General features: G+C 39.0%; 4 protein-coding genes and 1 pseudogene across 4 annotated transcripts; 2 read left to right on the plus strand and 3 right to left on the minus strand.

The window, feature by feature from the left end:
• The first annotated feature begins 11,956 nt into the window (after positions 1 to 11,956).
• LOC120356815 lies at positions 11,957 to 14,634 on the plus strand. The gene is made up of 5 exons (XM_039446888.1): positions 11,957 to 13,324; positions 13,491 to 13,611; positions 13,821 to 14,042; positions 14,134 to 14,216; positions 14,302 to 14,634. Exons 1-5 carry the CDS (start codon positions 13,268 to 13,270, stop codon positions 14,464 to 14,466), a joined length of 648 nt encoding a protein of 215 aa, XP_039302822.1. The 5' UTR covers positions 11,957 to 13,267; the 3' UTR covers positions 14,467 to 14,634.
• Positions 14,635 to 14,950: 316 nt separating this feature from the next.
• On the minus strand, positions 14,951 to 17,446 carry LOC105198156 (putative nuclease HARBI1). The gene is made up of 4 exons (XM_026135556.2): positions 17,035 to 17,446; positions 16,626 to 16,956; positions 15,732 to 15,875; positions 14,951 to 15,434 (listed from the first exon to the last, which is right to left on the minus strand). The coding sequence occupies exons 1-4, from the start codon at positions 17,266 to 17,268 to the stop codon at positions 14,995 to 14,997; spliced, it is 1,149 nt and encodes a 382-aa protein (XP_025991341.2). The 5' UTR covers positions 17,269 to 17,446; the 3' UTR covers positions 14,951 to 14,994.
• Positions 17,447 to 32,650: 15,204 nt separating this feature from the next.
• On the minus strand, positions 32,651 to 35,469 carry LOC120357262. The gene is made up of 2 exons (XM_039447371.1): positions 34,880 to 35,469; positions 32,651 to 32,779 (listed from the first exon to the last, which is right to left on the minus strand). Exons 1-2 carry the CDS (start codon positions 35,391 to 35,393, stop codon positions 32,670 to 32,672), a joined length of 624 nt encoding a protein of 207 aa, XP_039303305.1. The 5' UTR covers positions 35,394 to 35,469; the 3' UTR covers positions 32,651 to 32,669.
• A 19,386-nt stretch (positions 35,470 to 54,855) lies between these two features.
• On the minus strand, positions 54,856 to 57,424 carry LOC113005065 (piggyBac transposable element-derived protein 4-like). Its single transcript, XM_039447602.1, has 4 exons — positions 57,151 to 57,424; positions 56,415 to 57,013; positions 56,050 to 56,330; positions 54,856 to 55,009 (listed from the first exon to the last, which is right to left on the minus strand). The coding sequence occupies exons 1-4, from the start codon at positions 57,422 to 57,424 to the stop codon at positions 54,856 to 54,858; spliced, it is 1,308 nt and encodes a 435-aa protein (XP_039303536.1).
• Positions 57,425 to 58,186: 762 nt separating this feature from the next.
• LOC105198184 lies at positions 58,187 to 59,450 on the plus strand (annotated as a pseudogene).
• Positions 59,451 to 72,089: the final 12,639 nt, after the last annotated feature.

A 72,089-nucleotide genomic window follows, 5' to 3' on the forward strand; every position in this document is an offset into this window, starting at 1 on the left:
ATTTTTATAAAATACTTTTTTCGATATTGATATAAACCACGCATGTTAATTAATTTCCCAGAACTTGTAAATTTTCTTCTACTAAAATTGTACTAAAATTATGGATAATTATCAATACTCAGACGTAATTATAATTATTGACGTTATATTATTGCTGCGAGCATTATCACACGGCAGAATTTACGTAATAATCCTCAATTTCATTTACACGTCTACATCAGAAACAATTCTGAAATGATTAATAATGCAAGATACAAATTCATGTAGCAACGTCGCTACATATATACGTATCTTGCATTTTGATAACTTTAGAAGTGAAACTGTTGTAAATGTAATCACTTCGTTTGCATGGCTCCGCTTTTGCAAGTGGCAGAAGTGACCGTGCCTCTTGATAATTAATTACTTTGCATATTCTATCTATTGTATGTTTTGCAATAATAATACAACCTCAATAACTATAATTTCTTCTGAATATTGATATTTTTCCTGATATAAATAATTATATATGTATTTCGGCACCTTACTAAGCAGGAACTACGAGATAGAATCATAGATGTATGTACAGCTGGCAAATAATAGCAACTTGGAATGTGCCTGTTGCATAAAATCTTAAAGTTAATAATAATCGGTGCAATGACGAAATGGCATTATTTCTGAAATAAAGATGAAAAAATATATGATTAAACGTACAAAAAAAGAACAAACTCTAAATTATATAATCAAACGAATTAAATTATTATTTTACTTACCGATTTGTTCTGGATTTTATATCGTCTTCAATAAGGGCATGTATCCATTCCACAGTTTGTTTTCGTAGCCGAAATCGGATCATAAATTCATTATCATTGAAGATATCAAAAAAATTAGGACGAGGCCGAATGGTATAAGGCTTTCAATGTAAAAATATAAATAATTCTTCATTCTCCTCTCCATCGCTGATGAGATTCTCGAAGAAAACATCAGGTTCTAATAAATCCATGCTTGCAATTGTACGAAGTACAATTTTTTTTTAATAAACGTCTCCGAACCTCTTCGGATAGATTAAATCGTGACGTGTGAAGCAGTGCAATATATAAATCTTCATTTAGGTTATGTACGTAAAGAAAACCTGAAATTTCATGCATTTACCTGTTAGGTAAGCACTTACCTAGTGCTCGTGTAATTTAACCTTTCGGTAACTCTTGTTTACCCGTTAGGTAAAAGTTACCTACAGGTGGAACAACGTTCGCAAGGATTTACCTAACAGTTAAATTTACTTGATACTTTACCAAAAGGTGGAACAAACGGGCCTAAGGGTTAACTAAACTACTTTGTATTATAAGTTATTAAATTTTTCAAAAAATCTAAAGTAATTTAGCTACTTTTACATTACTATATTCAATTTGGACTAAAATGAATTTTATTTTTATTTTGAAAACTATTGTATTTTCATTTATATATGTTTTATTTTTTATATTAGGTAATAGAGACAAAAGATTATTGGTCTTATTAGACGAAGAGGTAATTATTTATTCAATACAGATCCAGAGCGTATAATAAAGGAGAATTGATAAAAGAGAGTTTGTAGAAAACCGACAGAATCTAAAAAAAAAACTGCACGCGATTTTATATGTTGTGCGAGTTGTAAAGGTTTCTTCACTAAAAATAGCATACGTCATTTTAAAGAATGTTCACGAAAGACTGCTGGCAGATCTATCCAAGTACTTGGAAGAAAAGTTCAAGGTCGAATTCACGAACGTGCAAATTCTATTTTAAGGAATGTTGTATTTCCAGTATTAAGAGAAGATCTCGTCCGATTAATTAGATATGATGAACTACTAATCATTTATGGCAATAAAATGTGTGTACAATACAATCATCAGCATCAGCAAAATATGATAAGATCACGTATGAGAATATAAGCCCGTTTTTTACAAGCCCTTCGAAAAATTAATAAGGATGTGACAGATTTCTTTAGTCTTAATCATCCATCGATATACGATGATTGCATTGTCGTTGTAAATAAAGTGGCAAGTATTGATGACCTTTTAACGATTTATAAGGCATCTTCTAACGCAGCAAGGATTAGCACTTTTTTAAAACAAATAGGAAATTTAGTTATCTCCGAATGCATAAAACAAAACAAATAGGAAGAAAAAACAAACATAGAGAATTTTTTAAAATTATTACAAGAAGATTTTAGTGTATCTGTAAATAAAACGGTTGAAGAGTCTGTGTTACGAGCTAAACGATATAAATTGCAAGAATTACCTCCATTAGAAAATATTAAATAAATTGTTGCACGACTTTCGACAAGCTAATAGGCGTTTAGCATTTCAACACCTTAAAGATATGTTTTCGTATAATGCTTGGCGAACGCTAGAATTTACTTTGATATCAATTCAAGTATTTAATAGGTGTAGAGTTGGAGAAATTGAACGTATATCCATCGATGATTATAAGCATCAAGAAAGTATAAACGAACAAATCCAGATTTATATGGATCCTTATCGGCTGAAGCTCGAAAGGTACGTTTTAAGACTTTTTATATGTAACATATATTGCATAAAAAATTAGAAAATCTTGAAAATTATAATTAGTGAAAATAATAAGAAAAATATGTTGTAAATAATATAGCGATAAAAATTCGTGTACTACAGATTAATTTAAACCGGGGATGTTTCAATTTTTGTATCATAATCTTTTCATAACTTTATATTTTGTGAAACTTTTAGTTACTAGACAAAAGAGTGTGAAACTTATAGTTACTAGACAAAAGAGTGTGAAACTTATAGTTACTAGACAAAAGAGGCGCGCGCTACAAGACCTATATTAATTATTGTTATGTTCTTTACTTCGGGAAAATAGAATATCTCTTTTGTCTATAACTGAAACGTTTTATTTGTGAACAATGTATAATACACGGGCTGGAAGAGATTTGACTATAACACGTGTAGCTGCGTGTACTCGGTCGCTCTATCTGTGTTGCACTCTCAGAGTACAATAGAGTGTACTCTCTTAGTCCTGACGGCAACAATTATATTTTTATATAAATTGTAACGACCCGTCTTTTTCCGCGCACGGGGCGGCGCGAGCGCGACGGACTAGGACGCGGAGTGAGGTCGCCAAGAGAACTAGACTTTTTCCGGTTTAGATGGTATAACAGTAGTGCGTTTATTTCGCGTAAGATATGTACAGATGACGAGTAACGGAGTGGCTTAGCCACGACGCGCGGACGGACGGACGGACCGATGGCGGTGACGCTCGGACGGACGGACAGATGGCGGTGACGCTCGGACGGACGGACGGATGGCGGTGACGCTCGGACGGACGGACGGATGGCGGTGACGCTCGGACGGACGGACGGATGGCGGTGACGCTCGGACGGACGGACGGATGGCGGTGACGCTCGGACGGACGGACGGATGGCGGTGACGCTCGGACGGACGACGATAACGGAACGCGCGGACGGACAGACGATAAACGGAACGCGCGGACGGACAGACGATAAACGGAACGCGCGGACGGACAGACGATAAACGGAACGCGCGGACGGACAGACGATAAACGGAACGCGCGGACGGACAGACGATAAACGGAACGCGCGGACGGACAGACGATAAACGGAACGCGCGGACGGACAGACGATAAACGGAACGCGCGGACGGACAGACGATAAACGGAACGCGCGGACGGACAGACGATAAACGGAACGCGCGGACGGACGAATGGTATTTACAGAATGGGTTTGACGCGATCTCGTATAGAGCTATATACACGGCTCGGTTCGCGGAATTCCGGCCTCGAGTTTTCCGAGAACTCGGAATCGCTGTTGACGCGCGCAGACCGTGGCCTTGCCGAAGGCCGCGGCCACGGCCGTGGATGACGCGCGCGGTGCGACTGTACGCGGATCGCGATTCCCGACGCGAAGCGGTTAATACCGCGATGTTCGGCGGTGGTGATCGACTCACGCCAAGAGCTCTTAGTAGAGGCGCGGAACTCCACACCCCAGGTCGTGAGTCGATACCCAAGCGGGGACGGCGGATCGGGAATTGCCGACCAGGATCCCCTGGTGGAGCCCAAGGTGGACTTGAGCCCGTTTTATCGGCGGTGTCAGGAAGGCGGACGGCTCTTGCCAAGACTTCTTGGCGGAAGCTAAGGCGCTTAACTCCCTGGTGAGCGCTAGGAGGGCTTCTTTCACGGACAGGAGAGTGGACGGAGAAGAAGACCGCTCGAATCTCGGAGCGGCGGCGCTTATATACCCGAATCTCAGGGGCAGGGACGGTGCGGGGATACGGAGCGGTACGGAATCGGTTGGGAGTCTCCCCGCCGCTCGAGATCGGTCCGGCGGTCGCCACTCCGGTCGAGCGCGTGCGCGCGGAGATCTGCCACGCAGATCTCACGTGCGGATGCGTCAACACGCGCTACGCCGGTATTCGCGTGTCTTTTCGGCGCTATGCACCAGGTTTCTGCTGTCCGGCGGTTGTTCGGCCGGACAGCCCGGAACGGTGGACGGTCCGAGGGGGGAGCGGAAAGGCGGTTTGTTACAAAATTACAAATTGAATATTACATTATTAATTCCTCAATACAAATAGTTAAAATACACGATTTCCGCGAACGGCTGTCATTTACGAAGTAAACGCTGAATGAGAACTTATCAGCACAATGGAAAAGCGACAACACTAAATTTCGAGATTTTAAGTGCATTGTTGATGCAATGCATTTTTTTTAGATATAGAGAGAATTTTCAGCTTTTTGTGATAAGTGTAAAAGACATTGTTATTCGTGGAAAATAATTTTCGCGTTCGATTGAACACATGCGAAATTATTGGGTACAATTCCGTATCGGAAATTGGTGCACTGTGACTTCTCGTTATGTTATCGGTTCAATGAAATCATGTCTCATTGAATTTAGCGTCTAACCGGCCGATCAGCTGGATCAACCACGATTTTTGAGCATTTCGCGGGTTGACAAAGGCACCTCAGAAAGTGCGTCACCTTTAAGTGACTTGCTACCAGCGACTATGGCTTGTAAAATACAAGTGTCGTGCGAATCGTTAAGAAAGCTTAGTTGACGTTAGACGTGCGTTAAACGTAATTCTGGAAGCAGAATACATTCAGAACGAGTTCACTATTGATCCCGTATCTAGCGCTGATAATATTTTTTTTAATAAGACGTGAGCATTACTTAAAACCTTTTGTATGTTACCTTCCCATTGATAACATATGTCAAGGTCAAGGTCGTCAGAGGCTGCTCTCCTTTTGTAAAGGTTTACCCTTTATATACATTATTCACCTATCTATAATAATAATAATAATAATGGAGACAGAGGGGGCGGTCCTCGAATCGAAGATCCGCCAACGACACGCAGACTGATGCCCATTGTGTCACCCTCCAGTCGTTAGCCGCCTATGGGAGCCCCGATTCCCTCCAGAAGAGGCTCAGGTCCCTCATAGGTAGCCTACTAATCTGCCCTGGCTCGGGAAAAGCCGAGCCTAGTAGTTTTAGTCTTAGCCCCGCGTAGGCCGGGCAGTCGCAAAGAATGTGGAGACTTGTCTCCTCTTCCTCCCCACAGGCCCTACACTCAGTCGTATCGGAACGGCCCAGCCTGTGCATGTGGTAATTAAGGGCTCCATGGCCAGTCAGTATTTGCACCGCTAGCCTAGCGTCCCTTCTGCTCAAGGACCTTATGTCCCGGACTAGGCCCTCGCTGGGTGTTTCCCCCAGTAGAGCTCCGGCCTGCCGACACTTGGTCCCCAGCTCATTTTTCCAAAACTCGAGGTGCTCGTTTCGCAGCCAGGCCCGAAGCCTCTCCCTGCCAAGGCAGAAAGGGACCTCCAGCACCGGTCCCGGCCCGAACACCTCCATTCTTGATGCGGCTCTGGCGAGCCGGTCGGCCTCTTCATTGCCCTCAATCCCCGAGTGACCGGGGACCCAGGTCACGATAACTTCTTTGTCCTTTGCCAGCTTCTCCAGTGCATTTCTGCAGTCCCAGACCAACCGCGAGGTGTAGATCGGAGCTTCAAGTGCCTTGATGGCAGCTTGACTGTCCGAACATATTCTCACACGCCCAGCCGTCTCCTTCACTTCCAGGGCCAGCTGGGCACATCTTAGGATTGCGACGATCTCCGTCTGGAAAACCGTGGCGTACCCATCCAGGGGCAGGCTCTCTGCCACCCTCCTCTGTCGGCAAACAATGCCCGCGCCGGAGCTCGTGCCTGTCTTGGAGCCATCTGTGAACCAGACGTCCCCGTCCCAGGCCTGAATCGATGCTCCGGGTTCAATCTCGTCCGCGAGCCCTGTGACCTGCACTTTAAAGCGCCTGTCCAGGGCCCGAACTGCTGGCATCCTGTCCTGCCTCATTTCGAAGATGGAGTCGGTCAGCATGCCGCTGGGGAACTTAGTATGCGCAGTCCCCTCTTTCCACTTCAGTTCACAGGCTAGTCGGTGTGCGGCGATCGCCGCCGCTTCCATCACCACCTGGTGAAGTGGTTCGATCCCGAGCAAGATGCCCATGGCTGCCACCGGCGTGGTTCGCATTGCACCCAGGGCCCCTCGTAAAATCAGAGCCCTGATGTGGTCGAGCGCCATCACCGCCGCTTTCTTCCGCGCCCTAGGCCACCACACAACTGCTGCGTAGGTGAGCCTGGGTCGAAGTATTGCAGTATAGATCCAATAGACCATCCTGGGCTTCAGCCCCCACGTCTGGCCCACGATTCTCCTGCACATCCAGAAGTAGGAGCACAGACTCTTACAGCGGCTTTCAAGGTGCTCCCTCCAGGACAGCTTCTTATCTAGGATCACTCCCAGATATTTCACTGAGTCAGCTGGGGCTAGCCTTGTACCTTCAAAGATGGGCCCCTTTATAGTGCCCACCTTGTATTTGCGAGTGAAAACAACGAGCCCCGTTTTCAGCGGATTCACTGACAAACCGGTTCCCCTGCACCACCGCTCTACTGTTCCCAGTGCGTTCTGCATGAGCTCCAGGAGGGGCCCGAGAAAGGGTCCTCGCACTAGCAGAGCCACGTCGTCAGCGTAGCCCTGCACGAAGAAGCCCCTCTCACTCAGTCCCTCAAGCAGCCCATCCACCACCAGGCACCATAGCAGTGGAGAGAGTACCCCGCCCTGGGGGCATCCCCTCTCCACCCATCCACTGACCCTCGTTGTTCCCAACGAGGCTACAACTCGCCGCCCTAGCATGCCCCGGATCCACTCTACGAGTTTCTCCGGCACACCCCTGTGCAACGCTTTTTCACACACCGCCTTGTGCGGGGTGTTGTTAAAAGCACCCTCTATGTCTAAGAAGGTGCCCACCGCGTAACCGCCCCTCTCCAGTTGCCCCTCGATAAACGACACAGTCGCATGAAGAGCCGTCTCCGTGGAGTAGCCCATGCGGTACGCGTGCTGCGCGCAGTGCAAGGGACGCCGCAGGAGAACGACGTCCCTTACATACGCGTCGACCAGTTTCTCCAGGGTCTTCAGGAGAAACGAGGTCAGACTTATCGGTCTGAAGTCTTTAGCAGAGGAGTAGCTCACTCTTCCCGCTTTTGGGATGAATACCACTCTTGCTAGTTTCCATGCGCTAGGCGTATGGCCCAGAGCCAAACATGCCCTCAAAGTCCTTGTCAGAGGTCCCACGACCAGCTCCAGCCCCTCTTGTAGAAGAGCCGGAAATACTTGATCTGGTCCCGCCGACTTAAAGGGTTTGAAGGTGTTTATCGCCCATCTCACTTTTCCGGGCTTGACAATGCTGGCCACTAATCCCCAGTCCGCCTTGCGAGCCCTGCGCGAGCTCACCGCATCATGGGCGAACAGTTCACCGTGCTCTCTGCGAAAGCCCGGAAAGCTGGTCTCCAGCAGGTGCACCAGACATCGCTCCCCGGTCACCATTGTCCCATCAGGGAGACTAATGTAGTCCAGGACGGCGTCTGGGTTTCTGGCTAGGATCCTGCATAGTCTTGCGGTCTCGGGCACGCCCTCAACCGACTCGCAGAACTCTTTCCAGCTCTTTTTCTTTGCCCTTACCACGGAGTCTCTATAGTCTTTCTGGGCCCTTCTGTGAAGTTCCCAGTCCGACTGGCGGCCCGTGTTCCTGGCCCTATTCCAGGCCCTCCGAGCCGCACTTCTGAGCTCCTGCAGCTTGGGACTCCACCAGGAGTTGCCCCTGGAATTCTTACCCGCCCTTTCTGGGCAGTTCCTTTCATAGCTCTCCACCAGAGCCCTCTGCAGATGATCCACGCAGAGCTCCAGTTCCTCCTCGGTCCCGTGCCTCCTTGGGAAGCCCTCGAGATGGCATTTCAGGTCCGCCCGATAGGAGTCCCAATCGGTCCTTTCGGGGTCCCTGAACGTCGTCACTACACCTCTAGCCCAGGCCAGCTTGAAGGTGATTTGCCTATGGTCTGACAGTGAAGGTTCACGCGAGACCCTCCACCCGACCACGTCCCTCGATATACACCTAGAACAGACAGTAAGGTCGAGAACCTCTTTCCTCACCGCCGTGCAAAAGGTGGGCTCGTTACCTCTGTTGAGAATCTCCAGGTCCGTCGACGCTAGAAATTCCAACAGCCTCCTACCTCTATCGTTGGTATCCGTGCTACCCCAGACCGTGTGGTGCGAGTTAGCATCGCAACCCATCAGGGGAAGCCGCTCACTCTGGCAGTACTCTACCAGTCTGGTCACCGATTCCGGCGGCGGTGGGGGCCTCTCGTCATGGGGAAAATACGCGGAGCACACCACCACCCTCCTCCTGCTTCCCAGGGAATCGGCGACATCGAGCTCGACCGCCACCACATCTCTGGAACATAAATGCGGGATTAGTCGAGCGTCAACGCCCTTCACCACTACGCAGGCTCTGGGCTTTTCGGCTGTTAGAGGCTTAAATAACCTCCCGCATGCTGCCACGCCACTGATACGGCCCCGGACAAGCCAAGGCTCTTGTATCAGTGAGATGGCTGTGTGCGCCGCAGCTTGTTTCCTCGACATAATCGCCGAGGCCCCTTTGCTATGGTGCAAGTTGATTTGAGTAAAGGTCACCCCGGGACGATCGAACTTTACGATTCGTCCATAGGGGGCCCCTTCTCGCCCTCCCTATCCCCACCTTGGGCCCCGCTCACCTTGAAGGTGACTTGGTCGAGCCCAAGGTAGGGCTTGAAGTCCAGCGCCTTCAGCTTGAGGACGCTGGACTCTGGAATCCTGAGAATCAGGTTCCTACCATCCCTGGTAGCCCCTACGTTCTCAGCCATGATTTTCCAGCTCCCGGTGCTGAGCCCAGGATTCTGCCTCTCCAGCCGCTCTAGGACCGCGGCCGGTTCATCGGGAGCCCCCGGGACCCAGACCACGGCCCTGTGCTGCCTTTGAAGCACCTCCGGGCCCACCACCTTGAGCTTGGCGTTTTCCCAGGGAGAGATGCTCCTCATCTGCTCAGCGAGCCAGACTAGGGACGCCTCATCCCTGCCTAAAACTACCGCGGCCCCTCCTCTAAGGAAGGTACGGCGGAAGCATGGAATGGGTCCTTCCCGGATCCCACTGATTGCCCTGCTGACGGCCAGCTTCAAAAGAGTCAACCGCTCAGCAGTAATTTCCTCCTCGGGATAACCCTCGGGGATGATAACCCTTGTTAAAGGGTCCGCCGCCTCGGCGTAGGTCCCAGTATGTTGAGCCCTATGCTTCTTAGCGGGTCCTTCCTCCGAAGGGGGAGTGTCTGTGGAGCCCTTCCGGCGTTTACCGCCGGCGTGCCCTTCCCTCTCCCTCGGCGTTGCTACTAGGGGGGTCACGGTGCCCGAGGAGGTCCCGCACTGAGACCTTTCTCGTTCCCGTTTGGCCCTTCTTTTCTCCGCACTAGAGCGGTTCCTCTTGCCAAGAGAGCCCGCCGCTCGCGCGGAGCTTTTCTCTAAGACGGTGGCGCTTTTGGAGCCCGGACGAGCCCCATCCGCACCCACCGCCTCCGCCTGTGTGCCGGAGCCGACGGCGGTGGCGCCTCCAGAGCCCAGATGAGCCCCGTCCGCAACCCCCTCCGCCGCCTCCGCGCTGGAGGTCCCGCACTGCGAGCCCTCCATCTCCTTCATTGCATCTTTGAGAGTGTTCAATTCCATTTTGGTCCCACGAGTAGCAAGGGAATAAAAGGTCCGCCCACACAGAGCCCCGCATGCGTAGGTAAGGCTATTACTCTGGGGTGTCGCCTGGTGCCCCAGAGGCATCGTTCAAGACACTGCTCCTTCAGTGCCACGCAGCCATCGCCACGATAGCTTACAGCTTGGCTTAGGGAACTGGTCCGCGGTAGCGGCCTTCCTGACCCCACGCAGGGTTTTACACCTGGGAGACCAGTTATAGCCGCCACTGACCGGAGGTACCCTACTCCCACACAGGATTTTATCCCCGGGGGACTCGGGCCCCTCCGGCCGCTCTCCTATCCGCCACCCGGAGACGCGCCCGCTAGGTAGCTCAACCCCCGGGTTCACCTATCTATATCTTTAAAAATATTTTAAAATCAATCTGAATATTTCTAGAAATACTGATCGGTGTTCTTCAAGACTTATTTTCACATACTGAGATACATTCTATAATGCTGTATATATTGTCACGTACTTTTCCGACGCCGGAGAGCAACGGCGAAATACGCGATCAAACAAGGTAGCGGAGACGCTACACGAAGCGCGCGCGAGAGCGACGAGAATTCCGATAGCTATATTCCGACTCGCGAAATTGGGCGCCAGACGCGATTACACCGGTCGCGTCGCCGGGTTCACTTTTCTACGCTAAACGCCAATTCGTATCACGCGATAACTCGTCACACAAAACGCGAAATCGTCGCTCGCACGCGGCCAGCTAGCTCCTCTAACCGGTAGAGGGGCGGGTTAGCGGAGACAGGGACGAAGCGGCTCTCTTACGGGAGACGACGGATAGGCGAGAAATCAAGCAAAGTCAGGCCGATATAACAGAGAGAGAACACATGTATTGCAGTGAATAATAGCGATGGTATACAATCAAATAAGAAAAAAAAAACGGTTAGCGTAGTAAACAAAAACAACGAGGTAAGGAGTTGACAACAGAAATTAGGAAGCCGGACGCGGTAATTATCTCGACTCGGACCATAATTACGCGACACGCGCCGATCACGATGACTGGTCCTGCGCGAGGCGCGACAACCAATCACGCGCGCTCTGACCGGCGCGGCGAGAACGCGAACGCAGAGCCTCCGCTAAGGCGAGCCACGTAATTCCACGACAAAAGTGTACAGTAAAATCCGCGCCGGCGACAACGCAATCGCCGGAACTGCGCTACAACATTAATACAACACGCACGCTGTAACAACGTACCGATAGCCCGAGCGGCCGCGCGATCACGGCCGAGATACGACTCGCGCACGTGCGTGAGGGCTTTGCGGCTTCCCGGGAAGCCGGTCGTTCGCGAACCTCCACGGCGGGACAGGTAAAACACACGCGGCAGCCGACAGCTGGATGCCCTGACGAGATCTCGCGCTTGAGGTGGAGAGCCAGCCAAACACCAAGAAGCAAGGTGCGTTCAATCGCCACGCGGCGGACGCACTCGCACACGAATCTAATGGCTCCACCTCAGAACGCGAGCCGGTCGACACCGACAGCTCGTGGCTTTACACGATGGTTAGTGGGTCACCTCGACTTCCGCACGGTCCTCCTCCGGGTCCTCGGGTGTCCTCAACTCGCTCCGACGACGCTCGCCAAGGCCGGGCACTCCTTACGATAGCGGACACGCCGATAGCCGACCGATAGCTCGCACTCGCTCGCTCTTTTCCGCACTCGCTCGCTCTTTTCCGCACACGCACGCAGTCGAACGGGTCGCACGCAAAAGCCGAGAGGATCGCGCTCGATGCGCGCTCGATGCGCGATCGCTACTCCTCCCACAGGGTGCGCGATATCCTTGCGCCTAGCGGCGCGGCCTATCAGCGGCCGCCCTTATCTAGCCGTGACGTCACGGCAGCGCAGTGTCGGGTCTCCGCAGTAGTGGGATTCTCTAACTCGTTATAATTATAACAACACACGACGTTACGATAACGATACCGACTTTCGTCATGTGTAACGAGAAACCGATACCGACAGTGCAATTCCGTAACTCAAAATAGCGATACTCTGACGTTACAGAACATGATAACGAAGTGTCGTTATTTAACGTTATCGTTAGCGTGAAAGTAAAGAGGAAGTGACGTATATGTATCAGATTTTGGGGGAGAATTCGTAGGTTGGTATTTTGTATATAGCAGCATTCTAGTAATTTACCTTGGGGAATACCCATTACTCCCCGAAATCTTGGACAAAGAGAGAACTGACCAATCGCGTTAGTCAGTAAGGTAAATTGTTTCAATGCGAATGATCCATTCTTTCTCCGTCCGAGATCTCGGAAAGACTTTAAAAAGTGCTTAGAACAATTACGCACGTGAAATTTTATTGCAGTGATTCAAGCGCAATGACTTCTGTATTGCAGTAAGTATTTTGTATTACAAAGTGTTAATAAAAGAAATAATTATAAGTATAATAATGTAATATATGTGTACTAATTGACGATATAGATCGACTTTTATAGACGACATAAAAAATGTTGCTTATACTATCTTATGCAAATATAAATAATGTATGGGTTATTCAAGTACTAATTAGGTTATATATGTTTCTAGTATTAGGTTATGTATACTCTTATATCGAGCAAAATTGCTTTATTCAAGTTTATTATATTTTCCGAAGAAATAAAGAAGCAGGGACTAAGGCGAAGAGGCAGGCGAAAGCAACATCAGCACAAATAGACTACATGGTGGACTATTTTGTGCAACATCCACACGTTGCAACAGGCAAGTTTCAGAGCCTACATGGGAACACCGATTTAAGAGGGTCATGGGAGCAATTAGTCACTCAATTAAATAGTATAGGAAAAAATGGAAAGACTAAAGATGTAAAGTCATGGAAATCAGTGAGTGAATTAATAAAAATATAATACTTGGGCCGGTATTCACAGTCGAGTTCTATTTTAAGGCGTATTAAGTAATATCTTAAAATGCTAATACGGCTTTGTGATTGGTTGATGGCATGTCAAGATGGTCCTTAAGACGGTCTTAAATATAAGAATCGACTATGAATATCGGCCTTAAAATATTATGTGTAACATGTAACTGTAGTGCTTTAGTAATTTCAGACATGGCGAGATAATAAAACTGCAGTTTCCCAAAAGATTGCAAAAATTCGTGCTAATCGAAGTGTAACAGGGAATGTTGGTGGTGCTCCTGACAAATTGACGAAACGAGAGAAAAAGATTTTGGGTCTAATGGGTCTTGATTATGTGGAGGGCGTACAATGTCCCGATTCATTTCCAGAGGAACAGGTAATAAAAAATTTTATAACTATAACTGTAACAATTTTATTAACATAAAACGTATTTTGTTAAATTTTAAAAAATTATTTTGTTTCTGATGTATATGAAAATAATAAGTGAAAATAATGAGTACATGCTTATAATACATTATTTGTTTTTTAAACATTGATTTTAGGCGGAAGCAATGAATTTGCTTACTGCGGGAGACGACGAAATTTTAAATATTATTCCTGAACCTTTAACTATACGAGACAACATAAATGATGTTATTATGGAGCATGATGTAAATTGTATTGGTTAGTACATATTTTTTTATACACTGCATATATTGGGTCATTAAATTTGAATTAAATTTTACACATATACATATATATCTATGTATATGTGTAAAGTTTCATACTTAATGATCCAATATCATGATGAATTATGAATGTGTTAATTAAGTATTGCTTTGGAAATGAATAAATACAACATTAATTGCTTATACAATTTTATTTCATTGAAGTGCTAGATGCTACTGGAGAACCTTTGGGAGAAGGGTCAACTCTTAATATTATTCAGACTGATTCACAAATTAAAAATGTGGAAACTGCAAAACAGCCACACCATTGCGAAACAACAGAATCGCTGTCGGGTTTTCCAATTAACGAAGATATACCACAATCGCTCATTACTGTTACGCAGGGTTCTAGTAAAAAACGAAGAGCGCCGCAAAATACAAGACGAAGTTAATATTGCTATACATAATTACATATTTTTGTTACAACCTACGAGAACTCAGATTATATGTAACAGGCAATGTTCTCTTTATTTTTAAGACACTGAACGGTTGGGCACACAGCTGCAGAATGCCAGAGAAGATTTTGCAACTCTAGCTGAGCGCCAAATTTCATGTATGGAGGTAAGATCTATCTGAAATTTTTAAAATGTAATTTAAAAATACGCGTTATTATTATACAACGTTCTTGAAAAATTTTTTTTTACAGATGTTTGCTAAAGCAATGCAACAAATTGCAGACAATGAAAAGGATCGAAATGATTGTCTGCGTGCTTTCATAGAAGCAGAAAATAGTAGAGAAAAAACATATTCCGAATTAATGATAGTAGTAAAAAATTGTGTTGAAATTTTGAAAAATAAGTCTGATCTTTAATGTCCGTATTTTATTATTTTTTGAACCTTATTCTTTCATATATATATATGTAGTTTATTTCCTTATTATATTCAAAGTTTAAAGACAACGTTTTTAGTTTAAGAACAATAAAATATTTGTCCTGTTTGCTGAAAGATGTTAATTTAAATAAAATAAAACTAACAAGTTTTTCTATATGATTTTTTTAAAATTGTTATCCCTTATACACACGCGTACAATATACACGTACATATTACACCTAGTCGACACAGAGAATTCAAAAAGAATTCAGGCTTATGCTATCATTCAAAATTCATTAAAAAAAAAGAATTCTTTCTGCATCTCAAAATAAACACTAAATTGATGACATAAGTCTGAATTCTTTTGTAATTCTTTTTGAATCTGTGTGCCAATTGGGATATATATTACAGTTAAATTCAGGTAATGAAACTCATTTAATCTAAGTCACAAAAATTTATATAGCTGCAAAAACTGATCAAAATTAATATTCTTATTTAAAATGCCACTTAATAAAGCAAACAAACACGTTTAATTATCTTCACCACGCTCTTCATCTTCCGCATCACGATAATTGGGAAATCTTTCTCTCATTATTTGGCGTTGAATTCTTTGAGCCAAAGCTCGTGGCCCTCTTCGAGCTACATCTTCATTAATGTCAATAGCATTTTCATTTTGAGGATTATTAGCAATTATTGGTACTTCAAATTCTTCAAAATGTAAACGGTATTGAATTCTTATATTATGCAATACTGCACATGCATTAACTATTTTAGCAGCAAATGCTGGTTTATACATTAGCACTCGTTGATAAGAACAACATCTCCATACATGTTTCAAAACACCAAAGAAACGTTCAACAACATTTCTTGCTTTAAAAAGCTGCTGCGTATATTGGAATTGTCGTGTGTCTTCAGGAAAATTGGCCGAGGGTGTCATGAGCCACGGTTCTAAAGGGTATCCAGCATCGCCTGATAAAAAAATATTAATATTGTTAAGAATACGCTGAACAGAAGAAATAGATAAAAGTTAAAACAATTTGCAATCTTAATTGTTCACAGGATTCAGTAATAATTAAAAATTAAAAGTTTATTTATTAAGTTAAATATATTCGTGTATGATGGACGGGCAAGGCACCAATTTAGGCGTATAGCCTTCACACGCACTATTCAGTATTTTATAAAAATATATGAGATCTCATTTGTTACTGTATTATATATACTTTATGCTGCAAAATCTTTCAAAGTCCTTATTTAAATGAGACTTACCGATCAGCCAAGTTTTGCGTTCTCCCCGATTGTAATGGAATTCCATTACTCGACGAATTGGTGATGTGCTCCAGATGTATGCGTCGTTTCGTGCACCTGGGTATCTCGCATTAATGTTGAGCAACTTCATATCCGAATCCAACAATCTGAAAGCACAAGTAGATAATGTTACATTTCAAAAGTTTTGCAGTAAATGCATATTATATACAGGGTGTTCATTTGAAAACTTTCCAGCTGATTATGTCGAAAAGTATAAAAGATACAATAAAAAATTAAAACACTTTTTCTATGATTTTGAAGGGGAAAGAGAACGGCACTCTCAATTTTTTATTTGGAGGGCGTTATCAATGTAAATTGAAGGTTAAATTTATTTTTTTTTATGGAAATGTATATTTTTTATTACAGAATCTTATCCTACGTAAAACAAATGTTTAAAATGTTCTCCGTTGTTTTCTAAACAATAATAAAGATGGTTTTGGAATTCTAAACGAACATTTTGGACATTTGGAAACAACGGAGAACATTTTGAACATTTGTTATAATAAATGACACAATTTTATGCAGTAACTATGCTTTGCTATTTTCTTTTATATCTCCTAAAATAGTGATCAAACAAAAAAATTTTTTCTACAAAAACTACTTGTTTTTTTTTTACGTAGAATAAGATCCTGTAATAAAAAAATATACATTTTCATTAAAAAAAAACAAATTTGACCTTCAAATTACGTTGAAAACGCTCTCCAAATAAAAAATTGAGAGTGCCGTTCTCTTTCTCCCTCGAAATCATGAAGTGTTTTAACTTGTTTTGTATCTTTCATATTTTTCGACATAATCAGCTGGAAAGTTTTCAAATGAACACCCTGTATAATGCTTAATTGCTAAGTGTTATACTTACCGCTTGGACATTCAAAGAATGACGACCATGATGATTAATGAACGCTTCTTCATTTTCATGTGGGGCTATAATATGAATAAAGGTACAGTCTATAGCACCGATAGCTCCTTCAAATGGATACGCAGCAGCGGAAAATTTTGCACGCGCTTGGGCTCGATCTTCTTCGGTCATCGAGAATTTCACCCATCTACGTAGCAAGCGCCGATTGATCGCTTCAGTCACAACATGAATGCAACGACTTGTTGTTGGTTGGCTAACATTCCATTGAGATTGATTGCCGACACTTTTTTGATAGCTGCCTTGAGCGTAAAATTGTATGGCAATCAATATCTATAATAAATGTTTATAAATGTAGTAAACCTGTAATAAATATTATAAATTATTGTAATGGTATTGTTCCGATGTTACCTTGATTTCTGGTGCTAAGCCGGTAAGTCGTTCATTTTGTAAATCAACCCTTAATGCATTTGAAATGTCGATTACAATTTTTGAAGTAAGGCGAAAATAGTTAATAAATTCATCTCGTGGAAGATGAAAAGGGTTCTGAGCATCTCTCAGCCGCCTTCTTTCCATACGCCTTTCTAGTAGACGCAATCTTTCCTGCACTAATGCCAGTTCCCATGCCAAATACTCAAGGGCCATTTCAAAACTGCACACACTTTTACCACTTCGGATGCTTCTAACCTCCAATCTACTATCTTTACGTCGTCGTTACGCGCTACCGAGGGGTACCGAACCATGGGTTATGATAGCGACACATAACGACGTTTTTCGTTACGAATAGCGAAAATATTCGTTACCAATCGCATACAGAATTGCATGTGTCGTTATAGCGTTATAGCGTTATAGCGTTATATAACGAACCGTCAATTGACGTTATGAACACATAACGACAACATAACGAGTTAGAGAATCCCACTACAGGTGTCGTGCGATCCCCGTCGGCATCCGACAGCCTCGTTGTTCTCGTCGTCCCTGCGGACGACCGCAGCAGAATTCTCCCAGCGACGACTCTTCGCCGCTACTCTCCTTGATGGACAGCCGGCATTCGACGGCCCTCGTCCTGGCCGTTCGTCCGCCCCAGCCTGTCCATCAGCTGTGTCACTCGCGAGCCTCCCTTGCGTGACGCTTAGCTGTCGCCACGTCTTATCTCCTCCTCTCCGTCGGCTTTTCCGGTGCGCCGGCCCTGGACAATCGCCCTCTCCTCTCCCGGTCGCTGGCCGTCTCCCTCGCCGCTGCTGGTCCTTCGGCGGCGTTTGTCGAGGTGCCCGCGGTTACATAAAAGAAGCCGCGACTGATTAAATAAAATACCACGCAACGCAATTTCGCCGGAGATTTCGTTCTCTCGATGAGTGCCCGACCCGGTCATACGCGCCTCCTTGCGCGACGCTTAGGCGGAAGGCGGAGTGGCGAGGCAGCTAAAACTGCCACGTCACAACCCCCCCATGCCAAGCGGGACCGTGCCGGTCCAGATGCCCTTCTGCAGCCACGACGACCTACCGTGGAAGGCTCCTCAGAGCGACCGAAATCTCCAGTCTGTCGACTGCGATATCACCAAAAAAAAATCAGACGGCACAACACAAAAATAAAGACCGGTTTGCAAAAAAAAAGAGAATTGTTAACCAACCAAAACGGTCCAGACGACCATACCAAACAAAAAAAAATCGTAACTGTTAGGACGCGGCCGGGGAGACCTGGTCATCCCCCGGCTATTCGCTCTTCCATCTCGCGGTCCCGCCGTTTCCGGTCCCGGACGATTGGCTCCAACGCGCTCCCAAGTCCAGCGTGCGCTCTCGCGTCGGCGATCGGATGGGATAGGAAAAACGGAGACGGAGTAGGCCGCGTGTATACCAAAACCAAAGACAGTACGTAAGCAACAGATGCGTTTATTAACGAGCCCCTAGCCAATCAACGAAAAAAAAACAGGAACAAACAAGAAAAACAAAACAAAAAAAATAACACCCACTTGGGTACGGGCGGCCGATAGCCGCGACAAGCGAATGGGAGGAGTCGGCCTGGCTTTCCCCGAAACACAAAAAAAAACAAACGATGAGTCAGGCGCCTTGGATCCGATAACCTACGGAGTCCTCCGCTTGGGCTCCCCCGGGACTCCTCCGCTATACCGGGGCGCTTCCTGCCCGTCGTGGCTCCCGTCCGGCCGTATTGGGCTCTGGGTCAGCCACCCCTCGCGGCAGCGGGGACACTCGTTGACGCCGGTCCCCGGACGTCCGCACCGGAAGCAATAGCGGCGACCCCGCGGTCTCGTGCACCGCCACGCAAAATGGTCGAGGGCGTCGCAGTTCCAGCACCTCTCCCGGTCTGGACTCGGCGCCCTCCGATGCGCCTCGGCGTTCCTCCGTTCGGCGTCCGGACTCCGCGGCGCCGGGCGCGTGACCTCCCGACGGTCGGGCCGACTCCCCCGCAGCCGCACAGGCGCACTTGCAGGCGTTGCGCCGGTAAGGGTCGGTGCTGGTGCCGACGTCCCTCCGGCTCGGTTCCGCTTGCAGGCCGATATCCCTTTGGCGTGGGCCCACCTGCAGTCCCACGTCGCGCCGCTGGGGCACGACCTGGACACCGATATCGCGTGGTGGCAGCAGTTGCCGTACCACGATACCACGCGGCGTCGGACGCCGCCTGCGCTCCTCCAAATAACGGGCCAGGTCCCCCCAAAATCTCGGGTGATGGTGGGAGATCCATTCAAACAGCTGGGCCCACCGCCACTCGAAGTCCGCGTCCGCCTGCGCGTCCATCCCCCTAGGCATCCAAAGGCTCATGATATTGCTTGAGGTCCTTCACGTGGACCTTGCCAACACTCCCACCCGTTAGATCAGCCAACTCGTAGACTACTGGTGAGAGAATTCTTCGAATAATGAACGGGCCATGGAACTTCTTGGCCAGCTTCGCTGAGAAGTGTTGTGCGCCGGCCGATAACACGTGGTACCTTTTGAGCACCTGTTCGCTTACGTTAAATGTGACTTCGCGCCTGTGCCGATTATAATACTTAGATTGCCGCTCTTGCGCGGCTTCCAAGTTTTCCGCGACCCACTCCCGTAACGCGCCCATCTTCCCCATATGTTTGCGCCACTCAACGGGGTTCGCTTCCTCTATCTCGACATCGACGTCGTCCTGTTCGCGATGGAAGCCGACCGGTAGCGGTTCTCGGCCGTAATTAAGAAAGGCGGGGGTAGTTTGTAGAGACGTATGGTGTGCGGAATTGTATGCGAATCGAAACTCGTTAATGCAGGCGTCCCACTCGCGGTGATCTCGCTCTACAAACGCCGTGATCATCGTCTTTAGGACGCGATTTACCCGCTCCACCGGGTTTGCCTGCGGGTGATAAGGTGGTACCGTCGTATGATATATACCATACTGCTCCGACATCGCGCGCAAGTCTCTATTCAGGAACTCCGTTCCGTTGTCCGTCAGCAATACACGCGGCGCGCCCCAACGAAAAATCACCATCTCCTCAATCGCCTCTCTAATCCGCCGACCGGTAGCCTTACGAAGTGGATAGCACTCTATCCACTTCGTAAACAAGTCCTGCATTACGAGTAAGTATGCGTGACCGGACTTACTCGTCGGCAACGATCCCATAATGTCCGCGGCAATCACCGTCCACGGCGACTCTATTACGCGCTGCCCCATCAATCCGGCCGGTACGTCTTGTTCCACCTTTACTCTCTGACATACGCCGCAATGTTTAACGTAATTCGCGATATCCCTTAGCATGCGCGGCCAGTGGTATCTCGTCGCGATACGCTGATAGGTCTTCTCGACCCCCAAATGACCGGCATGCGGGGGATCGTGATTCTCCCTAATTACCGCACGGCGCGCCTCTCTCGGCAACACGCGCTTCCACCTATCGCGATTCTCCACGATCTCCGCCATCAAGCGCGACTTTCTAAAATACATCTCGCCGTTAAACATTCGCCATTCCGGGTAACGTCGCGGGTGGCGTGCTATGTCCTCGACCTTCGAGTTATACCACGCGTCATTCGTCACGACCGCAGCGCAAAAATCTGTTTCCTCGCCTTCGTACAATCTTGAAAGTGCATCCGGCACGTGCATTGCACCTTTTCTATGCTCTATCACGTAATCATACTCGAGGAGTTCGAGTGCCCACCGCGCTAGACGACCAGTCGGGTTTTTTAAATTGTGTAGCCACCGGAGGCTACTATGGTCCGTTATAATTGTAAACCGATATCCTTCTAGATAGGGACGAAACTTTTTGACCGCCCACACGATAGCCAGACATTCCAACTCCGTGGTGGAATACTTTCTTTCCGGTTCCGGTAATGCGCGGCTTGCGTAGGCAATTACATGTTCCGCGTCCCTATTTTTCTGCGCTAACACCGCGCCTAACCCTACGGAACTTGCATCGGTTTGCAGTAAAAATGGTAAATCAAAGTCCGGACACGATAGCGTTGGTGGGGTGGTCAAACAAAATTTAATTGACTCAAAAGCAAGCTTTTGAGTCTCCCCCTACACCCAAGAGCTATTCTTCTTCAGAAGACTCGTAAGCGGTTCCATTCGCGTCGCGCATTGCGGTATAAATCGTCTATACCAGGACGCCATTCCGATGAACCGACGCAGTTGTTTAACGTTTCGCGGCGGAGGGTACTGCACGATAGCGGTGGTCTTTTCTGGATCGACCGTCAACCCTTCCTTTTGCACGAGAAAACCAAGATATTTCACTTGGGATCGACAGAATTTACTTTTCTCCGGGTTGATCGTGAGCCCCGCGTCTCTAATACGCGCGAATACTTTGCCCAACCACGCAAGATGTTCCTCGAAAGTCCGTGTCACAACAACGATATCATCGAGGTACGCGAATGCATGCGGTTCCATCTCCGGACCTATCAAACGATCTAGAAGCCTTTGAAACGTTGCGGACGCTCCCGTTAGGCCATACGGCATCCGCGTAAATTGAAAGAGTCCTTTGCCCGGTACCGTAAACGCGGTGTATTCTTTACTACCTTTCTCTAACGGGATCTGCAAGTAAGCCTGGCTAAGGTCGATGGTAGAAATGTAACCGGCTGGCCGAAGTTTATCCAAAATCGTATTCATGTACGGCAGGGGATACGCGTCTTTTTTCGATACCTCATTTAACCGGCGAAAGTTTAAGCAAAAGCGATACGTGTTGTTCGGTTTCTTGATCATCACGATGGGTGTCGACCACGCGCTATTCAAGGGTTAGCCGCGTCAAATCATTGAAAGCGGAAAATGGTTTGCAGTGAGTTATCAAAATTCCAGCGAGAACAGGAAAGTGCAAAAACTCATACAGGACGCACACAACACTTACTAAAAAAAAAAAAACAACAAAAATTATCTCTCACTCAATGCAGAATTCCTCGCCGGCCCGTGTCTCCGCAGCTAATCCACGCAAAAAAAAATTCTCAACTGCTACGTCCGTGTCTCGCAGAGACCGTAAAAGAGAAATTCCTACTGGCGCGCCCCACGTTGGGCGCCAAATTTTGTCACGTACTTTTCCGACGCCGGAGAGCAACGGCGAAATACGCGATCAAACAAGGTAGCGGAGACGCTACACGAAGCGCGCGCGAGAGCGACGAGAATTCCGATAGCTATATTCCAACCGAATCGCGAAATTGGGCGCCAGACGCGATTACACCGGTCGCGTCGCCGGGTTCACTTTTCTACGCTAAACGCCAATTCGTATCACGCGATAACTCGTCACACAAAACGCGAAATCGTCGCTCGCACGCGGCCAGCTAGCTCCTCTAACCGGTAGAAGGACGGGTTAGCGGAGACAGGGACGAAGCGGCTCTTTTACGGGAAGAGACGGCGAGAAATTAAGCAAAGTTAAGCCAATTTAACAAGTAGAGATAACATGTATTGTAGCGCATAATAAAAACGGCGTACAGCAGAAAAAAAATAAGCCAATGTAGAAAAAAACCGAAAGAGATGAGTTGGCGGAAAAAATAAGCGGAACGATAGAATTACCTTAATTTCTACAACAATTACTGCAAAGACTACGGTGCCCGGTCACGCGCGGAACACGACAGCCAATCGCCCGCGTTCTAAACGGCGCGGCGAGAACACGACAGCCAAGCCTTTGCTAAGACGAACTAATTAACTTAAAGAAAAAGGCTGCACAATAAAAGATTCGCGCCGACGACAACGCAGTCGCTGCTACCGAACTACAAAACTATCCCAAAACGCGCTGTGTGACAACGCACTGATATCTTGGGCAGCCGTGTGATCACGGCTGTGACACGACTCGCGCACGTGCGCGAGGGCTTTGCGGTCATCCCCGAGCTTCTACGACGAGACAGCTAACGCACACGCGGTAGCCGGCAGCTGGGTGCCTCGACAAGGTCTCGTGTTTGAGGTAGAGAGCCAGCCAAACACGAAAAAGGTGTATTTAATCGCCACGCGGCGAACGCACTTACACACTAACCTAATGACTCCACCGCAGAACACGAGCGAGTCGGCACCGGCAATTCGTGGTTTTACACGAATTACAGGAACCCTCCTCAACGGCACCGCCTCGCTGTTCCTTGTCCTCTGGTCCTGGGAATCGCCAGAAGAGCGCACGTCCGGGTCAGACATTCTCCTCGCCGATATCACGTCCGATATCTCGCTCGCTCGCCAAAAGTAACGCTTGGTCCTTATCGTAAGCCGGGTCGCACGCAAAAGCCGGGCGGATCGCGATCGATTGGCGCTATCTCTTACAGGGTGCGCGATATCTTTGCGCCTAGCGGCGCAGCCTATCAGCAACCGCCCTTATCTAGCCGTGACGTCACGGCCGCGTAGTAACGCGTCTCCGCGGGCGGCGATTGCAAACTTTTCCTGCAACGATTCTTCGTCGCTCCCGGATGGACAGCCAGCATTTAACGGCCCTTGTGCTGGCCGTTTGTCTGCTCCAGCCTGTCCACCTTCGACGCCTCGCGTGAGCCTTTCTCGCGTGGCGTTCATTCGTCGCCACGTCTTGCCTTGTTCTCCTCTCTGTTGGCAGTTTCCAGTGCGCCGGTTTTGGACGATTCGTTTTCGCTTTCTCTCACTACGGTCAGCATCCCTCGCTACTGTTGCTTCCTCGACGACGTTGGCCGAGGCGCCCGATGTTACATGGAAATAAGCCGCGAATAAATAAAGTAATAAACGCTATGCCGTCCCACCGGAGATTTCGCTCTCTCGCTTACTGCCCGACCCGGTCATATGTGCCTCCGCGCGTTTTGCTTAGGTGGAGGACGAAATGACGAGGCAGGTTAAACTGCCACGTCACTATATATATGTATATATATATATTTATTGTGACGGTGTTTTACGCACCTGACACAAGATTCAGTCGGCCGCTCACGGCGAATCTCATGACCTCTCCCCTTCCTCAAATAATTCTTAGCGTACGGAATTGGGCGCCAGGCACGAGAGAGCGTGCCTCTCTTTCGGTTTACATAATTTCTCAAAGTTATGTTAACGCTAATTGCCGTGAGCGGGGCGATACGACCGTCCGGCAGCTTTCTACTAAGTCGGTAGAGGCGCGGTGGGGGGGTGTCAGTGCGGGCAGGTGGTGATTGAGAGAGCGAAAGAGAATGGCAGAATAATGAAGCGAGAATTAACAAAGAAAATAATAACGTGTATTTCGAATTGTTGGGTTAGTAGACTACAAGACCTCGCATGCGGTTCACCCGCGTGCGGAATGCGGCACAAATTCGCGGAATGTTACTCGAGGCGACTCAGTACTCGCACGGCATCGCGGGACAGTCCCCAGCGTAACGTTTAATCCCTTTGGCGAGGTGATCGTCACGGGAGAAGGTGCACACGCTAGTCGAAGGTTCTCGTGATTTCTTTCACTGCTACTACCGTGACCAAGCTACGCTCAACCCGCGAAATCAGACAAGACTCACACACGCACACTTACATGAACTTATGATACAACGACGGCTTGGCTGTGGCGATACAGGCGCGAATACCGGAACTAAAGAAACTGTGTTAATGCGGCGGGATCGGGTGAGCGACGTCGCGGCTGCGACCACGAATGCGTTAACGACGTTACAACATCGCACGCGAATACGAGACAGTTACGGAGCGAACTCCACTTAATTCTGTCAGTCGCGACGCCACCCGCCTTCGATCGCGAAATCGGTGACTTTACAATTCGTTCGTGACGCTTGTCTCACCTTTTGGCGCGGCACGGAACCTCTCTCTGCGTTTTCTCCGGGAGTTGGCCGTAGAATCTTCGGCACCAGTTTCCGGCTCGGGGCACGCTCACAGCACAAGTGAGCATCGATCCTCGATCCCGCGGGAGGCTTGCGGTGTCGCGCCCCACTTATCGCCGCTGCCGCTTCTGTATTGGCTGTTATAAGGCGGCTAAATCCTGGCGGTGCGCGCATTATTCTATCGTTCTACGCTTCTGACGTGAGCGCGTGAGGCCCGAATTCGGCAGGCAATTCTCGGCTTTCCCGGGAACTAATATCGGCCGGCCTCGTCTCCGGTAGCGGCTGGCCGCCGCCTCAGGCCCGTAATGCCTCCTCTGCTCGACTCTCGATCTCGCCTCGTTTTCGTTTTTGCCTGTTAGCTTCGCGCAACTTCCGCCTGCGGAACCATAACTCTGCCGTTCCTGAAAAATTAACTCCTGACAAACAGGGTCTTTTGTTCGGTGGTAAACGGAAGGGACAGTGTGAGCGGTACAACCTGCGAGCCCCCGCGTCTCGGAGTGCTCCGTAAATCCCTCGGTGACGTTCCTGGATTCTAGTTTCTTTCTCGACCTTTGGGTGGACGAGACGTTTTACCCGTACAAGGTGTTTTTCCCGCAGTCACCGTCTCTCTCCTCGATGGGCCTATCGCTCACGTGAAGTTAGCAGCGGACGCAGGGACAGCACAGAGACGAACACACACACTAAAACGGTTACGCCAACGGAACCGCGTCTGCTCCCGAGCCGGAAAGACGCAGCATCCGTGTCGCGCCTTGCGGTCCGGCCATACGGCCTTTGTGATGGACAACGAACGCAAGTTGCACCGTCGCAATATATATATATATTATATATATATATATATATAATTGTTTTTATAAGAAAACTAACAAGACAGGCGCGCGCTACGCGCGCGATGCACATTAACTCTTGATACACATAATATCTCCGCAATGACAGTAGCACACGAAGTAAGCACAGCGGGAGAACTAATCAGCATTACGGAAAAGCGTCAACAATAAGTTTCGAGAGATACTATCAATTTAACATGGACTTTGTCAGATAGGATTCTTTTCCCGAAGCCAGTTAAACAAATGCAGAAAAGTTGTGATAATTTCATCGATGTCTCGAAGCTTTCTATGACACTTTTTACTGACAGTGCTTGTACATATGATTACCACTAATCTTTGGCTTATTCTGTAATGCCTGTATTTCTTGTCTGCATAACATTGGACAATGATTTATATTGTGTTTACTAACATTGTTTATATTTTTTTTTCTTCCATTTTTATCTTGTTTCTTCTTAGCTAAATGTGAGCAGACTGTCGAGCAAATTTATGAACATCTTGGCATATCAGCGAGAGAAATGATACAAGTTTTAGATTCATCTGTAAATATTAACAATAGTATGGGCCGTGAAACATTTTAAGCCATATTTTTACGGAACGAAATTTAAAATAATTACAGACCATAAACCATTAACCTTGGTTTTTTAGCGTAAACGATCTTGGATCGCGATTAATCCGATGGAGATTATAATTAGAAGAATACGATTACTGTCATACTGCACAAATTAGGTAGGGCCAACGCGAACGCAGACGCGTTGAGCCGAAATGTAATCGCCACGGTCAACGCCACAAACGAGAGAGAAGAAGAAGGAGAAAAAAAATAGAATACAAACGCTCCAATAAAAATTGATAATGAACAAGAGAGAAAGAAAATCTTTTACGAGTACCACGATGCACCGATAGGAGGGTATCAAAGAATAGATCGCACCTTGAAGAGAATTCGAATGCGATATACGTGGCCAGGAATAACCGCAGACATTGAAAAATATATTTCTAAATGCGAACTATGCCAAAAAAATAAATTAAAAAATAGAAAAAAGGCACCTCTAATAATTATAGATACGTTGGAGCGCCCATTTGAAAAATGCGGCCTTGATATAGTTGGACCGCTAATTGTGACAGACAACAACACTAAATATTTATTAACGTTTCAAGATTGCTTAACAAAATTTAATAAAGCGATACCCATACCGAATAAAAAGGCTAATACTGTCACGAAAAAATTTATACTAAAAATAGTACTTAAACATGAAATACCTGAGAAAATATTGACAGATCAGGAAACTGATTTTGTCAGCGAAATATTTAAAAATGTGTGTCAATTATTAAAAATCGAGAAGATTTGAACGACAGTCTCATCCAGAGAGCAATGGAGCATTAGAAAGTACTCACCGAACTCTTATAGAATATAGTATATTATTATATTAATGAAGACCAGATGGACTGGTACGAGTGGATACTTTACGCAGTTTTTGCATTTAATATGATTCATACAGGGTACGCACCATTTGAATTAATTTACGGACGTCAAGCTACCCTACCGTCAACACTAACTATCCCTCTAAAACTCACGTATTTCTATGAAAATTACACCAAAGAATTAAGAGAAAGAATACGTACGACAAACCAGATCGCGAAAAAGACTTGGAGGAGAAGCAGAAGGCGAAAGAATATCAGGATAAAAAGGCAAAGGAAATAAATTTTAAAATAGACAACAAAGTAATATTATACGACGAGATGTTCCGATGCGGACGATCGAAAAAGTACGACGCGTTATGGACCGGACCGTATACAATTTTAGAAAAAAATTCCGATGTTAACTATACAATAAAAATGGGGCAAAGAAAGCTCCTAACACACGTCAATCGACTTAAAGCTTATATAGACTATTAAAATAAAAAGAGAAACTAATGAGGAGGAATCTACATAGCAAAAATCCCCTCACATTGAAAAGTTCGCTGATTAATTAGTCACTTAAGCTTAATCACTATATCCAGTAATATAATAGTCCTTACACAATAACGAGAACACTATAAAATTCTAATAACTAAATAACTGCACTGCATTATGAAAAAAAATGGTCTAAAAACGTTCCGGTCGCCCATTGAAACTAAGAAACACGTCCAATCGAGCACGGATGGATTCTTCATCACTACAGTTCAGCATGAACGGGTCGGACCCGGCTTTCGGCGATGTCACGAAGCATAGCGTCGAGCAAACCCGCACCACGACCACGAGGTCCATCACCGGGAGCCAAGCCGGCGTTGCGACCTGAAAGACGGCCGTGACTTTGACCGCGTCCCCGACCGAAATCCAGTCCATCGTCCTGTTCAAGGTCGTCACCAACAGGCCGCTGGAGAAACACCACGGCGCGACCACGAACGGACGGTACATCATGTTCCAGGAAACGCACCCCGGCACGTTCAGCGGGAACGGGAAATCGAATTCCACAACGGGCAGCGAAGGTCAAAAGGCGCCGCAGCACCGAATGCAGCTCGTGAAAAGCAGGCTAGGGGTCCACCAAGCCCAACTCGATCTCTCGAAACGAGTCCAGAATAGGACGAATAGGACCGTAATCCATGATTTTTTGCTTATTACGCGAACTGCTGCCCCAAAAGCACCGCACAACAGCAAGAGCGAAACTAAAAGACGAAGCAGTAGCGAGTTGCAAAGAACTCTGAAAAAGATGTTGACAAGACACTTCATACGAAATAAAAGATGATAAGAATCCAAAATTAAAATAGCTCGACAGACAAGCACACGTGCAAACAAACACTACAGTACACTAATATCATTATCATATGAGATTATATTACAGAGCAACGCTAGGGATAACGCTAACAAGGGGAGGATCAGGTGAGTCACCCTGGGATTTTGATTCCAATTTTTTTAGTTACTCTGAAAACAAAAAAAAGGTTTACGTCTCCCGGCGTTTGATCGAATAGGCCTTAGTTTCAAAATAATAAATTTGTGAAAATTGGCCATACCGCGGCGCACCATATGAGCCTTCTCGGTAACTGTTTTCCTAACCAGTGCAGTTGGCTCCGTGCGTTAGGTGCTTGCTTCACAATCGTAAGATCCGGGTTCGCTCCCAGATGTGTGCAATATTTTTTTTTTTTAATAAGTGTTTTTTTTAATTAATTTTATTTATCTTGATGATATTGATCTAATATGCAAATTTTTAAAATAGAAAATTTAATTTAATATCACTTTCTAAACATTAATTTAAATTTAATTTGAATTCAAGTAATAATATTTGAAATAATAAATAGGTAATAATAATAATAACATATAAGTTATTTGAAATGGATAACATATAAAGGCAACGTATCTAAATTTTCAAATTGTTTAATTAAAATTTTAATTGGAAATAATATTAACAGTATTTTAAAATTCTAGTTTTTAAAATAATTAATCGTAGAAGAAGAATACCAGTGTTAAATTTAAACAATTTGAAAATCTTTATAAAATATAATTAAACAAAATAATATGAAAAGTTAATGGAGAAAAAGTTACTTTTTCGGTGATTGCTTGCACGGTGTAGCTGCACTATTCTTCTAAAATTTAATGAGTCGAGTAATGTCGAGATGATAAATGAAGAAACATTGGTAGTTATTTTTTTCGAGGTCGAAGAGTTGGGCCATTGTAACTGGATGGGCCAGGATTGTTTACTTCCTGTAAAATAATAAAAATTTTTTTAATGATTTTTTAAAAAACAATAACATGTTTACATGTAAAAAAATTTATATGTTAACATATATGTTATTGTTTTTTTCTTATTATAACATTTTTGTTTTTATTGTTCAAATTTTTATTACAAAACAATTAAAAAAATTTTTTTTTGAAATAATTTTTAGAAAATTTGAATATATTTTGTTATATCTTTACTTACTTTTTTCTTGTTGTTTTTGTTATTGCTCTCGTCTTCGTTCTCATAGTTTGTACCATCTTGTTCATGTAGATTGATCTACAATAAAAAAAATTGTTTTTTAATAATTTAAAATGAACTGCAGATATCCGTATCTTTTATAACTTACTCTATTTGCGCAGTCCATGCTGCACTTGCAGGCTTCAGAACATATTTTTGCCGTTTTTTTTTGCAACCACATAACCGATTCGCACATTTTTTCTTGCATCTGCAACTCTTTTTCGTTATTTTTACGCCATTCATATTGTTTTTCAATTCTTCTAGTTCATCACTTAAATTTTGTATCGTTTCTTTCATTATATTTTTATCTTCCCTGTAAAAAATTTTTGGTATTTATTTAGTTTAGGACGGACATAAGACATTATACCAGGATGAAAATTTCAGGACTTCTCAAGGAATGTTGATATATATTGAACGTTCTTATTAACTGAGATTTCTCTCGATTCGCTCATCAGCATTGAGAGATGTCATTTACTCACCCTCTAATCTTTTAATCACTCTTATCTCTTTTTGATGCCCTTTACCGGCGTCTCACAAACTTTTTCGTTCGGTTGTTTACGTGTCTCGCTCCTTGCGCAGTTGCCACGTGCACAGGGCCCGTAACCTGTTGTAAATATGATACGCCAGGAATAGGATGCGATACGCTAAGATAAATAAGACACGAATTCTGCAAAACACTTTATTCGATTCACTAGGATCACTTTTCTTAACTCAATCACGTTTGAGACTCTCTCATGAAACACACACAGCAGATCGCACACTCACACCGTCGCAGAGACACGAACATGAGAGGCGCTCGGCACACGAGCTGGGTGTACATGGATAAAAACATTAAATAAATATAAATGAAATAATATGAATAAAATAAATATAAAATATTATACATACTGAAGTTTTGGATTTCACGGTAGACAATTTTTATTGCTGTCATCATCGGATGTTCTACAACATACGTATCACTAGATATGTGGTAATAATATATTTAGTTATTTGCCCATACTTGGCACCAGTCAATTGGCAGAATATATGGATTATTTTTAAATAGTTCATGTGCATATCGTAATGCCTCTAGTTGATTATTGTACAACTCTACATAAAATGACATATAGGTTTTAAATAAATCTGAAAAAAAATCAAATGTTAATCATATTGTTGTAAATATGATACGCCAGAAACAGGATGCGATACGCTAAGATAAATAAGACACGAATTCTGCAAAACTCTTTATTCGATTCACTAGGATCACTCCTCTTAACTCAATCAAGCTTGAGACTCTCTCATGAAACACACACAGCAGATCGCACACTCACACCGCCGCAGAGACACGGACATGAGAGGCGCTCGGCACACGAGCCACCGTAGCTGCCATCTCTAGGGGTGGGAGCGCATCGCTCGTTCAAAGCCTGGCTTTCGCAATACTCCCTCCCTTTGTGCGAGCGATCCGTGGTACTTTATTATATTCAGTCTTTATCTGAAACATAACAAGAATTAGTTATCAAGTAAAATTAATCTCTAATTTTGTCTAAACTCTATATTCATTATTTTATCTCTTAGATATGCGAATGCTTCTAAAGGTAAAGGTTTTGTCATAATGTCTGCCAAACTCTCTTTGGTCTCAATTCATTCGACTTTCACCTTCCCTTGGTCAACACACTGTTCAACAAAGTCTCCATGAGTGTCAGCCATATGTTTTCTGTTTCCAGTTTCTTTTCTCTCTCTCTCTCTCTCTCTCTCTCTCACACACACACACACACACGCACGCACACACACACACACACACACACACACACACACACACACACACACACACACACACACAAATTTCTCTGTATTTCCTCTAAGTTGTCATCAAACGTTTTAAGTTTGTGACTTCCATCCTTCTTAGTGCAGTTTTCTGCTGCTCTATTGTTGCACCAGATTGTTACAGGCAAGAATGTTCTTTCAACAACATATCTGAGCGACTTGTCCAATGAAATCATTTCTTGACAGGCCTCGCTCATTGCTAGGTATTCTGCTTGACAAGTAGAGAGTGTAACATAAGTCTGTTTATGACATCTCCATGCTATCACGTCTCCATACAGTTTGATTATATATCCTCCAGTGGATGTAGAGTCAATGCAATCTCTGAAACTAGCATCTGTCAATGACTTCAACTCGTCTGTTTTACCTTTGAACGTTAATCTTCGATTCGCAGTTTCTCTAAGATATCTGAAGACTCTTTATACATCTTGCCAGTCTTCTTCTGTAGGCTCTAACTGTTTTCTTGCTAAATAATTCACTGCAAAAGCTATATCGGGTCGTGTAGCATTAGCCAGATACATTAGGCTTCCTATTGCTTCTCTATAGGGTACTCTTGTAACTTCTTTTCCAATGTTCTTTTCTTTTAATTTACTTCTTTTGTTTCTGTTGCTCAACCTTCTAGTGACCATAGGAGTACTCTGAGGCTTGCATTTATTCATATGAAACTTTTCAAGTACTCTCTCCGTATATTGCATTTGATAAATACTCATATATCTTTCTTCTTTGTTTTGCTCTATTGTTATTTCCAGAAAATTCTTGGGTTCTCCAAGATTTTTCGTCTTAAAGATTTCACTCAACTTCTCTATGATTTCCTCTAATTTTTTCTGATCGTTGCTTGTAACTAACATGTCATCTACATAAAGTAGTATGATCACCATTGTGCCTTCTTTCCTCCATGTGAACAAGCATGGCTCGTGTAGATCATTCTCTAATCCAAGTTTCTTGGCTTCTTCTGAAAACCTTTTATTCCATCTTTTCGGACTTATTTTTAATCTGTACAAAGCTCTATTCAATTTGCACACCTTTGTCTTTTTGGTGTTTTTATTCACTTCTATTCTGTCTGGAATTTCCATATATATTTTTTCTTTTATAGTTCTATTCAGAAATGCAGTCTTCACATCCAGTTGGTAGGTGTACAAATTATATTTGTTTATTATTGCTAATATAGATCTGACCAAAGACAATCTTGAAACCGGTACATATGTCTCTTTTAGATCATACACATTCTTGTCTTTACATCCTCTTATCACCAGTCTCGCTTTATATCTGATTGATCCATCTGCTTCAGCGTTGCCAACTTTTTGAAGCAATGGTACCCTAGATTGTCTCTTCCAATACACCAGAAAGCACTAGATTTTTATAAACTTCTTCAACGAAGATATAAAGCGATACTACCAATAGTAATGATGAATAATGAACTGCAACCACTGTTTAAAAGCGTTTAGAATATTAGCAAATTCTCAATTTCAATAGAGAATGCTTAATTATTAATATAGATTAATATGGATTTTATTTTAAAAAAATTAGATAGCAATTTTATTACACATTTATTTTAAGAGCAAAATAAACAATATATTTTTATTTTCAAATTACAAGTATTTAATTAGTTAAAAAATTGTATCCATTATTGCGAAAAAGTTTGTTAATATATATATATATATATATATTTTTTTTTTTTTTAATCTCCGCTTTTTTTAAATATAATAAAACACAAAACACATAACATTATAAATGTAATAAACATAAAGTTTAGATATTGTTATCATGAAAACTTTTCGTGGACATAAAATTTATACTAATCTTGATAGAAAAAAAGCTTATCATTAATATATGAAATTAATTCTAATGTGTAACATTTTCTCGTTGTATAATATATTACATATATGTAAATAAGTAATTTTGCAATAATAATACTAAAAATACAACTAGCTAACGTAATTCTATATACGTATATACGCAATTTTTTAAAATAATATCACTTTTATATTATTGCAATGTTTATAAAACTTACAAAACGAATAAAGATAAACTAAAATAAATAAATACATTGAGTATTGTTATAATGTGATGAAGTATATTTATAAACATAAAAAATCAAAATCATAATTCTCTTCTTCATTTATTTTGTAAGTTTCATTTGTTTTTATTTTTTTTTTATTATATTAATCGGAATATCATAATTATGACAACATTTATTAAATTGTTTTAAACTACATCGAATTCTAAGAATAGAGCTTAAGGTTGTAACACTCAATTTATTGCGACTTTTAGTTTTTATCAAATTTAATTGACTAAACAGTCTTTCAACTTCCGCATTAGATATAGGTAATGTTAATAACGTAATAGCAAATAATGCAAAATTGCTTAAAAGGATTCTCATTGCTAGCATCTTTGAAATTATTCACTTCATACCAAAACTGTTTAGTATCTGTAGTAGCATTCCACTTAATTAAATGAAGAATGTGCCACTTACTTTCAATTATATCAATTTCATCATCATTTTTGCCAAAAAATTTTAATATAGGTACTAATAAAGGCTTGTTATGATTCAAAGCTACATCACAACTTAAATATGATATTTTATTCATTATATCTAGATTTTCAGGAAGACGATTTTTGAGCTCTTGTATTAGCGTTACAACAAAATTTATTGCTCGTTTTCTCACATTCTTCATCTTGCGATAATGGTTTATTATCTCTCAAATTTCGGATAATATTTTCAAATTTAAAACTTAAATAACAATTCCAATCTATATAATCTTCAATTTTATTTTTAAAAATATCTAATTGATGATGACTGGGTAAAACAATTTTGCTTACCAATATTGTTATTAACTGGTTTAATTCCTTTGTTAATTTGGTAGGATCAGCAGAAGCAGATTCAAAAAGTTTATTGACTCTTTGAACTTCTTGCAGTATAGTTTTCAGAAAAGATAAAAATGCATGATTTGTATCATCAGAATACATGCGGTAAAGTATCTCTGCAGTATAACATTTTTCAGAACGTGAAGTATTAAAGTGTGTTTTTAATTCGAGTCATTGATCTAGTATTCTAGAAACTGCTACTTCGATTGATAGCCATCTTGTTTTACAAGCCTGTACTATTTTAAGTGGTTCCTCATCATTATTTATGGCTTTATATAAATTTTTATATGTATTCTGTCTGGAAGATGATTTACAAAACCAATCATAAGTTTCTCTTATTAGATATTCTAAATGTCTAGGTAAGCACAAGTCAGCAGCTGCCGAAACAGCTAATTGAAGGGAATGACAAATACATTTGATTAGAATTAAGTTAGGGATTTCTCTTTTTAATTTAACATAAACACCATTGTTTACCCCAGTCATCACAGATGCGTTATCAGTTCCTATACCAATAAGATTATTTAATTGAAGATTATATTTATGCAAAGTATTTTTAATAACTTCAACAATGCCGTTGGCTGAGAAATCAAATAATTGAGGCATATCTAAAAATGTTGTCATAATTTGATTTTGCAATTCACTAAAATATATGATAATTATACCTAAATATTTTTGAGTTGAAATATCTGTAGATTCGTCGATAATTAAACTAAAGGTAGAAGATCCAATATCCGTAATTAAATTATGTTGAAAATATGGTGCTAGCACATTATTCAAAATACAGGTGCATTTGCTCCTATGAAGACGAAGATTCGATGTATTTCCAGGAAATGCTATCTTGCATACTTCGTTTAGATGATCTACCGCATTTATTGATGTGTGACAAGCTACATAAAGTGCCAATTTAACTTCTGCGTGTTTCTCTTCTATAGATTCTATATTTTTGCAAACAAGTTTTTTTTGAGATTTTCCAAAAACAATATTTTCGTTTACTTTGTGTTTTTTTGAATTGTTATGCCGTTTGAGATCACTGTAGTGATTATTTAACAATGCATGGCATATTTTGCATTTAGCTTGATTACTTACAGTACTAGGCACTGAAATAAGCCAATCTTTTAATTCTGTGTCTTTGAGCCAGGCATCTCTAAATTTTTGTTCATATGACTTAGAGGACATCTAAACATAAAAAAATTAATATATTATTACACTAGAGCTATATTCCAAAACATCCTCTCCGAGCAAAATTTTACTCAATATACACTGAGAAAAAAGTTATAGTAATGGTAACAAAAAAAAAGAGTTATTCATAAGTAACCGATTTTCATTGAACAATTTGGTTAAGAAAGCAAAATATAATATTTCTTTTGTTACAATAACAAAATTAAAGAAATTTTTTTATTTAACAACACAATTTTATTTAGTTACTCACGTTTTGGCAACAATAATATAAAATTTGGTTGCAATGACAAAATCCATTTTCTTTTTGTAATTTCAACGAAATAATCTATTAGAGCAGAAAATATTTTTATTAAATATTATACTGAACTGGTATGATTCTGAATTAACCAAACATTTTTGAAATAATTATTTAAATTTGGTCAATATTACAAAATAATTATGTAAGAGAGACAAATTTACTTAATAGTTCTTATTTGACGTATGATATATACTTATAAAAATTATATATTTTTATCAAATCACTTTTACACACATATAAAAGTTATTTAGCGAAAATATATAATTTGTAAATATATTTACATTAAATATTAATAAGAAATATACACATGCATATATATTTATATTTATGTATGTACATATTTATATACATATTTAAATTATATTAACAATATGTATAACACATTGTTAATAATATATATGTACATAACTTATAAGTTTAACATATTGCAAATTTCTATGTCATCACAATAGATTTGTGTAATCAGTATGTAAATATCATTCAAATTGTTACGATAACTTACGATAACTTACGATAACTATATCATAAATTTCTAAAATAATTTATATAAATTGGTCATAAAAACATTCTATGATTAAAATATACTTTATTCTTTTAAAATGATATAAAATGGAAATACAAATACGTATACATCTTACGATAATAAGCATAAATTCTTATATGCTAAATACACACATATTTATTTTTCAAAATGTCTCATCATTTTATAAATTCTCACATGCAAAAAATATTCTATACAAAACTTGTTTTTTGCTATATATATTTTTTCTACTTGTACTAAAAGCATCTATAATTATTTGTACACGCGAGTTCTGTTTTATAAATATATATAGAATTAATACCATAAAATAAAAATTATAGTTAATAAAGTATTACTATAAAATAAAAATAAAAATTATAGTTAGTAAAGTATAAAAATTATAAAATGAAATAAAAATTATGAAATTTTATAAATAAAAAAATATTTTATAGTAAGTAATCTTTACATGTTACGCAATGCCATTTCGATAGACGTAACTTTGTTATTGTTTACATCGTATTCAGTTGTCGTTTTATATAAACATTTTTGTATAAGAAGCCATATCTGTTGACATTCTTTAGGATAGCAAGCTTGCAGTACGAAAAAACACTTGTAGCATATATCAATAGCTTTGAGAGCACTCTCAATTTTGTATAACGTGTTATCGATGCAAACGTAGTACGCATTCATCGAACAAGCGTCACGTCCTATGAAAATAACAAATGGTTGTAGAGTTAAATTTAAAGCAGCTGCTCTATTCCTCTGACGCTCAATATTATGTTCAAGGTCAGCAGGACTCTGAAATAAGAAGAAATAAACATTACTTTTAACTCAACTACATCTATTATATTTCCATATTGTTTGCTTACATTTACTGATAAAATAAAAGAATTTAATGATTCAGTTATTGTAGGCTTGATATTTTTCTTTCCTTTACGAATTCTCATTGTTGGGACACATAAGGCTGGTAATAATTTTAGAAGTCTAATATTTCTTTCTTCTAAAAATAGAGATATTATGATAGAATGTATGTATATATTGTAGTATACAAAGTAAAGTAGCAAATTGTAGATTGAATAATAATAAAAGATATTAATTTCTTGATACCTTCTGATATATTTTCATTTATTAGTTCAAGTTGTTCTTCATATTTTTTATCTTTAATGTCAGTCTTCATAAGAGCATAAATTTTTCGCGAAAACTCCGGCCATTCATTGTATATAGAGAGCACATTTCCAAATTGTGCAGCATAATCAGATTCGATCTGAAAAATTGTTGAAAATGATTACATACGTTTCTTACGAACTGTTCAATATAACAATATTACTGCTAAAATATTCACTAATGTGTAACCCTGCGGTTGCTTCAGAATTGACCATTTAGTAAAAAACAGTTGAACATTTTCTTTCCATTCAGCCATATCTTTCATTCTAGCAAGTCGACTTGCTTCCCAATGTTCAACAACATCATTCCATGGTTCGCTATTATGTTTCAACCATTGCAAATGGGGTTCACACAATTTTAAATCTATACATATGAGTTTTTATATTAGTTTTTATAGTAATCTAGTATCTTATACATAGTATTGTATTCCTCTTTTTTTTTAAAAAAACAATTAATATTCATTTATAGTATATGTGACGTTTTACGTTGGATGTCTCGCAATATAGTAATAATTGAAACAAAATAATATTTGACTTACGTTCCATAGTTATTTCATCAGTTATTAATGTGTTTGATGTTCTGTTACTTTTTTTACATTTATTGTTTTTACATTTATTGTTTTACATTTATTGTTTTTCAGTATTCCAGATTTTATACAATCTCTACGATTATTGCGATATCGATCGACAAATCTTCCTTTTGAAATCTTTTGATGCTGTCTTTCATGTAACGGTGGCACATAATACAATTCAGGTTTTTCTTTAAAATAATCAGCTACTTTTATGGCAAGCTCTCTAATGTGCATATTTTTCAATTCAAGCCTAAGTAACATATAAATATGAATAAACATTATTTTATATTCAAATATTTTAAGTTCTATATTTCAAGTACTTCATTTTATTTATTTTATACTAAGTTATATGTTTTAATATATTTATTTATGTATTTTTTTTTGCTCTACATTTTACTTACGGATATGGTTTTTTAGTGATAGCTATTGGTAAATGTGTTATTACCACATCTGATAATTTTTTACGCATTATTGTGTTTAATTGGCCGTGCTTTTTATAATGATTTAAAATAATAAAGCCAGTTGTAGTTTCTTTTAAAAACGTTTCCAGATCCTGTACAAGAGAAAAAGTTTTTGACATTTTTATACATGCTATTTTATTAATAAGTTTCTGTTATTTTAATGCAATATACTAATTCTTGAAATATTGAATCATTTTTAAAACGTAAAAAGACCAAAATATTATTTTCTAAATAAAATGTTAAATATATACCAGATGATGAATAGCATTTGCAAGTTCTAGTTGATCTATTTCTCTTTCATCTTGAACGTCTTTATTTATATTTTCTTTTTGTCCGATATCTTTCTCATTTAATTGAACGTGACCCTCTGTATCAGTAGCTTGTTCAATATGTACGTTATCAATTATCTCAATATTATTGGCACGTTCTATGATGACAGGATTTATTTTGGATGCCATAATATCAGATATGTTTGTTTCATCTATGTTTACAGGATAAATCGAGTCAGGTATTTCAATTATTTTGGATGGTATTTCAAATGATATTTCATTATTAGTTTCCTAGATGTAAAATACATGGAATCTAGAAAATATACATTAAAACATATTTTATAAATCATTAATATGTTTTTGTGTGTACTATTACTATTGTGATTCGGAATTATGCAGCAAAAGAATATTTAAATAAATATTTGTCTTATAAATAAATCTAAAATACAGTATAAATTACACAATATATTTCACTGTATTCATATGGAATAAATTTACCTTGTTATTAGAAGTCTGTGCTTTAAATGAGGAGTTTTGGAACTCTTCTAATTTTTCTTCAAATTTTAGTCTTTTGCCCATTTTAGGTATAAGAACTTCTAAATTTTTTGAACCAGGTTTTAAACGTAGAAATGAAACAAAATCAATTTCTTCGCCTACAAGTAAAAAATTTTGCAATAATAGCTTGACAAATAATTTATAATAACTATAAACAGTTATTAATTAATTAAATAAAATATAAGTAAGCAATGGTCATAAATTCTCAACAAGATATATTGTATGTAATTGTTTTATATTGTATAGTTTTATTCCTTTATTTAATTTACATGGTTCAGAAATAAATATACTTTCATAAAGAAATATGAAAATTTTGGCAATAAAATATTGACGAAAATAGAATATATACTTACTTGCAAAACTTTCTATAAGGTCAGTAAAACCCCACTGTTTTAATAAATTTGCAACTGTTTCATCCATTCTAGTAAAATCACTGTTTGCTTTGTTACCTTCTAGAACAAAAATATTGAACACGCGGCGTAACAACAAAGAAGACGGACAGAAGAAATAAAAATTGTGCAACGATTGTGATACCTAACCGCGACGCAACACGCGTATACGCTAAATATATAGTTGTTTTGACCAAACAATTTGTAGCCTTAACCAAATAATTATTTTCATACAACAAATTACAAAAAGTTTTGTTAAATGTAACTAAGTTTTTGGTACCAGTAACTATAAAATTCATTTGATCACTATTCTACCAAACGATTTCTCTCAGTGTATGAAAACATACACAATAAAAAAAATAGATACAATTAACTCTAATTTAAAAACATAAGTTTATAATTTCCTAGTCAGAAATTCTTTATTATAGTCTGTTACATTTTATTTTTGATACCATGTGTAGTAATATTTTTTATACGCGTGTTGCAGTATTGCCTAAAACCCGTATCAGACTACGGATTGTTTAGCATTTTACACTTAATTTTTTGTAGAATACACTACTAGAATATAACAAAAAGCTTTCCTTCTTTTTACATCTAATACTAACCTTATCGCTTATAACGCAGATCTTGTTTGTATTGTTGAATTTCCACACGAGTCCTATCCCCTCTATTCAATCCTTTTGCCTGATGTCGATGCGTTGCATATCCGCACGAGTCCTATCCCCTCTACTCAATCCTCTTGCCCGACTCACAGTCGGTCACGTGACTGATACTCCTTGGCAATTCTCTAGAGCGAATAGGACTCGTGCCAACATGTAATAACATATTTTTACACGATACTGAGAGAAATCATTTGGTAGTATAGTGATCAAATGAATTTTATAGTTACTGGTACCAAACTTTGTTAATTTAACAAAAAAACCAAACACTTTTTGTATTTTGTTGTGTGAAAAAAATTATTTGGTTAAGACTACAAATTGTTTGGTCAAAGCAACTATATATTTAGTAACAGTAAAAAATTATTTGATCACTAATCAATCAAACTTTGGTTGATTTTACAAAACATTTCTCAGTGCATATGCAATAGTACAGACGAGACCTGCGTGAGCGATAAGATTAGCATTAAAAGTGACATCCGTATAAAGAAAGGAAAGCTGCTTTTTCTTACATATTAGAAGTGAGTTCTAAACGAAAAAAGTAAGTGCAAAAGTATAATAACTATTAGATAATAAACAAGAATCGCAAATCACTTTTGGTAGCATGGTCGCACGCCGTACATAAGCATGCACATCGTGTACGTATGTGTTGAAGTGTGCTCATCGAGCATATTGCAGTACACGTATGTACGTACACATGTATGTATGTACACGGTATGCACGCTTATGCGCGGTGTGCGACCTTGCTACCAAATGCTGTGATCTGTGATCACTGATAATAAGGTTAACTACGCCTGTTTAACATCCGGTTCGCGAACTAAAGCGCTTTTCCGTTGCTTCAATAGAGCGAGACAAAGAGTAAACTAAAACGGATAAATGCTGAGTTTTGCCTGAATTCTAAACTATAGTCTTTTTTGTTTACTCTCTATCTCGCTCTATTGAGTGGACGCAGAGAAGTATACATATACGTTTTAATTCGCGAGTAAACTTTTGAACAGGCGTTTGATTGACAGATAGTCAACTGGAAGCGACCATTTAGTATTTTACATAAAATATATTTTGATATATATTTTCTATATTTCATTTTATATATAGGAAACTAACGATAAAATGTCCAGTGAAATACCATCCGAAATAAAGCAAGTTCCTTCTGAAACAATTTATCCTGTAAACATAGATAAAAGAAACATACATGATATTTCGCCATCCAAAATAAATCCTGTCATAGAACATGCCAGTAATATTGAGATAATTGATAACGTACATATTGAACAAGCCATTGATACAGAGGGTCACGTTCAATCAAATGAGAAACCTATCGGACAAAAAGAAAATATAAATATAAATCAAGATGAAGAAATTGATCAATTAAAACTTGATGATGCTATTCGTCATCTGGTACATATTTACGTATAACATTTTATTTAGAAAATAATATTTTGGTCTTTTTACGTTTTAAAAATGATTCAATATTTCAAGAATTAGTATATTGCATTAAAATAACAGAAACTTTTATTAATAAAATAGCATGTATAAAAATGTCAAAAACTTTTTCTCTTGTACAGGATCTGGAAACGTTTTTAAAAGAAACTACAACTGGCTTTATTATTTTAAATCATTATGAAAAGCACGGTCAATTAAACACAATAATGCGTAAAAAATTATCAGATGTGGTAATTACACATTTACCTATAGCTATCACTAAAAAACCATATCTGTAAGTAAAATGTAGAGCAAAAAAAATACATAAACAAATATATTAAAACATATAACTTAGTATAAAATAAATAAAATGAAATACTTGAAATATAGAACTTAAAATATTTGAATATAAAATAATGTTTATTCATATTTATAATTGTTACTTAGACTTGAGTTGAAAAATATGCACATTAAAGAGCTTGCCATAAAAGTAGTCAATTACTTTAAAGAAAAACTGGAAATTTATTATGTGCCACCATTGAATGAAGGAAAGCATAAAAAAATAAGTAAAGGGTTATTTGTCGATCGATATCGCAATAATCGCAGAGACTGTATGATCTCTGGATTAATTATAAATGTAAGGTCCGAAAGTAACAATACAGCAGTTTCATCAGTTACTAACATTGTATCTGAAATGAATGCTGAATGTAAGTCAAACAATTTATATAGTTTGATTAGTGCTATGTGTCGGAAAACTTAATATATACATATGCATAAACGGATATATTATAGGTTTAAAAATATGCGAACCTCATTTGCAATGGTTGAAACATAATAAAGAACCATGGACTGATGTTGTTGAACATTGGGAGGCAAGTCGACTTATTAGAACAAGGAATATAGCTGCTTGGGATGGAAATATTCATATCCTTTTTACGAAATGGCCAATTTTGAAGCATCCGCAGGGTTACACATTAGTGAATATTTTTACAATAATATTGTTACATTAAACAGTTCGTAGAAATCGTGTGTCATCATTTTCAATAATTTTTCAGATCGAATCTGATTTTGCTGCACAATTTGGAAACGTTACTATATTCAATGAATGGCCGGAATTTTCTAGAAAAATTCATACTCTTATGAAAACTATAATTACAGATAGAGTATATGGGAAAGAAGTTGAATTAATAAATGAAAATGTATCAGAAGGTAACAAAAAATTATTTAATTTAAATTTACTGTGTTACTTACATTGTCACTTACTTTGTATATTACAATATATATATTCATAATTATATCTCTATTTTAGAAGAAAGAAATATTAGATTTCTGAAATTATTACCAGCTTTATGTGTCCCAACAATAAAAATTCGTATGGGTACAAGAAGCATCACGCCTACAATAACTGATTCATTAAATTCTTTCATTTTATCAGTAACTGTAAGTATTATTTTTATATTCTTCTATATTTTATTTTAAAAAATTTTATGTATGTTAAAATATAATTGCTATAGTTGAGATGAAAATAATGTTTATTTCTTCGTATTCCAGTGTCCTGCTGATCTGGAGCATAGTATTCGACGTCAGAGAAATTGAGCAGCTGCTTTAAATTTGACTTGCCAACCATTTGTTATTTTCGTAGGACATGACGCTAGTTCCGTGAATACCTACTACGTTTGCATCGATAATATATTATACAAAATTGAGAGTGCCCTCAAAGCTATTGATGTATGCTACAAATGCTTTTTCGTACTAAATGCTTGTTATCCTAAAGAATCAGAACAGGTATGGCTTTTAATACAAAAATGTTTGTATAAAATGACAACTGCGCACGACACTGACGCGATAAATACCGAAGTTGTATCCATCGGAAAGAAATTTTTTGAAATATAAAGTTACAATTATTTTTATTTTACGATGCTACACGGTTATAAGTAATATAAAATATTACTAAGCTATTTGTTTTTAGTATTTATTAAAAAAGTTTTTAAAGAGTTATAGTAACGAAATAGTAACGTTTTTATACTTTATATGTACTTCATATTTCATACTATATTTAAAATATTTTTTTGTTATTTATCAAATATGTATGTTTGTCACGTATGCAACATAAATTTGGATTCTATAAAAAACTAATGAAGCATTTAAAACTGCAACATAGTTTTAGTGTTTTTGATACATATATTTGTAAGCAACCGTTATGCTTTCGAGAATTTCAATCTGCATTTCGTTTTGAAAAACATTTATTACGTGAACATCCTTTCGATGGATTCAATGAAAAAAAAAAATATACATACCTGTCCAAATGCGATAAAAATTGAATCTGTTGAACCAAATATTAATTTAGAAAATGAAGATGTAGATAGTGTCAATGTATATGAAAATTTACCAAATAGTTTTGATTCTTCTAATTTTGATTTTAAAGACATAAAAAGAGTTAGCGCTTCTTCGTTATCATTTTTATATAATGATAATTCTATGACACGACAACATGTACAGATAGTTGTAGATGTTACTTCTAATTTAGTGAAAGGTATTGTTAACATGATTGAAAGTAAAGTGAACGAAAGTTTGAATACTTTACAAGCTCCAACAGTTATGAAACAAGAATATGCAGCTTTGTTTAATCAATGTAAAACTCCTTTTCACAGCTTAGATACAGAATATAAAAGAATGCAATATTTTTCACAAAAAGGGTGTTACATAGAACCTGTTTCTTACGTAATTGGGCAAATTATGGAAAGTAGAAGGATTAACAATACTTTTACTTTAATTCCAAAAAATGTCACAGGTCAATTTATTTCTGTAATGAAAGTTCTTAAGGCAATACTTGAAGTACCAAACATTTTAAGAGATATGTTAGATTACATGGAACAAGTATCGAACGATTCATATTGTGTAAGTAATATAATTCAATCAGAGTTGTGGAAACATTTAACCCATACATTTCAGGACAAACTTGTTTTACCTTTAATAATTTATTATGATGACTTCGAAACAAATAATCCGTTAGGTGGTCATGCAGGTGTTCATAAAGTAGGAGCTGTATACTTTTCATTGCCATGCATGCCTCCAGAAGCGCGATCTAAACTTGATAATATTTTCTTAACGTTATTGTTTCTGAGTAAAGACAGGGAAGTTCATGGGAATAAAGCTACATTCCGACCTTTGATTAATGAATTACAGATTTTAGAACAGTCAGGATTAATTACTAAAGAAGGTAAACATATTTACATAAAATGTGTTCTTGTAATCGGAGATAATTTAGGCGTGCACGAAATTTGTGGATTTGTAAAAAGTTTTATTGCGAACTATCCTTGCAGATTTTGTAAAGCCTCTCTTAATCAAATAAAATACCAAACAGCTGAAGATGAACAATTATTACGTACAGTTAGTGAATATAATAATGATTTGCAAATAAATAATGTATCTATAACTGGTTTAACTGAAGTATGTGTTTGGAATCAATTAGATTCTTTTCATGTTCTACAAAATATGAGTTGTGATATAATGCATGACGTATTTGAAGGTGTCTGTCAATACGATATGTGTAAATTAATATTACATTTTATACAATCAAAGGCCTTTACATTAGAAGATCTTAATGATAGAATAGGTACGTATGATTTTGGTCCTGACGAAGGAAATCGTCCACCATTTTTGAAAATCGAAAAATTAAAGAAATTCCATCTAGGTCTTTCTGCTTCAGAAACAATAACGTTTGTTATTAATTTTGGGCTTATAATTGGACATAAGGTTCCTGAAAACGATGAATTTTGGAATTTATACATTTGCTTAAACAAGATTGTAACTATGTTACTTACACCATTTTTTACTTCACATTGCATAAACTATTTAGATGCATTAGTTACTGAGCATCATCAACTTTATTTACATTTATTTAACGATACATTAAAACCTAAGCACCATTTCCTACTTCATTACGCACATGTTATGAAATCTGTAGGCCCATGAATAAATATTTGGTGCATGCGATACGAAGCAAAACACAGACAATCAAAGATTACTGCTCATATTTCTTCTTCAAGACGAAATTTGCCATTAACTTTAGCGATTAAACATCAGTTAAAGATGTGCTATAGACTTTTTCAAAACATTGATATAAAAAGCCACATATCTCTTGGCAAGGAGCTTTCAATGCAAAAAATATCAGAACTTCCAAATTATCATAACTTCAAAATATTTTTTCCAAGTGTTCCAACATTTCATGCTATAACATGGGTAAATATAAAGGGTATTTGTTATAAGCCAGGTTTTATTTTGAATATTACTTGTGAAGAAATATTTCCACTTTTTGGAAAAATTGAATTAATATTTGCCGATAAAGACGAAAACGTATTTTTCATTGTACAATGTATGGATACCATTCAATTTTGCAGTCACGTACAAAGCTACGAAGTAAAATATTCAAACAAATGGAAATGTTTAGCGTATAATACTTTATGTAATATTTTACCCTTACATATCATTATATCTCCTTCTAACATTTTACATGTTATTTTAAAAGAATAAAATATGCTTACAAGATAAAATGTTATGTGTCCTGCATCTTATTTATTACGATATCTATTTAAAAGTAGAGAAAAAGGAGTTAAGCGATAATATTTTATATACATATGTGTATATATATATGTATATATAATGTACAATATTTATATTTTGAGAAATATTTACTCCCGGTATATATGAATATTTGATCAATAAATCCATGATAGTTAAATTAAATTAATGATTCTTGCATTAAATAAATATTTACATTTAGCTAATATTTCTTCTGACTATTTAAACAAACATTTATTAAAATTTTTTTCTTAGTATATATACTAACAATTATATGTTATAAAATAAAACCTGCTAATTTTTTAATTTTAATAAATTTATTTTTATATAATGTACACATATGTTTATTATAATAAAAATATATTGATATCTCCACATAATATATAATAATTAATGTATACGAATAATGTACGTAATACATATTATACACACTAAACACACACACACACACACACACATTTATACATGTATACATTTAATTATTACATATTGTGTGGAATCTTAGTAGTTTTATTATAATAAAAATGTGTGTGCATTATATAAAAATAAGTTTATTATAACTAATTGTAAGTACACACACACGTATATAATATATAGAAATATAATTACGAGAACAAAAGAGTTTCAATATTATAGAAAAAAATTTATTTAAAACAACACAGTATTTATTTTATTTTAGCAAAGCCTTTTTGGATATATACTATTATTGTATAGTTATTTTGTTTCGGTAACAAAATATTTTATGTATAACGACAAAGGATCTCTGAACACCATACAAAACAGTTTTGTAATAAATTCAACGAATTGATATCCACGTGATAACCAACGGTTTGGTTGATCATATACTAACAAAAGGTTTTAGTTTTAGTAACAAAATTTTGGTTACTCATACTAAACTTTTCTCTCAGTGTAATACAGTATATGTTACGTGCATGATGTAAGAAGAAAGGTGAAACAAGTAACCAGATGCGCAGTAGACCATACTCTAGACCAATCAGAACTGGGTCCAAATTTTGAGATTCAATCCGTTTGTTTTCTGTTCCTGAACTCTCTAAATAAGTGTACACTTAAAATGAAATAGATAGATGTTTCAAAGTTAGCGAAAGCAAGAAGGAACGTTCCAGTGCAGTCTAGTGCAGGAATAGAAAACAAGCCTAATATGGCTACGGCTCCGGTACTGGGACGTATTTATACTTGCATTTATACGTGAATCGGAGATAATCGGTGAATCGAAGAAATTCAAAGCTACTTAAAAAAAGAAGAATGTGAAGGTAAGGTTGAGACTTTGTACATTAATAAAAATTGTGATAATTGTTATTTCAAATTTTGTAAACTTGAATTAGAAGAAATTTGGAAAGTTATAAGAATGAGCTTATGTGTATGGCTAAATTGTTGTATTTCATGTTTATAACAACAGTGTTTATTGCAACAGTGATTTTTGTTAAAGTTAATAAATTTCAAGTATTTTTACATTTTTATATTTATTTTTTTTAACAGCATCTACATTTTAAGTATGTGTGACTACATATGATTGTTTCGTATTTAAATTGCGCGGATATATTTGGACCCAAATTTCATTGGCTCATCACATCGAGCCACGCCTCTTACCGTGCATCGAGCCGCCGACGATGCGCGTTGTTTCACCTTGTTTTTTACATCATGGTTACGTGTACTATTTGGAATCTAACCTAGGTGTATATCCCTAACAGCACACTTCATCTAGGGGACGTCCCTGGGAGATCTGTGCTGTTAGGGTCTAGAATTAGGTATTAATAAAATTTTTACCTTGAAATAGTTGTCTGATATGAGCTTAACCTCTCAGAGATGCCATACCGCAGACGTAACAATATGCGGAAGAAATAGCTAACACAAGCGTTACGGCCGTTATTTAATCGACCAATTGGGGCAAAAGAGACTAAACTCTCTGCGTTCTGATTGATCAATTCTATTCTAGAGTAAATTTTGGAGCGCAACCATGTGATCTGCCTCTCACTGAGCTGATTCCCTCAAGTTTGCACTGAACAATTAAATAATTCCCCAGATTATGCACTAAAATGCACTTAGTGGAAAAATTGAAATTAAAAACACTAAATTAAAATTCAATACACTAGATTTAGTGGTAATGCACTAAGTTGGCAACACTGATCTGCTTCTAGTTTTCTCTTAAATACCCATCTTGAATTTATAATATTAGCTCGTTTACCGTCCATCGTCTCTTTTGGTCTATCAACAAGCCTCCATACTTGATTGATCTGCATAGACTCAAGTTCTTCTATTACAGCATTTTTCCAATTCTCTCTTTCGCTGCTCGTCATCGCCTCTTCATATGTCGAGGGTTCTCTATGTAATGATGCCAAAAGACATCGACACAGTTCATCTTCAAGTTCCATATTCTGTCTAATATTTTTTACAGTAATATGCTTAGTGAGACTGATATCTTCTATTAGTCTCCGCACGTTAATGTCTTTCTTATCCTCTAGTTTTCTCTTGATTTTGCTTCTAATCATTGATGGCCTTATTCGTCAGTCATTAACAATAATCTTGGTAAGAGTTTCTGACTACCTTTGTTTTATTTTTTTTATTGTGAATTTATATATTTTATTATAATTTATTGCAGACATAAGGATTGCATTGAACATTGAGCTACAAAATAAATTATGATCAGAAATATTTAACCCTTAAACACGTAAGTGGTTCTGAGAGACCCCATATGATGTTTTGAACGCTTGCTATGTGAAGACGGAATGAGATACGAAGTTCGGACCAAGACGTAAAAAAAGTTTGAAATCTCCTCTTTCAATTGATACAGTTGATCAACTTTTTTGATCAACTAGAATTTGAACGGCACGGCAGCAAAGTTTTGTTAGGGTTAATGCGATCCATATAGTGTGTAAGTGAAACTTTTTTTGTGAGTATTTTACATAAAAAAACTGGACAAAATACGTTCGATACAGGTCGGTTTGCGGATGTTACTCGCATATACTCTGTCCAAAGTTGGAATACTATAAAATGTAGAAAAGGGAGTTTTTTCGAAATATATCATAAAACACATCAATTTTCAATTTTAGACACGATTTAATCAAAAATACCTCATATTCTCTTTGTTACATAAGTACATTTTTTAATAAAAATGACAATGATATAAATTTTTTTCAAAGTATGAATTTTTAGCTCTAAAACGCCGTATTGTAAAATTTCTCAAAGTTTTTTGTTGCAAAGATGATTTTTTTTTTAAGTGGATTTTTAGATGCCAAAAAATACCTCATATTCTCTATGTTACACAATTATACTTTTTAAAAGAAATGACTTCACCAAATTTTATTTTGAAAGTGTGATTCTTTAGCTGTAAAACGCCGTATTTGAAAGTCCTTAAACGTTTGTTGTTGCAAAGATATGATTTTTTGAAGGAAAAGTGGATTTTTGACCAATTTCTCATTTTTGCTTGATGGTTTTGCTTTTATAACTTCACTATAAATTATTTGTTGGCAATGCCGATTATGCAGTCACACTCCTGAGATTTTGAACTTTTGTTTAAAAGAAAAATCACAGAAAAATATTGAATGTAATCAGAATTATAGTTTCTCAAAGTTGAAAAAGTCTCCCAGACCCAAAAATGTGTTTCCGTATTTTACAGGATCGGTGTGTTTAAGGGTTAAATAGTCCGTCAGTGGAGGAGACAGACATTGCGCTGCAAATAGTTAATAAAATTTTATTACAAGAACACGATGCCGATATTGAAAAAAATATAATATAACAATTGTCAACTTCGAACAATCCGTTTTTCATGAAAGCTATGGAAGAGTACATGTCATGTGAATTATATAAAAACGATACGGTGAATGCTCGTATGCATAATACTCATAATTCCAAAGCAAGGTCCGATACATAATTTAAACGTGTGTGTGTGTGTGTGTGTGTGTGTGTGTGTGTGCGCGCGCGCGCGTGTGCGCGTGCGTGCGTGCGTGCGTGCGTGCGTGTGTGTGTGTGTGTGTGTGTGTGTGTGTGTGTGTGTGTGTGTGTGTGTGTGTGTGTGTGTGTGTGTGTGTGTGTGTGTGCATGTACACACACACACACACACACACACACACACACACACACACACACACACACACATATATATATATTATTTTTATGTATATGAACATATACGTATATAAAAGTATCTCTTAATTTTATTAAATTTGTTTACAACAAATCCATTCAAAGCTGCATTGAAAATGAAGAAAAATTGAGAAGCAAAGAAAGCTAAAAAAGAACTGGAGTCTAACAATCCTACTGTCATTGAACATGTTACAAATATAATAACAAGTATCAAAATAAAATTTAACTGATGATCTTGAAAAAAATAAGAAAAAGAAAGTATCAAGCGTAAGTATAGCATCTAAATAGTTTCTTTTTTCTATTTTTTACATTATTATTAGATTTACATTAATAATTTTGATTTGTGTCACAGAAATTAGATCAAATTTCTAAATTGAAAGAGCAGTTGAAATCAGAAAAATAGTTTGAAATCAATCAATTAGACAAGATTAAAAAGGAAGATGAATTGCTGAAAGAACTTGAAGAGCTTACTTTAATAAATCATCCAGATCTTAAACGGAATTGACTATCTACAAAGCTAAAATAGCTTTTTTTTTTTTTAAAGAAAACGATTGCAAGAAATATTTACGGACGAAAATTAAATTCTTTATCTTTACAACTTGAAAAAGCAGTAAGATTGTATTATGAGAAATTTAAGATAAAATCAAGACCGAATCTCTCTTGTCAGTTATCAACTGATAATTAATCCAAGAATTGTGTTCTTATAAATAAATAAGAATAGATAATTATATTAGTTTTAATCAGCAGATAACACTGTATAATACTATAATATACTATTATTAAAAGACTATTTATGTATTTGTTGATTTTACTAATATAAATTGAAAGATGATGATAGAGATAGTTGCAGTGTTTACTATCAATGTTAATCAAATCTAAATTATTGCATTCAAAATAATCATTATCAAATTAATGAAAGCTACTTATTGACTAGCTGAACAACTCTGATTGAAAATTTATCAGATTTTTTTCTAATAGAAATGTGTTTCTGAAATTATGAGAATATATTATTATTCTTATAATTTCTTCTCTGTTTTATCTTTTTCTACGAGAAATTTAGAATTTTCTAAATCTTATCCAACATGTATTCATAGTGCAGTAGTAGAATTTGTATTTAAATATCTTGTTATTTGGCGCATTTACAATAACATTATCTGATACAATGTTATCTTTTGCAATCGAAAATTGTATTGATCAGATCAATTAGAAATTAAAAAAAAAAGAAACTTTTTGTATATTTAAAATTTATACAATAGGTTTCGAGGCAACTGGTGCTGATGCTGATGCTGATGCTGATGCTGATGCTGATGCTGATGCTGGTTCGCCACTCATGACGCTTTCTCGACTCTCTTGTTTTATTGCTATGTACATGACAATATGAGGTGCAAAACGCGTCGTCCTAATATCGAAAATTCTCTTCGTTTATTTTCCTCATACGATGGATCCATGAACATGAGGTGCATAGCGTGTCGTCCCAATATTGAAAATTCTCTTCGTTTATTTTTTTCATACGATGAATTTATGAACATGAGATGCAAAGCGCGTCGTCCTAATATTAAAAATTTTCTTTGTTTATTTTCCTTATACGATGGACCCATGAACATAAGATGCAAAGCACGTCGTCCTAATATTGAAAATTTTCTTTGTTTATTTTTCTTATACGATGGATCTATAAATATAAGGTGCAAAGCGCGTTGTCCTAATATTGAAAATTCACTGTGTTTATTTTTCTCATACGATGGATCCATGAACATGTGGTGCAAAGCGCGTTGTCCTAATATTGAAAATTCTATTCGTTTATTTTCTTCATACAATGAATCCATGAACATGAGGTGCAACGCACGTGGTCCTAGTATTGAATATTTATTTCATAAGATAATGTCTGAAAATTTGTCAGATATGGTTTTTGCGGTTTCATATTCTTTGACTGTCAATGTAGATATTTTTGCAAGATATTGGAAGAATAAAGGAGCTTGGACCGAAACTATAAGTTAGGCTGCCTAATTATGGGCAGCGGGAGATTCTTAATATAAAATACAAGCAGTATGTATGCGCTCTGCAATAAGTTGGTCACCCGACACCCCGCAAAACATCCATCCGGACGAGACAGCACAATTGAAATCGAACCTTACTGCAAGTTTGTTTAATTTCTTAATTATGCTACGTCTTGTCCGGATGGATAGAATTGTAGTTATTCAACGCTCAGATTTATTATAAAGGTACCTCTATACAGGGTGTCAGGTAACTACCGCCCGTGGTTTCGTGGATTGATAGATCAAGTAAAACTGAGCAGAAAAGTCCTTTACCATTTTTTAATATTTGCCATAGTTAACGAAAAAAAATTAATAAAGTTTGCGAATAAGCGCGTATCACCGCGCGCAAGGACCGCCCGCCAGTCGCCGAGACGTAGGCAGCCGCGGCTGTAGGCTTGGCGCAGTGAGGAGGGAAAAGCAGCAGTAACTCGAGGGCGGAGCTACTGCTGCTTTTCCCTCCTCACCGCGCCGCGCCAACAGCCGCGGCTGCCTACGTCTCGACGACCGGCGGGCGGTCCTTGCGCGCGGTGATACGCGCTTATTCGCAGACTTTATTAATTTTTTTTTGTTAACTATGGCAATATTAAAAAATGGTAAAGGACTTTTCTGCTTAGTTTTACTTGATCTATCAATCCATGAAACCACGGGCGGTAGTTACCTGACACCCTGTATATTAAAGAAGAAGAAAATTCTATTTGTTACATTTTTTTATCGTTGGAACAAAAGAAGTTAACTTAAGGGATTATAAACTCCTTAAAAGACAAATTAACCATAAAATAAAAAGCGCAGATTTACGTATGGTAAACAATATAAACACAAGAGGTTGTAATATGATAAAACTAAAGATCACTTAAAATAGTATTCTAAAAAAGAGAGGTCTTAAGTATCAGGCGATTATAGAATCGAGCATAGACATCGGACGATCTGCTCCAATCAGCTGTGCGCCTGATCTCGTCTAAGCTAATCTCCTTACTTGCTGCGAGGGATGTAGCTGCGTGACGAGTAAAATGTGCGGAGAAAACACTCTTATCTATTCCCGCTGCCTCCAGTTCTAATTTCACCAAGTGGTCAAACGTCTGAGCCGAAACTCATTTCCAAATAAATTATACAAACGGTGAATGAATATCGACGTATTGTAACGAAAGAATGTATATCAACGGCCATTCCTGCGCCGAGTGCGACTGCTACAGCTTCCAATTGAAAAGACTTGTTCAAATAGCGACATTATAATATCAATATTTATATAAAATATTGCTTTATTTTTAGAGAATAACGATTGTGATCGTATGTCTAAATTAACAATAATTTAATTCACGTTTTTATAAAATTTAACAAAAATTGTTAAATAATGATTTTCAGTTGTGATTTTTCATTCCTATAAAATTGATTTCTTATTCATTTCCTAACATTAATTATTAGGTCTTGATAATTTTCATATATTGAAATTAGAATTGGTTATACAGCTCAGTTATAACAACTTTACAGAGTTAAACAAGGTTGGTTAACCTGTTTTGCCAAACGAATAGAAAATAAGTGAGAGGGGAGAAAATTAGAGAGAGACGCTCGAAACGCTGGCACACCATGTCTATTCCCACCACGCTGCGTCTCCCTGAAACTCGTTCGGGGCCTCGATGCCCCCACCAGCATCGCTCGTCAGCGCTTCGACCAATCAGCGGTTGACGCGCCCTCGAAGTTTCCCCCGGCGGCGCAACTATACGCGGGGCCAAAAGCCCGTACCCCCACTTGCGTATCCGTGAAACGGAGCGGCTGAAATTCGCAATGGCTTCCGTGCCGTTGCGTAAAAATGGCGTGTCGACGATGTATATATAGTATGACATATGCCAAATGGCTCACGTCCTATCTCCCCGTGTCATTTAAGCGCAAGTGACGCAAATGCACGTTCAATCGCACTGAAACAACAATACGCAACTACGCAAAGTGTCGCGGATCAAAATGAAATGAAATCAAACGATAAGCGAGATGTCGCAGATCGAAAGGAAATAAATTAAGTAGTACAGGTCGATTTAAGGTGCACCGATGGCGTGTATGATACATGTGCGGATTAAACGTTAAGCAAAGTCATATACTTCGGTATAATGACTTGAATTGTAAATAAAAATGGATATCTCGACGCTCATAGGCGTGTTGAATGCGAGATAATTGATGAGATTAATTATGGACTAATTAAGTCCGGAAAGAAAACAAATTTAATTATCGACTTCACGAGTCGCACAGACTTACTGATATAATTATAATAAAACGAAATTAAGTAGAACTGAACGATCTTTGATCGATTTGGAAAATACCTCTGCTAATTAAGCCATTACTGCGATTAACGCTCGTTGGTAGGTAGGCCAACGACGAAAATAAATAAACGAAACAAATAAAATAAAAATTGATAAAGCTTTTGCTAAAACCTTGTTACGGAACGCTGTTGGCTCAGTCAAGTCTCCTCGCTGCGTCCTTTTCCGGCGTGTCGAAACTCGATGACTGCAGTCGCTCCGGTGCGGATGGAGTCGCCTCATCGGTGGTTGATCGAGTTTCCTCCGTCGTAAACTCCCGTGTAACCTCCGAATCCCCTTCCTCGACACACCTTTTTTTTCAATCAAATACGACACTACGGGTCAATGTGACCCGAGACGAACTTTGATCGCTCGCCATTCAGTCATGAATGCACCGATCGACCTGTAAAAATTCTGACGTATATTTTGGACATACTTAAACGATATCCGATGATAAAAAAATATTAAAAATTATTAACATGCTTATAAAAAAATTCGCGAAAAAAATTTTTTTTTGAAAAAATGATGTTTTACGAAAAAATTTGTATTTTTTTAAATTTTTAATAGAATGAGCTAAAATTTGAAATGTAGGTTCTCGAAACATAGTTAATTACGTAAAAAATATGTATTGTAAAGTTCTCCTTAAAAAGTATATTTATTTCGCTAGGTGAACATTGGTGATTTTTGAACAAAAAAATCCGTACATTTTTTCGTGGAAAATGGAATATAAAACCAAATTTAAGTAATATTTTGCCAAAAAATGTTTTATTTATTCGGAATCTCCAGCGCAGTCATTACATATATAAGCCCGGTGAGTCTCGCACATCGCGCGCAAGCAACTGGGGCATTTCATTTTAGTTTTATTGTCTTTCGCGGAACAAAGTGAGCATCGGACTCTTTTATCGAATTTCGGCCTGGCTTGTTCCGGATGTTGGGGCCTTTCGTTTAAAATAAATATAGAAACACGTAAATCATTTCGTAGGTAGATATTGGTCAACTTTTCGCGAATGTGTGGCGTAACTAATGACATAACGAGGTTTTTCACGTAAACTTGAATAGTGAGATTCGCGGTGTTGCTTTCGGCGTTTTTGCATTTCAATAAAACTCTTGAGTTCACTAACGCTTGATCAAGTATGCCGAAAAAATATCTCATTGGCCAACGTTTTGTCCCTCGAGCGGTTGTGAATGAGTGGCAAAGTTGATCAAAAACGTCAGTGCCTCCTTTCGTTCTATTATAAAATAAAATCATTTCCGGTTTCTGTTTATCGCCTATCTTGTTTGTCGTGATTTTTGTACTTGTCAATAAAACAATTTTGTGTTTTTTAGGCGTGTGTTTTTTAGGCATACCAACGTTACATTTTCTGAGTGGCAAAACTTTGAATGAGGTACAGTTTTCGACGCGAGCTTGAATTCATTCGGGATGTCCGGCTTATTCTTACGAATTGTTCCAGTTAGCTGCATTAGATAAGGCTCCTTGGACATTTCTATAAGCAGCGGTACTGACGTAAACCAATTGTCGCAAGTTACTGATCGGTTCGTACCGTGGATGGGGGTAGTAACTTTTTTGAAAAAAAATTCTGATGATTCATTAGCAGCATGGCCTGATTTGCCTAAGTATGGAATCGCGTTTATCTAAAAAGAAAATAATAGTTTTGTAATATTACATTTCTCATAACATGCTACGTACAAATAACAAATAAAAGTAAAGTAGCTTACCAGATAAAATGTGTTTGCATCATTTAGAGTGATGATTTTCAGGCCATATTTATCTGGCTTTGACTTCATATACATTCGGAATTTGCAGCGTCCTCGAAAAGATAGCAACTGTTCGTCGACAGTTAGTTTGTCGCTTGGATTGTAATAATACTCGCAGTGAGCAATAAACTTCTCCCACAGCTCTCTAATAGGTGCGAGTCTATCATCTGCTGACCGATTTTCTCGAATATCAAAACGTAAACAATTTGCAAGAAATACAAAACGGTTTTTTGGCATAACACACCGGTACAGATTGTTTCCATTTGTATGACTCCAAAGTTCATCAGCGTTCACGTGAATGGATTTCCACAGTCCGCTGTAATAAAGTAATCCAATAAAAGCGTTGAATTCTGTCGAATCCGTTGTATGGTGATAAGTTTGCATCACGACACCATTTGCCATCAGGTGGGAACAGACATCCTCTATTTGCTTATTAGTGCAATCCACAATCATATTACGCATTTCTTCGTCGAAAAGAATGTTCCAAAATTCTTGGAGTGTAGTACAGTTTTCAGCTCCGTTTCTAGGTCCTGGCATGTTTTGATTTTCCTGTACTCGATCTACACAAACAATCGGAAGTAAACATTCAGTTCGTTGTGTATGTATGTAGAGAACGTGCGAGGAGGAGAGGCAGAAAGAGAACGAGTCAAAGAAATACAAAGAAGAAGAAATGAATAAAATTGAAATTTTTACTTACCAGATACTCGAGTACGTTCTTTCGTGTTCCATTTTTGGTTGTTTTTGCTCCGCAATAAAACAGGTCGTCCACGAGAACTTTCACTTTGGGTCATTATGCGTTCGTTCAAACTCGTGTTTTCTGTGTCCTCGGCATCGCTGTAGTCTGAGCTCGACGTGTCTGTATTCGAATGTATCGATACATTGTCCTCGTCGGCAGACGCCTCTCCGCCTAAATCTTCGTCTTCTTTCTCCACTACATCGAGCCGAATACGTTTCCGATAATTATAAGCCATTATAACGGCTTTTTGGCACTTTTAATATAAATTTAATTTTCTCGACAAACGACACAACCGACACAGCCGGGTCACATTGACCCGCAGTGTCGAGGAAGGGTTAATGGGAGCTTTCCGACAAGGAGACACAGATAGGCACTGTGTCACACAATTGAACACAGTGTTTGGGTGCTTGTTGAAACGCCTTTTAGTTTCCGGTGTAGTCACTAGTTAGCGCTAACTGAAACTAAAATGGACACAGTATTAAAGACTACAGAAGGGAAAGAAGTGTCAGTTGACTTACGTAAGAGCAAATTTTTTTTATGTGTGTGTGGTGTATATATACTGCTTTTGTAGTACTATTGTATTATTTAGTAGATGAGCAAATTAATATAAATTTATATATGTATTCTCTGCATAGGATATTAAGGTGATAAAGAAATTAGAAGGTACCGTTAAAGTGAATTAGTAGATGGATTAATATTTACCCAGAAACCATGTAATGTTAACAGCCCGAAGTATATTGAGAAAGCTAAAATTGGATTGATTCAGTTTTACATTTCACTACCAAAAACCAATGTAAGTGTTGTTATTAAAACATGAATTAATACTATAGATCTAGATATAAGTAAAGTGCGAAGAATATAAATCAAATCGAATCAGGTAAGATTCGACTTAATCTAGTATTGAATCTCTGTTAGTCGAATCTGAGCTACATATGAAAATTTTGAATCTAAGCTGAATAATCAATTTTTTTTTGTTACTTCTAGGTGAATTATAGCGTTATTGTGTCCGACTATGCAGCGATACATTGTGTTTTGAAGGAAGAACGTGCTTACATATTGAATATTGTAAAACATTTTATGACTAACTTATTGATTAAGTTTCTACAAAATAAATTTTAAAATTAATAAAAGCATAATCTTAATAAAGACATTTACAATTTGTGATTTTGATTTTTGATCTTTACAGATGGATTGGGCAACGATTAATCAATTAATGGAAATGACAAGCAGTTCGAGTAGTAATGAGTCAAGCACTATTATATTGAACAGCAATGATAATAATGAAACGTCAAGTATTGAAGAGGAAAATTATATTGAAGAGGAAAATGAAGATGCATTATTGTTTCCTTTAATGCGATATTTAATGAATAATAGAAGACATCGTATTGAAAATTATTTACAACTTATTGATTCGTGGACAGACTTAGAATTTAAAGAACATTTACAGTTAACTCGATATAACGCATCAATTTTAATTGAGGAATTAACATTATCAGGATATATTCCATCACATTCTTTTGGCGTAAGACCAATATCAGCAAAGCTCAGTTTTTTAATTTTTTTATTCATTTCTAATACAGAACCATTGTGAACTATGTCTGACAGATTTAATGTTTCAATCTCCTCTGTCTTTCGGGTTGTTCGGCGAGTTATAGCTTGGCTTTTAACAAAAGTAAATATGGTTATTAAATGGCCACAAGAACACGAAGTTATGATTACATGTGAAAAATTTAGTTTAAAACGAGGAATTCAAAATGTGCTAGGCGCAATAGATAGCACACACATACAAATTATAAAACCTTATAATGCACAGGATTATTGCAATAGGAAGAAATTTTTCTCTATCAATTTACAAGCTGTTGTAGATTCAGATATTCGTTTTATTAACATATATTGCGGTGAACCTGGTTCTCTTCACGACGCGCGTGTGTTTAGAAGATCACTTTTATATGAAACAGCTACCACAGAAAGAAGTATTGTTTCCTGATCAGACATTTCTGTTAGGTGATTCAGCATACCCATGTTTACTATGGCTCGTTCCACCCTTTCGAGATAACGGACATTTGACGCCTCAACAAACAGAATTCAATTTTATGCATTCGTCTACTCGTATAGTCGTCGAAAGAGCTTTTGGGCGATTGAAGGGACGTTTTCGCCGTATTAAATTTTTTACGGAATATCGTGATATGAATTTTATCACTAATACTGTGGTAGCAGCTTGCATACTACACAATTATTGCATTGATAATGATGATTTGTAGAATTTTCCCGAATTTGATGATAATAACATAAATGTATGTAATAATGAAGTTAACATTTCCAATTGTGAAGTAGGAATGAATCGTAGGCTGCAGTTATTCAATGAAATATTTTCTAGGGAATAATTGAAGGATATGTTGATAAAAAGGTATTGATTACAAAACAATAAAAAATATTATATATTTATTATTAAATATATATTTTATATATTTTAAATATTGGTACGTACTAAGTAATGTAAAATACAATATCAATTGCAAAATATTAATAAAAACAAATATTTACTTTTAATTGCACTTAATATTTTTACTTATATCTATTTATTAAAATTTTTAAGAATGAAAAATCCTTAAGATCTTAGCTTTAACTACAAACAAATGTTTCAATCTCCTTTCTTTTGGATTCTATGACAAATCATAGCTTGGCTTTTAACAAAAGTAGATGTGGTCATTAAATCGCCACAAGAACACGAAGTTATGATTACATGCGAAAAATTTAGTATAAAATGAGGAATTATAAATAAAATTCTTTATAATACTTTAGTAATCACTTGTTTTAAATTAATATTTTAGAAATAAAGGAGATTTTTAGAATAATACTGATTAGATTAATACTGAGAATCAATGGTTAGCATATTAAAATATTAATATATTATTTGCGCAGAAATATCAAGTAAGGACAGTTATTCAGAATCAGAAGTTTCAGCTTTAAGTAATTTCTTCAAAAGTTTACATTTTTCTTTTTCTATTGCTATTTTTTCTGCGTGTCTATTTTCTTTTTCCTTTAACCTTGCTATGAAATATTCTTTCTGCTGTTCAATTTCTTTTTCTTTTAAAGTAAGATGTTTCTTTTTTAATTTTATCATTTCTTTCTTTTGCTTCAAAGTTTCTGCATATTTTACGTTGGCTATCTTATCATGCTCACCTTTTGTCTTTAAGTATGTTAACCATTGATTCTCCAGTGCAACTTTCGTTCTTGCTAAATTAGATCCACTTCCATGCAATGGACGTTTTCTATTAGTTATTGTACTTAATGTAGAATCAGATTCGGAAATTGATAGTGAATTCTCACTAAATTCTGAAATGTCACAATTATTTGAAGGAACCAATGTAGACTCTAAATAAACTTTTTTTTCTGATGAAGTTGAAGGCTTTGAAGTTGGAGACTTTGACGTCAAATGTTTAAATTTAGATGACACAGTATTTTTCGCAGCAGCTTTTTTTTTGTTGACCAAATATTTCTTCCAATTGATCAAACCATTCGAAAATCATTAAATCTCTTCCTGATTTAGAATTATTGTCAACACATTCTTTCTACTTCTTGGATAATGCATTGATTTTCCGCCGTACCTGATCCGTAGACATCTAAAGTTAAAATTATACATATATAAATAAAATATGTATTCTTTGGTGTATAAATAAAATATAAAATGTTTCTTACTGCGTGATGCGCGCTTTGAGATGCCGGAATTCACTCCGAGTAAAGTGCGAGCAAGAACTGCGTGAACGTTTAAATTTTGCGGCGCTCGGCCTAGACACGGCCCTGAGTGCGCGATTACGAAAGCGAGTCCGACGCGAGAGCGCGAGCGACGACGATAACGTAACTTTCGAATAATGAGTGAAATGGAAGGCGAGAGAGGAAAAGAAGGCGAACAAAGTGATCACTCGATAGAATTCGTTGTCAATTAATTGTCTTTAATCAAACAGTGATCGAGAATAGTTCTGTCTCGAGGATGAGCAAGAATGCCCGCGAAATCTTAGTCAAGACGCGCGTATCGACAGCAAATGCAAGTTCGCGCGCCGTATAACTCCCGACACTTCCCGATTTCTGTCTCGCTCGGTTCGGATACGGTGTATCTTTCTCGCATCGCTTCTCGAATCTGAATCTGCCGATCTCTCGCAGAGAGAGCGAACCTCCCTGCTCTCGTTTAAGCGAAGAAAAAGCCGGGAGAAGCAAATTCGGCGGGAAAATGTCTCATTGGTTTGGATGGGCTAATTACTGTATCGTCATCGACGATTTAAAACGGCTACCGGACTGGACCAGTAAACTCGCTATTTGCTTGGGCCGACCTTTCCTTGCGTGTACGGACGACCACGACAAAAACTTATTTGCTTCGCACACAAAATATTATTATCTCTATCGTCGAAGTTTCTCGTATTCTGACTTTCGCATAAGCAACGAGGCAGAAGATTCTCGACGAAATACAGCGCGTAGAACGTTTGTATTACTTCGATTGTATTACCGACAGATCGATATTTTTAGTTCCGTCCAAATGAGGGCCAAAACCCTTCAAAGTTTAGTTGTCGCTCTAGCATCGCCTTAAGCACGATATGTGCTTACTTTAACATTCATCAATAAACTTGTACAAGTTTGGACGTGTTCGCCCGTTACTCATATTTTTGTACCCGTTGATTGCATCACAATCGGCAACGTAGCTCATCACATTCTATATCCTGTATTCCCATTTAAGCCTTTTTGTTTCCCATATAACTATTGAAAGCAAGATAAGAAATACCTTGGTTACTATGGTCAAATCGTCCCCGCCACGTTGTTACACTGGGGACGGGTACCAATAACGTTGAGAAGAAGAAGAATCAACTTGTCGCTAGGTATCAATCTTTATTTGTCTTTTTGGTAGGCATTGCTATGAGAATGCTCACAAAAGCGTAATAATATTAAGTACATTCTGTTTTACGTATTATTAATATGATTACAACGAGTTGTAATCATATTAATATTTAGATATAAAATGACAATATAATACTTTTTTTCTATTTTTAATTTAGAAAACTTATTTAATTATTTGAATTTAATTATATGAATTTATTTATTAAAGAAACCTTTTGTTACTCAAATAAAGGCTGAACTTCACACTTTTGCTCCAAATTATTTTACATAAAAATTATTTTATGTAGTAAAAATACTAAAATGTTACATAAATAAAACGTCATTATATTATTTTTCCGCGCATGGGACGGCGTGATTTCGTGCGGACGAGGACGCGGATAGGTCACCAAGAAAACTAGACGCGAGTTAGGTGGTGAACGAAAGCGTGTTTTTATTGATAGTTCGGTGAATACAGGAAATAGCGTTCTGGATCGCGGCATGCGGACTGACAAATGGCAGTGACGCTCGGACGGACGTGACGGTGACGCTCGGACGGACGTGACGGTGACGCTCGGACGGACGTGACGGTGACATACTTCTACGCACGGACGGACTGATGAACGGATAACGCACGGACGGACTGATGAACGGATAACGCACGGACGGACGAACGGATAACGCACGGACGGACGAACGGATAACGCACGGACGGACGAACGGATAACGCACGGACGGACAAACGGATAACGTGCGGACGGACGGTATTTACAAGTCGTTTTTATATATACGCGAGGAGTCCCGAGCCGAGTTTCTCAGAATTCGGAATCCTTGTTTACGCGTCGGTGCAGTAGCGTTGCCGGAAGCCGCACCCAGGGTCATAGGCGCGCGGGCCTGGTAACAAAGACGTCGCCCGCGCGGTACAGCTGTACTCTCGGATCGGATGGTCGCGACGCGCTGCGGTTGATACCGCGATGTTGTGCGGCGGTGGCAATCGACTCACGCCAAGATCACTTGATGGAGGCGCGGAACTCCACACCCCGAGACGGGAAAGGGGATCAGGAATGCTCCGACTACCAGGATCTCCTGGTGGAGCCCAAGATTCACTTGAGCCCGTGAATCGGCGGTCTAGGAGACAGACGGACGGCTAGTTGCCAAGATCTCTTGACAGAAGCTAAGATCGCTTAACTTCAGGCTAGCGATAGAAGACACTTATTTTGCGGACGGAAATCGAACGGACTGGACCGTAGAAGCGACGGTGCTTATATAGTCGAGTCTTGCGGGCAGGAACGGTGCGGGGATATGGAATGCTTCGGTAACGGAGGAGGGATTCCTGCCGCTCGAGATTGGCAGCGACCGCTATTTTGGTCGCTTTGCGAGCGTTTGCGCGCGGAGATCTCGACGCGCGAATGCGTATTCGCGCTACGCCGGTTTGAAAATCTTACAGGCGCTGTACGCCAGTTTCTCGCTGTCCGGCGGTTGTTCGGCCGGACAGCCTGGAACGGTGGACGGTCCGAGGGGGGAGCGGAAAGGCGATTTGTTACAAAATATTTCAAAATCATATTTACGTTTATTGATTAAATAGTATTTAGAATATAAATTTTATTCAAATATAGCACAAGTTTTGTTTAATGGGTTATTCCTCATGAAAAATACGCTAAACCCAAATGGGTTGGTTAAAAGATAATTTATTATAATTAATTTTTCTTTCAATGTACACTGTAGATTTCCGCACTTTTTCTAATATACCCTTTCCAATTGTCGAATGATTTTTTTGTAGAAATAAGTCCTTTGTAAAACATGTATTTAAACCAGTACACATCCATCGTATTATAGACATATTTAATGTAGAAGCGTATTGAAATTTTGATCACTGTTCGATCACTGCTTGCAACAGACTGAACTGCTTAACTGCTGGCGAGACTAGCAAAGGCATTACTTTAGGTATTGTGTGTAAACACAATGTTACGTCCGCGGATTTGCGCGGTTACGATCCGGGACGTAATTCTTTTTAAAAGAATGAATAAGAGGGCAGCTGTCATCAGTCGTGTCTCTGAGTCGTGCGATAACACGCCCAGACAATATGTATTGATATGAGGAAGGGAGGGATGGAAGTGCTTTTTCTGGGAAGATTGTGAATAACTAAAGCAATAAATTATGAGAAAGTAGAGTTTTTTTATTAAAAATGGAAGGGTTAAGCGTACAGTGTGGTTGAGCGTGACGTGGGATTAGGTAAACGATAGTGTATGAGTGATAGGTTAATAATGTATATTTCACCAAGCAATCATATTGACTTATCTCACACAAGCAACGAAAAAACTCTAGGCATTGGCCGCTGTGAATGGTGTGCTATCGCTCCCACGTGTTATCGGGATCCGCACCCACATAACGGTGATATATAACATTGTTCTTTTAATGTGCTCCCTCAGTTATGTAACAGTTATGTGTCGGTTAGGGAAAGTGTCTCAAATTAAAAAAATAATTTATTTCATCTTATAACATTTTATTCTAATACTAATGCGCACTGATAGCATATTTTTGCCAAGTGTTGTCGACATACCGGCAACTTACATTTTAAACAAATTTGTCTCGAATTGCGTCTGCGTACCGGTTTGCAAAAATTACACATCGTCCTGTTTGCTCTATTATCGAGCATATATTTCAATTCTGGATCGACTTGTAAATCTAAAAATATAATTGATCCTATAAATAAACGAACACGCAAACGCAACATAATTGTAAGCTAAAAACGGCTTACGCACCTAAATTGGAAGGTATGGCCGAAGGTCCGGCCAACGGGTTTGCCATAGATTCGGCCGACGATGATTTAATCCAACATAATTCGGTCATCATTTCGGCCATCAATTTGGCCATAAATTCGGCCATAAATTCGGCCATAAATTTGGCCATCAATTCGGCCATAAATTCGGCCATAAATTTGGCCATAAATTCGGCCATAAATTCGGCCGAAGGTAAGGACTGAGGATGTCGCTCTCCATGCCATCCAGAGCCGCCTCGAACTCCTCCCTGCTCATGCTAGGGGGGAAGTAACAGCCCAGGACATCGATGGGTCCGCACTCGACCATTACGAAGCCCTCACCGGCCGACACTGGGAGCATCGGCGGAGCGCCATCAATATGTTGGCTGGCCATCGCTACCTTTTCCGAGGAGTCCCCAGTTGGGGTTGTCCTCGGGGATCTTATACGGATCGGCGACGATGGCCAGCCCGCCACCTGCCTCCGCCAGGCACTGCACAAGCATATCTTGTGCAGCCCTGGCATGGTTCAGGTTGGCCTGGAGGAGCCTACGAGGCATTACTCGATTGCTCTCGAGGCTCCTCCACCTCCTTCATTTCGACCCAGTTTTCTGCGGTCGTCTCTATTACTCTCCTCTCCCTTTGCGGGAGAGCAGATTCAGTCTCTGCCTCTGTTATGGGGGCCACGATCTGGGGTAGGGTCGACGTTGTTGTTGTCGGCCCTCCCTCTTTACGGCCCCCTGTGCTCAGGGGTGCCTTTTGCACTTTGTTGGCTAGGCACCCCTTTGCACCAGTACGGTGTTCGGCGGGCTTGCCGGCATCTTTACATACTGGGCAGCCCGCCTTCTCTTTGCAGGCCTTGGCCAAATGGCTAATGTCGCCACATTTGTAGCAGGAGCCGGATCTATCGACCCGGCTGCTGCATTTAGCCTGAACGTGTCCCAGGGCTAGGCACCTGTGGCACTGCAGGCCCCGCGAGGGGAGCAGTACCGCGCGGCAGCTCGACCATCCCACCCGGATTCGGGGGGCGGCCAGAGCTACCTTGCTTCACGGGGCAACGCACTCAACATGTGCCCAGCCCGTTGGGAGCCTCGCGGATGTCCCCCACTTTAATGTTGTGGGGAGAACATCCATCTTAGACGGTCGAGCAACTTTAACGTCGTCTCTGTTGGCAAGTGTAGCCCTGATACCATCGGCCTTGGTGCCGTTTTCGGCGCCCCTGACCTCAAGTATCAGGGCTCCCGTTACTGCACGGCGTGGGCGCAGGTCCTCAATCCCGAGGATGGTGAGATCTACCTTCTCCCTCGCGGTCTTAAAGACCTGCGCATACGCTTCCGGGTCGGCGCAGGTGACCGTCACTGCCGCCGTAGTCGGTGGCCTGATCTTGGCCACCTTAGCCGACCCTTGACGAAGGATCCGACGAAGGGCCCGCCAACGGTTCCGACGAAGGGCCCGCCAACGGTTCCGACGAAGGGCCCGCCAACGGTTTCGACGAAGGGCCCGCCAACGGTTCCGACGAAGGGCCCGCCAACGGTTCCGACGAAGGGCCCGCCAACAGTTCCGACGAAGAACCCGCCAACGGTTCCGACGAAGGGCCCGCCAACGGTTCCGACGATGGGCCCGCCAACGGCCCTGTGAGGGCCCGCCAATACTTCCGATGATTCAATTGCATCTAATTCGGCCATAAATTTGACCGAAAATGCAGATAAGGATTTTGTCCATAATTCGAAGGAAATTCCGGCCGAGGTGCCAATATCTGTTTTAGATATGATTGGATGTTAGGAGGTAGTGCGGTAATAATTTAATAATACGAAGTCGAGTGTGCTTTTAGTCGGTTCAGTTTAATTCTTATGATGTCCGAGTTACATGACACGACGCGTTGAGTTTGAAGGCTACTTGGCGAGAGAGAGCGTTTCCTCTCTCGCCCGCTTTATATCAGCTTCGGCTGACCGTTTGGTCCGCAGATTTGAAGCTGTTTGTTATTTTCTGTGTTTGTGATTCTCCTCTATTCTACATGTTTTTCTACCGTGTTTCTTGCTATCTCAGCATGTTTATCTCAACTGACGAATATTATTGCTAATCGTTGCCCTGAATAATAAAGTTTTAAAATTTTCGGGCATGTGGCGAACGGTCGCCACACTGTAACAAAAATTTATATTTTAAATATCTATAGCGCTAAAAGTTTTCAAGCGCTTCAATCAAATATCGATAATATATTCCGAACAGTTTTAGTTTGGCTTATTTTTTTTCTAAAAGGTGGCAGCCATGTAACTAAACGGAGAAGTGTTCGGCACTCATTATTTAAGGCTGTGTTACATTTTTACTGACACTGCAGTAAATGTGACGTCATGACAGTACACTGTCACAATTGCTCCGGTATTACTGTATTACTGCTAGCACTGCTACAGCGTCGTATTTCGGAACAGCAATGCAGCAGCCATATTGCACTGTTGCTACCTTGTCACCGCCGCCACCCTGACTTGCCTTACCCGAGCTTAAAAAAACTGCAGGCGAAAAGTGTGGTTCAGAGCAAAAATGGAACTAGCCGTGATGACTCCGAGAAAATACGGAAGGCGCATGAACTTGAGACACATCGAGGCGACGGGAATACAAACCCGTCAACGCCGAGACAACCAACAACACCAAGAAGCGACGTACCACCTACGCCGGAACAAATCATCTGTAGACGTCACGACAGGGCGAACAGCGTACCCTAGATAAAATAACTCACTTCTCGTTTTTGCGACTCGAGCAGTCATTTTTGATTTGGCTCGCCAACCAAAGCCTAATACGATATATTACGACTTAATTAGTCATCCCAACGTTAGCTCGCCAACCTATTAATTAAATATAATATTTCATATTATTTTATTTTGTAATTCAATCTAATTAGTCGATTTATGTTGGTACGTTACCCAACAATCTTATTTTCTATTTCATTTTCTTTACTAATACAATTAATTTATTTCGTATGACTTAAGTTGTCATTCAATTTATTGGCACGCCAACTAATTATATAATATTTATATACTCATTATCAGCATCGGTATAAAACCGAATATTAATCATTAAAGTCAGATTGTACAGCGATACATGACTTTGCTGCACACAGTGAACACTAATATCAAAGCATTAATCAAGCGCGTTAAAGATTTATTTATTTTATTTTATTTTATTTTATTTTATTTTTGCGATCATTATATCGATTAAAATTAAGCGTTCGAGTATGATTATATATTTCATAAATTTGCAAATAGGTGAGATGGGAATGCGGCTCGCCAACCATTTAACATTTTATATATATATATATATATATATATATATATATATACAGGGTGTCCGTCCATAAATGTCCGAGCAAATATCTCGTAACTGGTTGAAGTTAGAAGAAAGTTTAATAAGGAAAATTTACATGGTTTTTAGTCGGCTACAAAATGCACGTAAAGAAATTTTTTTTACTCGTCACCTTTTTGAGTTATGAAGGTCAATGTAGGTTTTTTAAATGGGTACCTATAATTTTTTTTGCATATTTACATAGTAGAGGTAATTTTCAATCAAAATTATATTAGGAAAAAAATTGCTACGACGCATCGTTTACGAGATAATCGGCATGCAAAGTATTAAAGTAATAATTTGGATCGAGTATTGTTGAACAAATTTGGAATATCAAATAGGTTGAGAAAGTAAACATTGTTTTTTCATGAAATATTTATTAACAAATTAATTAAGAAATGGTTCGAAAGTGTTACCATCATGATCGATACAGCATTCAACGCATTTTATAATGTTTCTTATTGTTAACTGCAGCATTTCTGTTGTAATACTTTCAACAGCTCTAGTGATTTTATGTCGTAAATCTTCTTCATTTTCAGGAATAGTTACATAAACAATATCCTTAATATACCCCCAAAGGAAAAAATCGCAAGGTGTCAAGTCCGGAGATCTCGGTGGCCATCGTACAGGACCATTAGTACCCATCCAACAATTAGGAAATCTATTATTTAAAAAGTTAATTACAGCACGTGTATTGTGTGCTGGAGCACCATCTTGTTGAAAAATAATATTTCGAAAAACTGATAATGGAAGATCGCGTAAATAATCTGAGAAAGTTGTTTGCAAGAATTCCAAGTATTTGTCACCATTAAGATGACCATGGAAAAAGAAAGGTCCAATAATTTTTGTTCCGATGATTCCGCACCATACGTTCACCGAAAATCTGCGTTGGAAACCTTTATCTCTTTTCGCATGTGGATTCACAACGGACCAAGTATACACGTTATGTCGATTTTCCATACCACAATTAGAAAAATAAGATTCATCAGACCATAATATTTTATTAAGAAAACCAAAGTCAGTGCGATAATTAACTCGAAGACAGTGGCAGAACATTAATCGGCGATCTGCATCTCCTTCATGTAAAGCTTGTACTAAATTATCACGAAACGGTTTGAATTTGAATTTTTTTAGTACAGCGTGTACGTAATTTTTCGATAATTCTAAATTACGTGCTACTGTTCTTGTTGCGTAGGGATCGTTGGTTGACCAGGGTTCGGCGAATTGACACAAATAGAACTCGATTGCGTAGAATGTGGAGAATTTATTGATGAATAGATGTTCGTATATACATGAAGAGACTACGGTCTCTCCTTGTTTCAACGTTTGTAAAGAAGACTTGGCTTCTTGTATTGCTAACGATATTTCGATGCACTGGAGACTCGGCTCCTATGTCAGTACTGACTATTGCTACAAAGGGAAGCTATCTGATCTCTGACGCTTCTTAACCCATATTTATATGGATCCGCGATCCTCGCGTGGGCCAATCGTTATTGTTTCGACGTCGCGTCTCGATTGGCCGACGGCGACCAATCGAGACATGATCCGTCACGCTCGCTCGGCGAGCTTAGCGAAGGATCTCGACGGAACAGTTCTTATGGATGTACGTCTGTTTTCAATAAAACTTAATAGCACACTTGTCTCTTTTTCTTCATCTGTTTTGATTGTACGTCGTTGTCTTGTTAGCGATCCTGTTTGACGCAATTGATCTTCAATTCGTCGAAATGTACGATTATTTGGTATTCTTCGTTCTGGATATTTTTGTTGATAAAGTAATCGTGCTTCATTTTCATTACGCATACTTAAATACCAGATCTCGAGCATATCACACTTTTCCGTTATTGTAAACATTGTTCTCACGCGCTCGTATGTAGACGATTGACTAACAGACTCATACTACCCTGTAATTCATATTACGTGCTATACAAATACTTTATTTACAAATCAAACAGTCGTGTATTTTGAAAAGTTGAAGGTCAGCGATCCTGTTCGATATAACAGACTTCATACGAGCGCGTGAGAACAATGTTTACAATTACGGAAAAGTGTGATATGCTCGAGATGTGGTATTACAACAGAAGTTGGGGGTATATTAAGGATATTGTTTATGCAACTATTCCTGAAAATGAAGAAGATTTACGACATAAAATCACTAGAGCTGTTGAAAGTATTATAACAGAAATGCTGCAGTTAACAATAAGAAACATTATAAACCGCGTTGAATGCTGTATCGATCATGATGGTAACACTTTCGAACCATTTCTTAATTAATTTGTTAATAAATATTTCATGAAAAAACAATGTTTACTTTCTCAACCTATTTGATATTCCAAATTTGTTCAACAATACTCGATCCAAATTATTACTTTAATACTTTGCATGCCGATTATCTCGTAAACGATGCGTCGTAGCAATTTTTTTCCTAACATAATTTTGATTGAAAATTACCTCTACTATGTAAATATGCAAAAAAAATTATAGGTACCCATTTAAAAAACCTACATTGACCTTCATAACTCAAAAAGGTGACGAGTAAAAAAAATTTCTTTACGTGCATTTTGTAGCCGACTAAAAACCATGTAAATTTTCCTTATTAAACTTTCTTCTAACTTCAACCAGTTACGAGATATTTGCTCGGACATTTATGGACGGACACCCTGTATATATATATGAAATTATAATCCGGAACGTAGATTTTTTTTGGTTTTCTTTTGGTTAGATTTTACCTCAGTTTGAGATTAAGGCAGCTGTCATCAGTCGTAGCTCTGAAACGTGTGATAACACGTCCAGATGTACAATTTATTTATACAGGCAAAAGGAGACATTTTGGGAGTATATTTAATTATGTGATCGATAAGCAGTGAATTTAGAAAAATCTAATAGTGTTTTATTGAAGTAAAAGGAGTATTGACATGCGTGATTGAGCTTGGCGTGGGGTAAAATAAACAGTGACGCAAGTGCGATTGTTGAACTAAATATATATTTATTATGTGTGTATATGTAGAATTATTTTTATAATTACATGGTTATTGTAATGTTGTCGCACCGTACTGTCTCATAGGCGGGACAATAATTACAAACCCGGAGGGGGTCCTCTTTACCTGAAATTGAGTTTTCACGTCTTCGGTGATGCGGGGCAACCGGCGGTACGACGATGGCTTGTCGGTGCTTTTTGGCTTCCGTGCCGCAATTGACAACGGTAAAGGACGCGTGGGTACCCGAGTGGGGACGTTGCCCACGGGGTTGAAGATAGGGCGCCCTCCGGAGGTTATAACTCGTGGGTGGGGGCCACGATTTTGGAATCCTCTTTTTCTAATACTAGAACCTCTTTCTAATACTTTTTCTAATAATTTCTAAACTAATGGTCCCGGGTCATTCTGCGTTGTCGGGGACCGCGTGGGTTCTGACATCGGGGAGTGCTCCGCTACCAAAGCCTCCTGCACTTCCTCCGGGGATGGCAAGAGACTTAGACACGAGGGCGGAAACACCGACGGATCGAACTTGCTAGGGGTGTGAAACTTCCGCATTAATCAGCGGTAGAAACGCTTGCGCCCTCCAACGTAGGCGCGGTGGTCCTTGCGTTTGCCCATATTTTCTTGGAGATGAACATGATAGAATTATTATTAGAGATTGCCAGGAGAAAGTATGAATGCGAGCTTGTATGGCTTACCGGCTTTCCTTGATAGAACGATAAGAAAGTGAGGTAGGACTCTATGCTAGTAATCTACAAATTATAAATAGATAAGTTATTAATTAATGGCAAAGAATATATTTTGAAAGAGACGAATCCGCTGCGTCGGGGAGGACACCCGTTAGCACGCCTTTTTGAAGGTGGATATTATTTAGGGAAAGATTTTGAGTCACCGGGTAGAGAGACGGTGAATGCGTCGAGGAGTCGTGTTAGGGAGTCTTCCTCGACGGGATAAGAGAGAAAGAGAGAAGGAAGCCG

The sequence above is a fragment of the Solenopsis invicta genome, chromosome 3 (assembly GCF_016802725.1).
Source record: "Solenopsis invicta isolate M01_SB chromosome 3, UNIL_Sinv_3.0, whole genome shotgun sequence".
Taxonomy (NCBI): domain Eukaryota; kingdom Metazoa; phylum Arthropoda; class Insecta; order Hymenoptera; family Formicidae; genus Solenopsis; species Solenopsis invicta.

Bases quoted from the DNA above. Each gene is read 5' to 3' on its own strand.
- LOC120356815 (XM_039446888.1), top strand. From the start codon at position 13,268: ATGGGTCTTGATTATGTGGAGGGCGTACAATGTCCCGATTCATTTCCA. The intron at 14,043-14,133 runs GTTAATATTGCT...TTTATTTTTAAG, and splicing joins GCCGCAAAATACAAGACGAA to ACACTGAACGGTTGGGCACA. The intron at 14,217-14,301 runs GTAAGATCTATC...TTTTTTTTACAG, and splicing joins GCCAAATTTCATGTATGGAG to ATGTTTGCTAAAGCAATGCA.
- LOC105198156 (XM_026135556.2), bottom strand. From the start codon at position 17,268: ATGGCCCTTGAGTATTTGGCATGGGAACTGGCATTAGTGCAGGAAAGA. The intron at 16,957-17,034 runs GTAACATCGGAA...CATTTATTATAG, and splicing joins GCTTAGCACCAGAAATCAAG to ATATTGATTGCCATACAATT. The intron at 15,435-15,731 runs GTAAGTCTCATT...TTTTTTTATCAG, and splicing joins ACGCAAAACTTGGCTGATCG to GCGATGCTGGATACCCTTTA.
- LOC120357262 (XM_039447371.1), bottom strand. From the start codon at position 35,393: ATGTCCTCTAAGTCATATGAACAAAAATTTAGAGATGCCTGGCTCAAA. The intron at 32,780-34,879 runs GTATAATTATCA...GCTTTTAAACAG, and splicing joins TTCAACTCAAAAATATTTAG to TGGTTGCAGTTCATTATTCA.
- LOC113005065 (XM_039447602.1), bottom strand. From the start codon at position 57,424: ATGGCTTATAATTATCGGAAACGTATTCGGCTCGATGTAGTGGAGAAA. The intron at 56,331-56,414 runs GTAAGCTACTTT...TTTTCTTTTTAG, and splicing joins ATGCAAACACATTTTATCTG to ATAAACGCGATTCCATACTT. The intron at 55,010-56,049 runs GTTGGTATGCCT...TTGAAAAAAAAG, and splicing joins TGCCACTCAGAAAATGTAAC to GTGTGTCGAGGAAGGGGATT.